We start from the raw sequence: 72,089 nt of genomic DNA, 5'->3' as shown, positions 1-72,089 counted from the left end.
CGTGATTAGTACAGACGACGCCTTCGGGATCGTTAGTATAGCTATAAACTGGGCGTTTGTGTAATGCGGGTTTGTAGTAATTAATCATGCTCAAAAATAATCCAACGTCGCCTGGGACTGACACTATACGCTATGCAATGGTTTCAATGTAACTTCATGTAATTCAAGGAATTAGGAGAACATCGGGTTTTCCTAGGGTTTTCAATACATACAGATTTGAAATGCATACAACTTCAATGAACAATTTTTTTTTACAAGTATAGAAACAAACAAGCATACCTATGGATCTTCACAAACGTTTTCAAAAGCTTTTTCTTTTCAGAAAATATCGGATTTTCTGGTGGTTTTCAAACAATACAAACATTGGATTTCAAACACTACTTATGAACTCACCAACATTTCATATGTTGACGTTTTTCAAAATACTTGTATTCTCAGGGAACCAGTGAATTAAAGGAAATCATATTCAGTGACGACTTGCAGTTTATTTATGTACAAACCGAACAATTTAATTTTTGGGAATGTAATGTTTAAACAATGTATGGCATGTAAACGCTATTGGTTGTACTATATTAATGAATGGTGACGAATGTTGTTATGTTTCATATATATTCAATGTTATGGTATACAATTGAGTCACGACAGCCCCCGGACGTTTCCGCCGTCTGGTTCGGGGGTGTGACAGTGATGGACTCTCCATCCTTCATCTTTCTTGTTGTCATGGAGGCAATAATTTCATACCTTTCATGACGAGCACTTTGATGGTATCTTTCCATCAAGTCTTGGTGCATCTCAAAAGGGAAGTAGTCCTCATAAGACTTTTGGAGTTCAACCGACATAGTGGCCAACATGATACAAGACAACTTTGTGGCGTCCTTCTCATGAGTCCTATATTCAACGATCTCCTCAGGAGTAGTGGTGGAATAATCAATTTTCTTAAGCTCTTTGTCGAGGACATATTACATGTCCTCGTAGCACTTGACAATCCTAATGTTCTGAATCTAGTCATTGAAGTTCGAACCATCAAAGATGACTCTCACACACAAGTTTATGAGAGAGAAAGAGCCAGAGGGGTTTGAGCCAGAAGCGGTGTTGGAAGACATTTGAAAAGAAAGAAAGACAAAGTTTAGGTTAGATAATAATCCTTAATATAACACCCAAATGAAATATTAAGGCTAGGACCCAGCACAATATTTTACAAATCGGAAGAGGGATGTCATAATCCAATTGCAAAATATTTGAAGGTAGGTAAATGAAGATTTACCAATTTCCACCATGAAAAACGAAATTGATTATTAGGTTTTAAATGAATTAAAATTCCTAAATTCCTTTAAGATTCATTGAACTTTTCAATGGAATGTTTAAATCTTGATTATGCCCTTCAAGTTTGTGACTGAGATATCGAGGATCACAAACAAGGTATGAATAACCATACAAATGTGATTGGTACACTCGATGTCATTTATCACCTAATCAATGTGCCGGTTAACCACACACACTCCATTGATCTATAACAAACATCTACCTACCCTTTGCCACCCTTACTAGTCCAAGTTAGTGTACCGGTTAACCACACACACTCTACTAACGACTTTAGCAAGGTGAAAAGTGCAATTTCATGGGATAACATCATTTTCACATTTTCCTAAAGTAACTAAAATTGAGAATATAATAAAACATTTAGTTACTTTATAATTATCATTATACTTTAACCGAGAATTAGTGTCATATCCTACCCATTCGGCTAACGACCCTCCACCAGTCAAGGAAGCGGTGGGTGAGAGTGACACCCATTAAACCACCATTTTATAGGCAGTAACCTTATACCACCTTATAGTCCGACTTCGTGAATGAGGCCTACTACGGGTAAGACTGACTTATCTTATACATATATATAATTTTTAAACTTATAATATTATAATAGTAAAATGGTTGAATTTTAAACTTTTAAAATTCTAGGGTTTGGAATTAAATGTTTCATTAGAGAGACTTTACAAATTCCAAAACTTGAGGGCAAGTTTTGCAACTCTTCATTTCCATAACTTATGAGTTTAATATCATTTTTAATGGATGAGGCTTTTCATGTTCCATAACTTGAGGACAAGTTATGGAAGTCACTAAAAACATTTAGATCAATTTTGACAAGTAAATTATCATATAATCTAGGATTGATCTAACCAAACTCATAAAGCAAGATAATATCAAATCAACAATTTACAAGTAATTTTGTTTTTCATATAAACCAACAATTATCTTAAAATTTTGACAATTTTCCTTTGATTGGATGAGTACAATCACTACCACATCAGAAAAAAAACAGATTTTATAAAATAGTTTGTGGTAGTGATCCTAATCCAATATAGGCCAAAAACCCCGAAAATCTGCCATCTTCAGTGCCACTCGTCGAGCCAATCTTTGGACTCGTCGAGTTCATCATGAACTTGTCGAGTTTATCAATGGACTCGATGAGTTCAGCCTGGCAGAAGGCCTTTTTCAGTTTGCTTCAACTTTGAACAATAAAATAAGCAATAATATAACAGAAAACTACCCTAGTCTCTGATACCACTGAAGGGTTTTGAGCACTATAACAACCTATGCAATTATCATGGTAAAAATTTCAATTGCGGTCACATGCCGCTATTTGAGATCGTGGTTATCACGGTGGTATAGTGATGATATAGCGGTTTTTTAATATTACTTATAATTTATAATTTTATATTATATTTATATAGAATTTATATATTTGAGTATTAATACTATAAGTCTATATAGAATTAATATCATCAAACCTAAAAATTCATAAAAAAAAGCATAACATAATATTCTATTATAGTAATATGGAAACTAGGTAGTGTTAAAGTGTCAAATAGAGTTTAATTGCATTGCATGGGTTCAATATCATATTACTAGGTCTTGGTTGATTTAAGGAGTTAAGTCCCAAGTTGTAGCGTCATAGATGTGAGTTGATTTACAAAAAAACATTAATGGACTCCGACCATAGCACCTCAAGTCTTCATGAGTACAGAAAGAGATGAGACAGAGAGTTATCAGTAGACGTAGTTGATTTGAATTCTTTTAATTATGTTAGTTGTTCGGGATTTTTAAAATGAAATTTTAGTGAGATCATTAAAACTATCTTTTCAATGACAAAGTCACCAAACAGCCCCAAGTGTGAAAGAAAATGGAATAGTGCCCATAGCGCCGCTATAACGGTTATTGAAATAACGATGAATAGCGCCACTAATAGCGGTACCGCGAAATGAAAACGCTAAACTGAAAATAGCGATTCCTGACCTCCGAAAAACGCTATAGCGCCGCTATAGCACGCAATTGATAGCTTAGATAACAACCTTAAGGTCCACATACAACCCTAGATGCTTTGGATCTAAGTTTTCTCTAGTTATTCATGCAAACAATTTTTTCCAAAGCATGAAGCCTAATCTAGCATACAACATGACATATGAATTATAAAACTAGTTATAAAATTACCTCTTGTTGTATCTTGATGTGTTTGGCCTTTAATAACTTAGCACCCCAAGTGTGATGCCTCAAATGGTTCACAAAACACCACCAACACTTTGGAGAGCTTGAGAGAGATTACTAGGCACTCAAAATCGGTTTTACGAACTCTAAGAACACCAGGGTAACTGATTTTAGGCCATGGGGACATATATGTGTGTGTGTGTGTGTGTGTGTATATATATATATATATATATATATATATATATATATATATAGTGTGTAGGAATCCAAGAGTCATGGGTAATACACTTTGGGTTATAATCCATATCTCATGCGGGCTAACTCTTCATGGAAACTCTCATAAACTTAGCTCATCATATATCAACAACACAAACCATATATACATATATATATATATATATATATATATATATATATATATATATATATATATAGGAGTAGGATCAAATGAAAACACCAAAAAGGTTGAGAACGCGAGAACACAGTATATTCATTTGCGATTTCGTGTATTCATTTGTGGTGAAATGATAAATTTTTACGTCTTTAATTTCATTTAAAGAGAAAAAACATATTCATGTTGATTGTGCGTAAAAACTTATCATTTTTCCACAAATGAATACATGGAATTACAAATGAATATACTTGGTCTCGCGTTCTCAAGCTTTTAGTTGTTCTCATTCGATCATTTCCATTTATATATATATATATATATATATATATATATATATATATATATATATATATATATATATATATCATTGATTTACATAATCAGTCCCCGTTAATTTATTTAGTCTCTTTTGATCACTAAATTAATTCCAAATTAATTCTTGATCAATACTAATTAAATAACATGATTTCATATTAATATATTATACTTGTAATATATTAATAAATCATAAATAACCTCTTTGTCAATTGTTCATCCAATCAGATTGTTTTGGTGAATGCAACCCAAAATAAACCATGCTACTCTCGGGTCAAGTACATACCAAATATAGTTATGGACTTAGACACCTTATCCAACACCTATATCCCAAGAACACGGACCCTTGATCACATTGCAACGCATCCATAACACCTCAATCCAGCTGTGCACTCCTACGCTGACATATTGTTGCCAAACCCCGCGACCAACAGACCCCAAGCAAACTTTGAAAGTCACAAGCCTGCTCACTCCTTCCCCGAACTCGGAAAACTGAAAGGGGAAAATCCACACCATAGATAGGGACATACCAAACCATAAATCAACCATTCTACTTCTAATTGCAATCCCTAAACCTATCATAACAATCGTTCCATTCTTGAGTCATGTGACTCGAATGCACGGCCTTGAGCCAACACCCTCGAGACCTTGAAATGAACAAGATCATCTAGGTCTGCACCAACCAATCCAAACCAATATCGATGTTGGGGCCGGACTATTACCAAACCAATCCTCATGCCTGAGCTACCATAACCAAAGATCTAAAGATACAGAGGTACTGCCACGAATCATGGTATGAAAGCATGTTATCTCCCCCGACCAACCCTTAGAATCCCGAAAACTTTCCTCGATTTGAGTATGGATCCTATGCTTCCAGTAGTACGGGCCCAATACTATCTTCCACACCTATCCATACTTTCCTCAATGATCATCTCGAGTCCTCCAAGACCCACTCATAATAATAGTCCCGATACCCGCTGAACAACGAAACAATCACACTAAAATACTTCCTAGGCTCTACTTGGATTCCCCACCTCCCCTGCCATCAGTTGTTGAAGAACTTCAATCAATGTTAGCCAACCAGTTTATGAATACAATTACATGCAACAAAACTTAAATAATCTTTCGACTAAAGGACCCAACCCTACAACAGTTAGAATCAAATAAGAGTTTCAAGATAGGGATGAATCCATCAATCTAAGGTTATTTAACCTTCATAGCATGTAACTTAGTGTATTCATTTGATGGTTAGCTCACATCAATGTGAGTCCCACAAAGCACAAAGCAAGCAACATTCGAGCAGTGGAGTTGACTGGCACTAAGACACAATAAAAGTAGGCTAATCCTCATACGAAATTATCAAACTCCATCTCCCAGCATCCTGGATACACCTTCGTCCTTCCCTCATCCTCTCAAAAGTGGCTAATCATTCCTCACGCTGACCTGCTATGCACTGCACCCACTCATGAAACTTCCACCAACCCTACAGCCACTCATGCATGCTAATCATACATAACGCTGGATCCCATAGTCAGTCGGATACATGAATCTAGTCTAAGCCCTTAATCACAAAAGAACAAGAAGCAAAGCTAAATAAAAAATTCTCAAACTATAGAATCTTTGTTATGTACAACTATGATGCATACACTAAGCAACTATAGTAATGATGTCAAATTGATAAAAGGAAGATCCTAGGTTATCAGACATCATATAATTAGGCAATTCTAACATGCAATTCCTGAAGATCCCTAGCCTATCACTAGCATGTTGCTCTAACATATCACAATATAAAATATGAATATGGTAACTTGGGGGTTAACTTACAGCCTCCAGCTGATCGTACACATCACATCCTCTTTGATTATTTTGAAAAACAATTTGAAAATCATTTTTAAAACCTTCTTCCTTAGTTTGAGACTGGATTCACATGAGTGTTCCTCCAATTCACTCAAACCAAGGCTCTAATACCAACTTGCAACATCCTAAAAATTGTCAACAATTTAAACTTTTCAAAAGCGACCCATTTATTAATGAAAGTGTTTACACACTATTATTTACAAAAAATTATTTAAAATCAGAGTCTCCCAAAATCCAGTCAGCTGTAAAACCAAGGATGTCTACGGTCACGCCTTCGCCTTGCCACAGTCCACTGAAGTCCTGAAACCATAAACCAAAACTTTAAGCACGAAGCTTAGCGATTTCCCCCAAAATACCAACACATAAGCATATAACATATACAAGAAGCTGAAAGGCCTAGTATGTTCAAGAATCATATTAAAGTGATATTGGTAAATAACATATGATACTAATGGGTCACACTAACAGCAACTTGATACAATTGATTATTCATTACAAATTGATTTAATAAATATTCAATAAAACTCTTATAATTAAATTGGAAATTATTTTTTTCATGGAAATAATAATTTTCATTAGCAAGTAACATTATATTATTTCATATGGTATGAATTAATAAGTCATGCACAACTTTTTGGACTAGTTGAAAACCTTTTTTCTTTTACTCAAAAGACAAAGTTTATATTTTATAATCCTCGAGTTTATAAAATTTAAACTAACTTTCCTTTTTTTATACAATTTTCGAGATTGCATAAAAAGAAGAAAAAAAGTATGGTTTTTGACTTGTTAAATCAAAAGTACTAAGCCTAAGAAGCATGCATTGACACACTCATGACAATAGGGACAAGCTTGTCTAAAGTGGAAGTAACTAATGGTTATTAACTTCACTTTATGCATAAAATAAGAGGGTTGCACATGGCTTCTTTGATCATTCTTTTCCTTTGTAAGAAGTGGCTGAAATCCCTCTTATCTCTCTCACTCTTCTCTTGCAAAGGTGTTAGAAGGTTAGAAGTTACTTATATTAACTCTCTTGAAGTTTATACTTTGGTTATGAACTTCAAGCTTAAGGGTTTAAGAGTATTGGACTAGCATCTACATCAAGTTGAGTAATTGTTGGTGACTCAAAGGTTCCACATTCTTCATCAACTTCCAAGCCTCCCAAGAGGACCCAAAGAACCACAAAGGTTGTTATTTATTCACCTCTTCTTTGGTTGGTGTTTTAATCTTTCTGTAACTTGCAAGAAGATCTTTGGTAGGTATAAAATGTTTATGTTATTTCAAAAGTTAAAGTCTTTTGTTGCCATATTTTTCAAGTTTATGAAACTATATTTGAATTAAAACCCAACAATTGGTATTAGAGCCACCTTGCCAGTCTGGTTAGATTTTTTTATTTTTGGAAATCTTATTTTTTTGGAGAATATGGATAACTAGTTTTTGTATAAAAATAAGTTCATACATATTTTCTATGACAACTTTTTTGTTATGTTATGTGACAAAAGTTTCATGCATCTTTTGTCATTTAAAGTTGTCTTAGAAAAACAAATGTTTTTTGATGTGTATATTGATGTATATGATGCGCATAAACTAGCCAATGACCAATGTGTTGTTATGTTGGTTATTTTTGTTATAAAATGGTTGTAATAATTTATTTATTCATATGGTATGTAATAATTAAATAGATTAGCTTTTCTTGGTTATTTTTGCAAAATAATAGATTAGTTTTTAGAATAATTTATTTGCACAAAAATGTAACAAGAAATCAAGTTGGAACCATTTTTGAAGACGAAAGAGAAATTTTCAAGTCTAAAAGTTGTGCAGGATTTTCAATAACATTTTTCTGAAAAGTGTCGCTAATGATGTTAACAAAGGGTTGTTGGACTTTTAGCGACAATTGCTGAATTTTAGCCTTCAAGAAGTTTTTCCTATTTGTTGCAAGAAATAGGTGTTTACTTAAGTGGGAGCTTCTTCAACAGCATTACAAGAATATTTTTTGGTCCCTTTTAAATGTCCCTTTAGGAATGAACTTAACATTTTTGTGTTGGCTCACAAGAATATAATTAGTTGGCCATGTTTATGCACATATCTTTTTATGCATGTTTTTGTGTTGTTTATTTTATGAAATTATTATGTGTGATTGATAAATTAGTCTTTCATATTCTAAAATAATTTTGGACACAATAAACATCACATGGAGTTTGAGTTTTCAAAATTAGACATAAGATGTAAGAAGTTATTGTTTTAAAATAAAACCCGGTTTTATAAAATCGTTAATAACGACAAATTTTGAAATACTCCATTATAAGTTTTAAAATAGTGATTTTTATAACTTATACAAACTCCAAATATATAAGTAATAAAATGAAGTTTTATTAAAGATATAAAAGGTTCAAATATACTCAAACTTAATACCGGTTATTAAGATTGAATTGTGTCAAATTATATAAAAACTAGCTTTTCTATATAGAACCTTTAAAAGTGATTTCCTTTTGAAAATTGATACCATGGTTTATTATATGCATGTACTAACCATGATATCATATGTTTTTAAACTAGAATTATAAAACATATAAAGACCCTTTTTACAACCTCAAATCTATGCAATCATTTTGAAGAACACTCGCACGTCTCTTGTATGCATTAGTGGGATAAAGGATACCTAACTGCTAAGACAGAAATTTCCCTGGTAGGGAAATTTGTCAAGAATCAATTTAAAGGAAACACACTTGTTTTGATGATTACACAGAAATATAATCACGAAATTGTAAAGATTGAGGCCTGCCTTGCAGTGTCCTAAGACAGAAATTTCCATGGTAGAGATTTGTCAAGAGGATACAACAATCAACCAAGATCTTCTCTTGCTTCTGACAAAATTCACTATGTTCCCTTCATTGTATGTGGAATACAAATTTATATGTGGAATATTTGTATGGTTTTTCTGAACATGAAATCTGTTCTTTGGTAATCTATTTATAGGTATAGATTGACTGTTTTTCTCTCCAAAAACTGCTCAACGAAAATAACTGTCAAAACAGTTAAAACGAATTTAACAGATCTTTTAATAGATAATATATATATATATATATATATATATATATATATATATATATATATAATGTAACTAGTCAATGAGACCCCAAGAGCCCCAAGGCCCAAGGCCAATCTTTTGACCATTATATATATATATATATATATATATATATATATATATATATATATATATATATATATTAATCTAAGTCTTTCAAGATCATTTTGACTAGCCCAATTACCAAATCCAACCCAATCCCTCTAGTCAAAGCCTTTGATCTAATTAGTAAAAACTAGTAGGAGGCTTTTTAAGGGAGTATAAGGTTCCTTTTTCTTCCAATGTGGGACAAGTCCCATAGAGAGAGTTTTCCATTTAACAAAGTTCCAAAAATCATTGTTCTTACAAAAGTATACAATCAACAATGTAATTGAAATAAAACGAACTAAATTAAGATATATATTTAATATACAAGAATCAATTTACTAGAAATATACTTGTTTGATGATTACATAGAAATATAATCATGAAATGGTAGAGATTGAGGTCTGCCATGCAGTGTCCTAAGACAGAAATTTCCCTGGTAGGGATCTGTCAAGAGGATACAACAATCAACCAAGATCTTCTCTTGATTCTGACAAAATTCACTATGTTTCCTTCATTGTATGTGGAATACGAATTTGTATGAGGAATATTTGTATGGTTTTTCTGAACCCGAAATCTGTTCTTTAGTGATCTATTTATAGGTATAGATTGACTATTTTTCGCTCCAAAAACCTCTAATCGAAAATAACTGTCAAAACAGTAAAAACGAATTTAAAATATTTTTTAATAAATAATAAATGTCAAAATTGGAATTAATATATATATATATATATATATATATATATATATATATATATATATATATATATATATATATATATATATATATATATATATATATATATATATATATAAAGTAATGTAACTTGTCAATGAGACCCCAAGACCCAAGGCCAATCTTTTGACCATTAAATATATATATATATATATATATATATATATATATATATATATATATATATATATATATATATATATTAATCTAAGTCTTTCAAGACCATTTTGACTAGCCCAATCACCAAATCCAACCCAATCCCTCTAGTCCATGCCTTTGATCTAATTAGTAAACAACTAGTAGGAGGCCTTTCAAGGGAGTATAAGGTTCCTCTTTCTTCCAATGTGGGACAAGTCCCATGGAGAGAGTTTTTCCAAAAGTATCCCACATTTTCTATTCAAAATCCAAGAATACCCCACATTTGAATAGAAAATAAGTCAAATTTGATATTCAAATAAGGGAAGTAAGATATAACATGCATTAGAATAGGTGTTGTAAAACTTGAACCTTTCATAGTGAGTACTACTTGGATCTACTTTGTGGGTAGTGAACTAGATTCTTGAACTAACCACTTTTTATAGTAGCATCGAAAACAAGAAGTATCACACATATCATAGCTAAGCATAGATCATTTATTATCGTTGTGTTCATTTCGGTCGTGAACAATCCTTTCTTCATGAGACTTTTAGAGAGCTTAGCCGTATCAGCTCCCAAAGATGCGACCTCACATCCATCTCACATAGGTAATGCTAATCTGGAACAATCCGTACTATTCCACAATAAAAGCTATCAACATTATTAAGAATATAGAATTCATCCTTATATCATCAACGGAAAAACACAAGATAAATATCATAGAAGTGAGCATACCTTTGTGTTAGTGCTTCTTTGAGTCTTCCCCAACTAGTTTTCCTATTGAACCTAGACCATGGGATCGCCAACGTTGCTAGGTTAGGTTTCTTCCAGGTGGTGACTCATTATGTTGGCTTTAAGCCCATTCCCCTCGATGTGAAGAGAAATTGCTCTCTACTAAGGCCATTTGTCAAGGGATCAACTATACTTTCCTTTGACTTTATGTAACTAATGGAAATTATTCCATTATTCAACAAGTCTCTTATGGTAATGTGTCTACGCCTAATGTGTCTCGACTTGCCATTGTATATATGACATTGTGCTCTAGTAAGAGCAGCCAGACTATCACAATGTATGCCAATGGCAGTAACAGGTTGAGGCCATAGAGGAATACCTTCTAGGAAGCTTTTAAGCCATTCAACTTCTTCAGCGGCTTTGTCTAAAGCAACAAACTCTGCTTCCATTGTAGAACGAGTATTCACAGTTCGCTTAGATGATTTCCAAGAGATAGCATCTCCACCAAGAGTGAACACATATCCACTTGTGGATTTTGCCTCTGAAGTATCGGAAATCCAATTTGCATCACAATACCCTTCAAGAACGGGAGGATATTTCATGTAATGCAGTCCATAATAAATTGCATGCTTTAAATATCTAAGCACTCTCACTAATGCATACCAATGATCTTTCCCAGGATTGTGGGAGTAATGATCGACTCAATGTACTTACACTATAAGCCAAGTCCGGTCTAGAACAATTCGTAATATACATTAAGCTACCAAGAACTTGAGTATATTCTAACTGAGCTACATGATCACCTTTATTCTTCTTAAGATGACTTGAAGGATCAAAAGGGGTGACTACTGGCTTGTCATCATAGTGTCCAAACTTCTTAAGTACACTTTCAATTTAATGGGACTGAGTAAGAGTATAACCATCTAATCTTCTTTAAACTCTTACACCAAGGATCACATCTACTACTCCTAAGTCCTTCATGGAAAAGGAGGAGTGTAGCATTTTCTTGGTTTGATTGATCACATCCAAATTAGTACCCATTATAAGCATATCATCCACATATAAGCATATGATGACACAAGCATTATTGTATTGTTTGACATAAATAAATTTATCACATTCATTAATTCTAAATCCATTAGAGAGTAATGTGTTGTCAAACTTCTGATGCCATTGCTTTGGAGCCTGCTTTAGTCCATAAAGTGATCTAACTAACTTACAAACTTTGTATTCTTGACCCTTAACCACAAACCCTTCAGGTTGGTTCATATATATTTCTTCATCTAGTTCATCATACAAGAAGGCAGTTTTCACATCCATTTGGTGAATTTCCAAATTGTGAATGACTGCAATTGCTTCTAATGTGTGAATTGATGTAATTCTTGTAACAGGTGAATAGGTGTCAAAGAAGTCTTGACCCTCTTTTTGACGATACCCTTTAGCTACTAAACGAGCTTTGTACTTCTCAATGGTACCATCAGGTCTAAACTTCTTCTTGAATATCCATTTGTGCCCAATTGGTTTTTGCCAAGGTGGCAAATCTAGCAATTTCCAAGTGTTATTCTTCACAATGGAAGCAATCTCAGTTTTGATTGCCTCTTTCCTAAAGGTAGCTTCAGACAAATCCATAGCATCCTTGTAGGTTTGTGGTTCCTTATTCACAACATAGGTCATGTAATCAGGTCCAAAATCTTTGGCTATTTTGCCCCCGTTTGCTTCTTATGGGTTCTAAGTTCTCTTCTTGAACCTTAGAAGAACTCTCTTCATTTGATTGTAAACTTTTGTCTGGAATGGTATCATTTATTCCATCATCTAGAGGTCTTTTCCTAGAGCGGGTAACCTTTTTCCCTTTATCCTTAAAAGGAAAAAATATTTTCAAAGAATTCGGCCTCTGCTGATTCCATGATGGTTTGGTTATGGATATCATCAACATGTGATTTAAACACAAAAAACCTATAGGCTGCACTATTCATGGTAGGGCCAATATATATGCAATCTATGGGTTTTGGTCCAAGTTTAGTCCTCTTAAGAAGAGGTACTTGTACCTTAGCAAGGCAACCCCACACTTTCATCCTTTTATAAGAGGGTAACCTCCCTTTCCATAGATGATAGGGTGATTTATCACTCTTTTTATGAGGAATTCTATTAAATATTGAATTTGCTGCAAGGCATGCTTCTCCCCACAGATTATGTGGTGCTCCAGAAGTAATTAACATTGAATTAATCATGTTTTTCAATGTTCTATTCTTTCTTTCTGCCACTCCATTTTGTTGAGGAGTATATGGAGCAGTTGTTTGATGTATAATACCATTTAAAGAACAGAATTCATCAAAGTCTGTGGATTCATATTCTCTTCCTCGATCAGACCTTAGAATTTGACCTTTTTGTCAAGTTGATTTTCTACTTCTGCCTTGCAATTCTTAAAATAATTCAAGGCTTCATCTTTGGTATTTAACAAATAAATGTAACAATACTTGTTGCAATCATCAATAAAAGATATATAATAATTCTTTCCTCCTCTTGTAGGTGTTGCTATAAAATTACATAAATCAGAGTGGATTAAGCCAAGTATTTCATTAGATTTTTCAACTGATTTATGAGGATGTTGTGAAAATTTTGATTCTACACAAACCTCACATTTTATGTTTTTATCTAATGAACATTTTGGTAACATGCCAAGTTTTTCCATTCTTTGAATAGAACGAAAATTGACATGTCGCAAACGAGAATGCCACAAAATTGAAGGATCATGCATATACATAGAAGAGGGGCTAGTAGTTGATGGGTTTTGAGCATTCTAACACTTCCTAAGTGTACATGCAACCCTAATAACCTTGGATCTATGTTTGTCTAATTATCATGCAAAGTTGAATTCCAAGGTTATATTCCTATCTAGCATACATGGGGAACAATTTTTAACTTGAATGAAAGATAGAATAACTTACCTTGTTGTTGCTTATGTTCCTTGAAACCTTGTGAGCCTAGAACCCCAAGTGTGATGCCTCAAATGCTTCACACAACACCAAATGCTCTTGGAAAGACTTTTAAGAAAATACACACTTCTTAAAATCGGCCTAGCCCTCTTGTTTCGTATGTGTAGCCGATTTTGGTGGAGTATGAGACTCTTATATAGTGTTGACACATCTAGGGTTACACCATGTAAACCCTAATGTGTCATGACTCTTCATTTCCATGACCCATTGGTTTGTAACTCCCATGGAGCATCCTATGGGTGGAACCCAACTTGATAATCCATGGAGCCTCTTAGTCCACTATACAAGATATGGATGATTTACATAATCAACCCATATATTTAATTAGTTATCTTTTGATCACTTAATTAATTCTAAATTAATTCTTGATCAAACTAGTCAAATAATATTATTAATATATTAGAACTTATAATATATTAATAATCTCTAAGTGTTATTTCTCATTTAGTCTATCCAATTGCATGGTGCCATGCAACCCAAATGGACCATGCCGGGTCGGGTCAAGTACTTACTAGAAATAGTTATGGACTTAGACACCTTATCCAACAGTCTCCCACTTGGATAAGTGTAATAACTATAACTCTAGTACTTCAGGAACTGATCGGCAATCGTAGCTCTTTCAAGGTCTCTTGGAACTGAGAAGATGTTGATACGCCATTTAAGATAAGTGTTCATATAATCCTCTGTTCTAGATATCAGCCGGACAAATACATGGAACAATGTCTTACTTATTGTCCAGTAGTTTGTTTCCCGATTTCCGATTTGTTTGACAAAGAACTTAATTGAACACATCAACTTAGTTCTGACCGGGCCCAGTACATAGGTAAAAAAAAAAATTTCGAGGGGCCCAGATATCAGCTTCTAATCCAAGAAGGAACATATAAACTTCGACTCATATGTTTGTTCTACCCCTCATTGAATTATACACAAAAGCACGTTTTATAACATCGAGTTACCAATGCGTTTTCGTACAATCAATGCATAACCAACTCGTAAGTAACAAATCATATCTCTAGGTTTGAAGACTTATATGATATTACCGTCTCACGATCACTCGAGATAAATTCCATGAAGTGATTCCAGTGAGCATGGGTTGAGTCAAATGCTCAGAACTTATGAGCACTCATGATTGTTGTAGCCATGTCCAACACCTTAGACCTCTGCAACCAATCATGACAGTCTTGATTCATACCTACTTCCGACATATGACCGACTGTGGAGGTTTGAATAATATGATATACCAACCATAATTATTCTGGAAGTCAAAACATGCAAAAGAAATATAGTAAACGATTGACAAGAGATAGCAACACTTTACTCATAAATAAAACACCTTTTATTCATCATCTAATGTCAATTACACTTTACAAATTTCGAGGTTATCTAACTCCTAAATCTAATATCATCCTTCAGCCCTATGCTCCGAGCATGCTGGAGATGCTTAACCCGAGTCAGTCCCTTCGTGAGGGGATCTGCTGGATTCTCATCCGATGATACCCTCTTTGCCATGAGGAGTCCTTCTTCTATTCGATGTCTGATAAAATGGTATTTTCTGTTGATGTGCCTGGATCTCCCATGATCCCTTGGTTCCTTGGCTAAGGCAACATTGCTTTCACTATCACAGAAAATTTCCATTGGCTCTTTAATAGCTGGTACAACTCCAAGGTCTCCAATGAAGTTCTTCAGCCATATCGCCTCCTTTGCTGCCTCGCTAGCTGCAATATACTCTGATTCACAAGTTGAATTAGCCATTGTTTCTTGCTTGGAACTCTTCCAAGAAATTGATCCTCCGTTTAGGGTAAAGACCCAGCCTGACTGAGAGCGGAAATTATCCCTATCAGTCTGAAAGCTAGCATCACTATACCCTAAAACCCTCAAGTCATCACTCCCACCGAAGGTAAGGACCCAGTCCTTAGTCCTCCGTAGGTACTTGAGGATATTCTTTACCACAGTCTAGTGTGCCTTGCCATGGTTCCTCTGATACCTGCTAACCATGCTCAGGGCAAAGGCTACATCAGGTCGAGTACACGACATAGCATACATGATCAATCCTATAGCCGAAGCATAAGGTATTCGACTCATTTTTGCTTTCTCAGCCTCAGTGCTAGGGCTTTGTGTCTTACTCAATATAGCGTTACTCTGGATGGGTAACTCTTCTTTCTTGGAGTCCTGCATGCTGAATCTCTTCAGCACCTTATCCAACTAGGTACTCTGACTAAGTCCAATTAGTCTTTTACTCCGGTCTCTCAAGATCCTTATCCCTAGAATATAGGCAGCTTCTCCAAGGTCCTTCATAGAGAAACACTTCCCAAGCCAGGACTTAACTTCCTACAGAGTTGGGATGTCATTTCCTATGAGTAGTATGTCATCCGCATACAATACCAAAAAGCTAACTATACTCCCACTAGCCTTGACATACACACAAGATTCATCTTCACTCCTAGAAAAGCCAAATTCCTTGAATTTCTCATCAAAGCAAAGATTCCATCTGCGAGGTGCTTGCTTTAATCCATAAATGGATTTCTCAAGCTTACACACTCTATTAGGGTACTCGTTGCTGACAAAACCTTCTGGCTGACTCATGTAAACATCTTCAGCCAACATTCCATTAAGGAAAGCGGTTTTGACATCCATTTGCCATATTTCATAGTCATGAAATGCAGCTATGGCTAATAGAACCCTAATAGACTTAATCTTGGCCACTGGAGAAAAGGTCTCATCATAATCCACTCCAGGAGTTTGAGAGAAGCCCTTTGCAACCAGTCGTGCCTTATAAGTGTGTACTTTACCATCCATGTCGGTCTTCTTCTTGAAGATCCATTTGTACCCTACTGTCTTACGACCTGGTACATTCTCAACCAAGTTCCAAACTTGATTGTCATACATGGACTGTATCTCGCTGTCCATTGCCTCTTTCCACTTGGCTGACTCAGGGCCTGCCATAGCTTCCGCGTAACTGTTAGGTTCATCCAGACCTATCAGTGTCTCATCACTAATAAGTGTATCACCTTCTGCAGTAATATGGAATCCATAGTAATGCTCAGGTGCATTCCTAACCCTTGTGGAACACCTCAGAGGTACAGACTTGTCAATTGGCTCAATAGGAGTTTCCTCCTCAAGTTGAGTGCTAGGGTTTGAAGTTCCTTCACCGCTTGACTCTTGAATTTCTTCAAGATCAACTTGCCTCCCACCGTTTCCTTGGCTTATAAACTCTCTCTCTCTCTCTCTCTCTCTCTAAAGAAATCCCTCCTAGCTACAAAGACCACATTTTCCCTAGGTCTGTAAAAGAGGTAACCAAAGGATTGATGCGGGTAGCCGATGAAAATACACCTCTCGCTTCGAGGTTCGAGCTTATCATGAGTCTCACGTCTCACGAAAGCCTCGCAACCCCAAATCTTGATGTGGTCTAGTTTGGGTACTTTACCAGTCCACATCTCATGAGGAGTTTTGGCAACTTTCTTTGTAGGGACTAGATTAAGGATATGGGCGACAGTCTCTAAGGCATACCCCAGAATGAGATTGGTAGTGAAGCTCGACTCATCATGGAACGAACCATATCCAACAAGGTTCGATTACGCCTCTCAGCCACACCATTCAACTACGGTGTCCTGGGAGGTGTCAATTTTGAGACAATACCACATTCCCTAAGATAGTCGAGGAACTCTAAACTAAGATACTCACTACCTCGATCGGATCGAAGCATCTTAATGTTCCTGCCCAATTGATTCTCGACTTCCTGTTTAAATTCCTTAAACTTTTTGAAAGTCTTTGACTTATGCTTGATTAAGTAGACATATCCATATCTGTTGTAATCATCAGTAAAAGTCAAATCATAACGATTAGCATCCCTTGTGGCATGTTTGAAGGGCCCACACACATCCGTGTTTACAAGATCCAGCAAACCTTCACCCCTCTCACAAGAACCTATGAAGGGTGACTTTGTCATTTTTCCAAGTAAGCATGATTCGCAACTATCATCTGACTTTAGGTCAAATGACTCCAAGACTCCATCCTTTTGGAGTTGGCCTATGCGTTTCTTGCTTATATGTCCAAGACGACAATGCCATAATGATGCTTTATCCAAGTTATTATTAACAGAATCAATACACAATACATTATTTCCTAAGTTATCAACCACATATACTGTTTCATACACGCCATCACAAGGTAATGCTTTAAAATAAAGAACATTATTAAAGAAAGCATTAATAGAACCAACTTCATTATCAAATGAAAAGGTGAAACCTTGTTTGTGCAATGCATGAAGGGAAATAATATTTCTTGCCATTTCTGGTGAATAACAACACTTATTCAAATCTAAACTAAACCCACTACTTAGCGATAAAGAGTAAACTCCAATCTTGGTGACAGGTAAAGCTTTCCTATTCCCCATGATTAAGTTTATTCTTCCTTGCTCCACATTCTCACTTCTTCTTAGTCCCTGCAAATCAGAACAGATATGAATACCACAACCGGTATCAAGGACCCAAGAATTAGAATGGGGTGAGTTATTAGATAAGATAGTGTAAATAACTGCATGGTTGGGTTTAGCTTTCCCATCCTTCACATCTTGCTGGTATTTTGGGCAGTTTCACTTCCAATGTGATTTTTCATGACAATAGAAGCATTCAGCCTCTTTTGGGTCAGAAGAAGGAGTGACGAAACCTTTCTTGGTTCCACTTGAAGAAGAGTCATTAAGGGTCCTAGCCTTGGTACCCTTCGAAGAGCTCTTTCTCTTCTTCCCTCGACTTTTCCCGATTGCCAAAACCAGAGCGGAGTTTGGAGTAGGAGTGTTAACAACCGACTTCCCCTTAAGACCTGTTTCTGCGGTCTTGAGAAGACCCTGAAGTTTGCTGAGTGTGACCTCTTCCTTATTCATGTGATATGTCATGCAGAATTGATCATAGCACGATGTTAAGGAGTGCAAAATAATATCTATTTCAAGCTCCTCAGGGAAGTTCACATTAAGCTTCAGCAACCGATCCACATACCTTTGCATTTTCTGCATGTGGCTCGTGACGGATTCCACGTCCTTCATCATGGTTGTTATCATGGAGCAGATGATTTCATACCTCTCTTGTTGTGCACTTTGATGGTATCTTTCCATCAGATCTTGGTGCATTTCAAAAGGGTAGAAGTCCTCATAGGACTTTTGGAGTTCTGTTGTCATCGTGGCCATCATGATGCATGCCACTTTGGTAGCATCCCTTTCATGTGCCTGAAAGTCAGCGATCTCCTGGGGAGTTGCAGTGGTCTCATCAATCTCCTTAAGCTCCTTGTCAAGGACATATTCTTTATCCTCGTAGCGGGTAATCATCCTGATGTTTCTGATCCATTCATTGAAGTTGGATCCATCAAAAGTGACTTTCCCACACAAGTTCATAAGGGTAAAGGAGCCATTAGGATTAGAGCCAGGAGCAGCATTGTTTGAAGACATCTGAGGAAAAGGACAAGATTAGTTTAGATATTAAGAGAGTCCTTAATAAAACACCCAAATGTAATATTAAGGCTAGGATCCAATCACAATATATTATAACTTAGAAGAGGTATGCCGTAATCCAAGCTATAACATATTTGAAAGGTAGGTGAATGACGATTCTCCAATTTCCACCACGAAAACCGAAATATTAAATATTAGGTTTTTGATTGGTTCTTAGAAATTCCTAGGTTCTTTTGAGATTTAATGAACTTTTCAAAGGCATGTTTCAATCTCGAGTGTGCCCTCCAAGTTTTGTGACTGGGATACCGAGGATCACAAAACGAGGTGTGAAGTAACCATGCAAATCACTTGGTACCCTTAAAGTTTATCACTCAATCGATGTGCCGGTAAACCACACACGCTCCATCGATACTATGATAAACCTTAAGTCACCCTTTACCTACCTTGTTAAGTCCAAGTTAGTGTGCCGGTTAACCACACACGCTCCACCAACGACTTAAACAAAGTGTAAAGTGTAATTTCAAGGATTAGCACCTTATTCACATTTTTCTTAAAGTAACTAAGATTGGGAATTTAAAAAAACATTTAGTTACTTTATAATATTCATCATACTTCTAATGAGAATTTATAAGTCCTTGTCCTACCCGTTCGGCTAACGACCCTCCATCAGTCAAGCAAGCGGTGGGTGAGAGTGGACACCCATTAAGTTGCCATTTTATAGGCAACAACCTTATACCCACCTTATAGACCGGCTTCGTGAATGAGGCGTACTAGCGGTAAGACGACTTTGATCTGATACATATATATTATTATTAACTTATAATATTATAAGTATAAGGGTAGAATTTTAACTTTTAAAATTCTAAGGGTTGGAACTAAAGTTTTAACATGACTTTACTTGTTCCAAAACTTGAGGGCAAGTTTTGTAAATTTTCAAAACTTTTCATTTCTTGTAACTTATGAGTTAATTAGGGTATTAAAAATGAAGACTCTTCATTTTTAATGGTTTTAAAGCAAAGTGACTTTTGATTTTACATAACTTGAGGACAAGTTATGGACTCCATTAAAACACATAATGATCAAGAATTAATCTACCACATAGGTTACAAACAATTCGTATGATCATCTAAAGATCATAAGATCAAGAACATGAACATGAACACTTTCATGAATCAAAATTACACTTAAAACTTTGTAATTTTGATAACTTGTTGTTGTAAATGGATTAGCAAAGACATTACACCATCTAAAACAAGTTTTCAAGTACCAAAACAGTTTAGGGTAATGTTTCTAGTCCATTTCCAACAACTAAAGTCGAAAATCTGCATTCTGAAGCTCCTACTCGCCGAGTGCACGAACCTACTCGGCGAGTAGGTTGAAGATACACATGAACTCGGCGAGTCCCCCCATGGACTTGGCGAGTTCATCAGTCAGATTGCACAAAATCGACTTTTTTCAACTATTTAGCACAAATAACAAACGAACAAGCCTAGGCTCTGATACCACTGATGGGGTTTGAGCATTCTAACACTTCCTAAGTGTACATGCAACCCTAATAACCTTGGATCTATGTTTGTCTAATTATCATGCAAAGTTGAATTCCAAGGTTATATTCCTATCTATCATACATGGGGAACAATTTTTAACTTGAATGAAAGATAGAATAACTTACCTTGTTGTTGCTTATGTTCCTTGAAACCTTGTGAGCCTAGAACCCCAAGTGTGATGCCTCAAATGCTTCACACAACACCAAATGCTCTTGGAAAGACTTTTGAGAGAATACACACTTCTTAAAATCGGCCTAGCCCTCTTGTTTCATATGTGTAGCCGATTTTGGTGGAGTATGAGACTCTTATATAGTGTTGACACATCTAGGGTTACACCATGTAAACCCTAATGAGTCATGAATCTTCATTTCCATGACCCATGGGTTTGTAACTCCCATGGAGCATCCTATGGGTGGAACCCAACTTGATAATCCATGGAGCCTCTTAGTCCACTATACAAGATATGGATGATTTACATAATCAACCCATATATTTAATTAGTTATCTTTTGATCACTTAATTAATTCTAAATTAATTGTTGATCAAACTAATCAAATAATATTATTAATATATTAGAACTTATAATATATTAATAATCTCCAAGTGTTATTTCTCATTTAGTCTATCCAATTGCATGGTGCCATGCAACCTAAATGGACCATGCTGGGTCGGGTCAAGTACTTACTAGAAATAGTTATGGACTTAGACACCTTATCCAACAGTAGTGCCCATTATAGCATTAGCATTAACATTGGTTACATCATTGTTTGGTGTTTCAACACCATAGTACAAAGGTAAGACACTGACTTTGAAGAGACCCTCACTAAGGTATCCCTTTCCAACATACACCCCACCCTTGGTGAGAACAAACTTATCAGACTCAAATACAAGTTTGAAACCTTTGTTACTAAGAATAGGACCAGAAATCAAATTCTTAGTAATTTCAAGAACATGCAAAACATCACTTAAAATGAGTTCTTTTTCAGAAGTCAGTTGCAACTTCACTTTTCCCTTTCCTTCGACTTTTGCAGTCGAGCCATTCCCCATAAACATTGGTTCAGAATCCGAGACTTTATGGTATGTAGAAAACATGGTTTAGGAGTTGCAAATGTGCCTTGTGGCTCCAGTATCAATCCACCAATCCACACAATTGCTAACCATGTTGGTTTGAATCACAGCAACAAACTGATTTGGTGATTCAACCATGTTAGCTTTACTAGAATTTCCTCCACCAGAATTTACCACCATTGTTTCCATTGTTCCCTCCATTATTTCCTCCATTGTTTCCTCCTTGACCCCTCCTGAATGTGCAATCTTTGGCCTTGTGTCCAATTTTTCCACAAACATAGCATAGACCAGAATTCTTCTTGTTAGGGCCATGATTTTTGCCAGATTTGGAAGAGTTTTTGGAGCTTTGCTTTCCTTTATTGTTGTTGTGCTTTGTCCTTGAAGTACTTGCTTCTCCAACAAAGTTTTCACTTGGTTCCAAGGAATTTGCATCGGCCTTCTCATTCAATCTGTTATCTTCTTCCACACGAATTCTCAACACAAGTTGCTCAAAACTCATGTCATCAGTTAAGTGCTTAAGATATAATTTGAAATTCTTCCAAGAAGGAGGGAGTTTTTCAATGATTGAACCAACAAGAAAGTTAGTGTTTATACCCATACCGTCAACTTCAAGATCATGTGCAATGAATTGAATTTCCTCCACTTGTTTAAGGATAGATTTGGTATCCACCATCTTGAAATTCATGAACTTTCCAATCATGAATTTCTTGGAACATGCAACTTCTGTTTTGTATTTCTTTTCCAGTGATTCCCATATCTCTCTTGCAGTAGTCATGGTAGAGTAGATATCATAGAGAGAATCATCCAGGGCATTCAGAATATAATTTCTGCAATTATATTCATTTGTGATCCAATTTTCCACTGCCCTTTGATGTTTTGCCAATTGGACTTCACTGGGTGGTGTTGTTCCTTCTGCAGTGGTTATACCAGTAGAAGGAGAGGGATAATCATCAGTGAGAACATTGGAAACATGAAGAGATGTTAGATAAAATAACATCTTCTGTTGCCATCTCCGGAAATCTGAGCCTTTGAATTTCACAGACTTTTCCACATGTGTTTTGATGATGGAATTTTGATCCATTCTTCACTCTCTGATTTCTGTCTTAGATTGTTATTACAGAAGTATACAATCAACAAAGTAATTGAAATAAAACGAACTAAATTCAGATATATTTAATATACAAGAATCAATTTACAGGAAATATACTTGTTTGATGATTACACAGAAATATAATCACGAAATCGTAGAGATTGAGGCCTGCCTTGCAGTGTCCTAAGACAGAAATTTCCCTGGTAGGGATCTGTCAAGAGGATATAACAATCAACCAAAATCTTCTCTTGATTCTAACGAAATTCACTATGTTCCCTTCATTGTATGTGGAATACAAATTTATATGAGGAATATTTGTATGGTTTTTCTAAACCCGAAATCTTTTCTTTGGTGATCTATTTATAGGTATAGATTGACTTTTTTCCCTCCAAAAACTGCTAATAAAAAATAACTATCAAAACAGTTAAAACGAATTTAATAGATTTTTTAATAGATAATAAAAGTCAAAATCGGAATTAATATATATATATATATATATATATATATATATATATATATATATATTGAGACCCCAAGAGCCCCAAGGCCTAAGGCCAATCTTTTGACCATTATATATATATATATATATATATATATATATATATATATATATATATATATTAATCTATGTCTTTCAAGACCATTTTGACTAGCCCAATCACTAAATCCAACCCAATCCCTCTAGTCCAAGCCTTTGATCTAATTAGTAAACAACTAGTAGGAGGCTTTTTAAGGGAGTATAAGGTTCCTCTTTCTTCCAATGTGGTACAAGTCCCATAGAGAGAGTTTTCCATTTAACAAAGTTCGAACAAATAAGATGGTTGTACTTGGCTTCTTTGCTCATTCTTTTCCTTTGTAAGAAGTGGCCGAAATCCCTCTTATCTCTCTCACTCTTCTCTTGTAAAAGTGTTAGAAGGTTAGAGGTTACCTGTATTAACTCTCTTGAAGTTTATACTTTGCTTATGAACTTCAAGCTTAAGGGTTTAAGAGTTTTGGACTAGCATCTATATCAAGTTGAGTCATTGTTGGTGTCTCAGAGGTTCCATATTCTTCATCAACTTCCAAGCCTCCCAAGAGGACCCAAAGAACGACAAAGGTTATTATTTATTCACCTCTTCTTTGGTTAGTGTTTTAATCTTTCTATAACTTGCAAAAAGATCTTTGGTGGGTATAAAATGTTTATGTTATTTCAAAAATTAAAGTCTTTCGTTGCCATATTTTTCAAGTTTATGAAACTATATTTGAATTAAAACCCAACAATTGGTATCAGAGCCACCTTGCCAGTCTGGTTAGATTTTTTTATTTTTGGAAATCTTATTTTTTTGGAGAATATGGATAACTAGTTTTTGTATAAAAATAAGTTCATACATATTTTCTATGACAACTGTTTTGTTATGTTATGTGATAAAAGTTTCATGCATCTTTTGTCATTTAAAGTTGTCTTAGAAAAACAAATGTTTTTGATGTGTATATTGATGTATATGATGCGCATAAACTAGCCAATGACCAATGTGTTGTTATGTTGGTTATTTTTGTTATAAAATGGTTGTAATAATTTATTTATTCATATGGTATGTAATAATTAAATAGATTAGCTTTTCTTGGTTATTTTTGCAAAATAATTTATTAGTTTTTAGAATAATTTATTTGCACAAAAATGTAACAAGAAATCAAGTTAAAACCATTTTTGATGACGAAAGAGAAATTTTCAAGTCTAAAAGTTGTGCAGGATTTTCAGTAACATTTTTCTGAAAAGTGTCGCTAATGATGTTAACAAAGGGTTGTTGGACTTTTAGCGACAATTGCTGAATTTTAGCCTTCAAGAAGTTTTTCCTATTTGTTGCAAGAAATAGGTGTTTACTTAAGTTGGAGCTTCTTCAACAGCATTACAAGAATATTTTTTGGTCCCTTTTAAATGTCCCTTTAGGAATGAACTTAACATTTTTGTGTTGGCTCACAAGAATATAATTAGTTGGCTATGTTTATGCACATATCTTTTTATGCATGTTTTTGTGTTGTTTATTTTATGAAATTATTATGTGTGATTGATAAATTAGTCTTTCATATTCTAAAATAATTTTGGACACAATAAACATCACATGGAGTTTGAGTTTTCAAAATTAGACATAAGATGTAAGAAGTTATTGTTTTAAAATAAAACCCGGTTTTATAAAATCGTTAATAACGACAAATTTTGAAATACTCCATTATAAGTTTTAAAATAGTGATTTTTATAACTTATACAAACTCCAAATATATACGTAATAAAATGAAGTTTTATTAAAGATATAAAAGGTTCAATTATACTCAAACTTAATACCGGTTATTAAGATTGAATTGCGTCAAATTATATAAAAACTAGCTTTTCTATATAGAACCTTTAAAAGTGATTTCCTTTTGAAAATTGATACCATGGTTTATTATATGCGTGTAATAACCATGATATCATATGTTTTTAAACTAGAATTATAAAACATATAAAGACCCTTTTTACAACCTCAAATCTATGCAATCATTTTGAAGAACACTCGCACGTCTCTTGTATGCACTAGTGGGATAAAGGATACATAACCGCTAAGTGTTATCTTTTGATGGCCGGGGTGTATTCGCAATTTCTATAACCAAGTTATAGGCCGATTACACAAGTTTTTCAAATTGGACGATTTGGTCGGAAATCTTTTGTGATAAACGATACCTAAGCAAGAGAGTTCCGAGGCATACATGGGATCAAATATGTCTAATTAAATTTGTTATTAGTGATCCCTTAAATCTAGGAATTATATAGTGAGATATAATTGATAATCGATATCTACTGGGTTGAATTCAAATGGATGAGATAAATGATACCTAACCATTTATTTGTTTTTCAACTTGGATCCTAGACTTTTATAATTAACGTTTTAGGAAACTAAAAGGGTATTAATTATAAAAGATTAAATATTGAAAATACTAAATGAATATTGTTAAAATTTTGTAGTTAAATAATCCATTCTCATTATCATGAATTGTCATTTTCTTTAATGACTCAATGAAACAATAACATTCAATAGATACAACTTCAATGAATGGGTTCATGTCTTAAGAGACAATCTCGTAAGAGATATGAAATTGTATACACTTAAAGGTCCTAGTCTTAAACTATTTGCTTTAAGTAATAAACCTGAACATGATACCTAGTAAATGCATCACTATGATGCTAAAGATACTTCTAACCACAAGCTAGGCATAGTTATTCATGACTTCTAGGAAGTCTTGGATAATTTAAACATATATATGATGATTTAACAGGTGAAGCAATATTCGAATAAATACAATGATATTTTATTTAAAGCTAGTTTAAATATTGGAATAATGTAAGACTAAACAGTCACCTAGTGTGATCTAAGAGGCCCATGTTTTATGGACTAAACACCTTTAAGCCCAAGAAATCTACTAAAGCCTACATGGATGGATCATGTTTCTTTTAAGAAGAAACTAGACACTGGAAGAGGATTTACTCCTCTTATTTGGAATGAAAGTCTGGAAGAGACTAGTACTTCTTGTATCTACTAGATAGAACTCACATTTTTCATATAACACTTAGGTACTTGGTACTTAAATGTTAACCTAATATTTGTAAATGGATTACAGATATTTATTGAAGAGTAACCAAGCTGAGCACAATAAGTTGGAACTACACTATGGGAGTTTAGTTTATTATTTATGCTTAGAACATAAATTACTTGTAAACAATATTTGTTTTGCAAAAAAGTATGTTTTAACTTAGCATGTCTAAATTTATGTCTCATTTATTTTATTCAAATGTTTGATCATTTACTTAATCGTTTTTCATAACGATAATATTCATATTCTGAAATGATTAACTTATATTTACGAGACTAGATCTCTTAATAGAGTTGTGAAGTAAATATCAACATTTCATAAATAAAATTAAGTTCTATATGCAAGTACTTTTGATTTAAACTTGTTTTAAGTCAAACTCATCTTTGACATTGTTATCTTTATTATAAAAATGACATTCACATATTCCAACTTCAAGAAAGTGATATTTGAAGGAAAGTAATGTAGTTTATTTGACATATGTGAAACTTATTTATATGTAAAGGATTCACTAAGGTGTAGGGAAAATAATTAAGGAACTATACACTTTGGTGTATGACTTCCTTTCTAATGAATGTCTGAGATTAAGCACAAGATACCATATCAACTTTATTAACAACTATAGTAGTTTTAATTATATTTTACGTGGCAAAGCATAATTGTGAAATCTTGTTGAAGGTTTCAAAAGTTGAGATACAAACCGATAAAAACCATCTAAGGCCTTAATGATAATAAATGATGAATTAAATCTTACTTGATATGATTTACTTTCTAATCGGTAAATATATACTCCTTTAATCTTTTTGGGATAATACTTCAATCACTATTAATTATATCTTGAATACAAATACTAACTAATAAGTAGATTAAACACTTTATTAGAGTTAGTATGGAAAGGCACCATCCTTATCTTACTTAATGTTTTATGAATTTGAAGCCGATGTTGGACTAAAGCTTCTAAACCCAAAATCTACTAAATACATATTTGCATAATACTCTAAATGTGGCTTAGATAGTTATATGCTAACCCACCAAGAATAGGTTCTTTTATTATTGTGAAAGCTAAGTTAGTAGAAAGCAAGCTTTTAATGGCAAAGCAAGTGGGAGGTACATAGAACTTGAAGCAACTCAAGAACCATAACCTTATATATTAACAAGTTGACACTAGTTTTAACAAGGATTGTTAAAATTGAATAATAGCTATTCACAAACACAAATCGTTCGCATTAATTTTAGAAATCATCTATGAATTGAGAAATGTGGAATCTCTCATTGATGATATTTTATTGATGGTTTCTGGAAAATCCATCAAATACCAAGATGCTATGTTAGATCTCAAATCTGATAAATGACTTGGAGTCATGAACATGAGATGCAATCCATGTATGAGAATCAAGTATGAGCTTGATTAAAATTTATCCATATAACAAGGCTAAAAGGAGTAAATGATTCTTCTAAAAGTAATTAATTACATGGATATCCATACACATGTAAAGCAAGACTTGTAGTAAAAGGATTTTCTCATACTCATGTCATTAACTATGGTCCTCATCATACTCATGACATTAACTGTGATCAAATTGTTTTCACAGGTAGCTATTATTAGATCAACAAGGATATTATTTACTATAAATTCATATTTTTAATAGGAAATATAGCAAATAGATTTCAAGAAAGACGACTTTTCTTAATATACATCTACTGGAAGATATCTATATAGATTAGACTGAAGTTTTTCTTAATCCATGTTATCTTAACAAAATGTGTAGAGATTGAGATCGACTTGTGGATATAAGCAAACATCTCAATGTTACAATCATCATTTTATGTAAAACCAAAATGTGTGTTTTATATCAAAATGAATAGAACATGTGTGTTTACTAAGAACTAGTGGGAGCATAGTGAAATTCCTAATCTTGTATAAATTAGACATACTTAATCATTTAAAATCACATTCCGACTAAGCAAGGTTGTTTTCACCTTGACTCGGAAGTTGTTTCTAAAATGAAAAACCTAGGAAGGTAAGGATACATTCTTGGAATGTAAAATCTATAAGGGACCAAGGCACTATACAAGTGTCATGCCCTTATACATATATTGGCAATATCTTGAAAGGGACCAAGGCACAAGATTCTTTTGGAGAATTCTTGACATTGTCATCTGGAACCATTTTGAGCTAGCCTCAAAAGTACATAGCTCATAGGCTTAAACTAGATGAAATGATTTATATTCTATTTGCTTGTCAAATGAATTCATCATTTACGCCATATAATGCATAGGACATGGTATTTGATCATGCTATAAGCATGTCATAGGATACTAATTGAATACATGGTTAAGTCACTAGAAGACTAAGAGAGCATTCTAAGAGTACTTTAGAAGAACTAAGAGAATGTAGATGAGACAATCAGTTTAGAAAAGATCTGTGTGGAAAGATCTACATAAGATGTTAATTTCAAAACATATATAAATAATTATGAATTATAATTAGATTTTGACATCATTATGGAATGAAGGGTAAGTTTTGTTAGAATGAGGTCCAATAAAAACATAATGACACAATTTACTATAAAAATAAGAATACAGTACTTTAGAAGTTGAATTCAAATATGATTGGATGAATGAGATCATTAAAAAAGGATCACACAGAAAGCTTTGTGACTTCGAGAGTATACTTAACCAAGCTAAGAGACTCCGTGTAACGAATGAACACTAATCATATTCTCCAAGATATTTAACTATACTTAGAGTAAAGTTAAGTATGGAGATGATAGTATTCATATAATTCACACAAATTAAATTTTGACAGATCCATTGATAAAGTTATTCTCTTGAGCTAAGTATGATTGGTCACACTTCACCTATAAGAATTTATTATTCTAGAAATGGGTTTTTGATTTGGATTTATTATTTGGATATTGGAATATTATAACAACAAGTATTAGATAATGTTATGACATATTGGGATATAGTCATCACAGTAATACTTGTTGTGTTCTATATTAACATGTTTAATCCATGAATAATGTTATTATTCTAAAAGTTTATAGTCAGTTATAATTGTGGGAGCAATTATGAAGACTAATATGAATTAGATTGGTTGAGTCTCAATAGACGAAAGTAGGTAAGTGGTTGTAACCAAGTTTCATAGGTACTTGTCAGAGAACTACTATTAAACTGACCTGCATCAAGATCATCTCATGGATCGCTATCGTGAATGATACTTAATTAAAAGGCACTATCTTTGCATCCTTAACACCTAAGATACATAGTGGGAATTAAGTGTAGGGAGTACTATGCTTGATATGGTCAAATGTTATTCCATAAACAGGCAGTTATAAGAGCCATTTTTAGGTATTGTGTGAACTATGCAAGAGGCTTATGTAGTCAAGATGGGATTTGTTCCTCTTATGTGTTGAGAGTTAGACATCTAAGACGCCATACCAAAATTTGAACAACTAGTGAGATTGATCGTGATCTGAATCTCATGTTCAACATGATGTCTGTAGCAAAGGGATAACTGATAAACTTACTTTATACACCAATTGTAGCTTTGAGCTTTTTGGGAATTGGGTGTTGATAGAATGGCACAAACAAACGTATGGTCTTAGGGGCAGTGAAATGTTGTTAGACGTTCACCATTATCAATATCAGTCTAATATGATTCTTACGCAAGTGAGAGATTGAAAATCCTAGTATGCTCAAGAATCATATTAAAGTGATATTGCCAAATAACATATGATACTAATGGGCCACACTAACAACAATTTGATACAATTGATTATTCATTAGAAATTGATTTAATAAATATTCAATAAAACTCTTATAATTAAATTGGAAATTATGTGTTTCATGGAAATAATAATTTTCATTAGAAAGTAACATTATATTATTTCATATGGTATGAATTAATAAGTCATGCATAACTTTTTGGACTAGTTGAAAACCTTTTGTCTTTTACTCAAAAGACAAAGTTTATATTTTATAAACCTTGAGTCTATAAAATTTAAACTAACTTTCCTTTTTTTAATACAATTTTTGAGATTGCATAAAAAGAAGAAAAAAGTATGGTTTTTGACTTGTTTAATCAAAAGTACTAAGCCTAAGAACCATGCACGGATACACTCATGACTATAGGGACAATCTTGTCTAATGTGGAAGTAACTAATGGTTAATAACTTCACTTTATGCATATAAATAAGAGGGCTTGCACTTGGCTTCTTTGCTCATTCTTTTCCTTTGTAAGAAGTGCCCACAATCCCTCTTATCTCTCTCACTCTTCTCTTGCAAAAGTGTTAGAAGGTTAGAAGTTACTTGTACTAACTCTCTTGAAGTTCATACTTTGGTTATGAAATTCAAGCTTAAGGGTTTAAGAGTTTTGGACTAGCATCTACATCAAGTTGAGTCATTGTTGGTGTCTCAAAGGTTCCACATTCTTCATCAACTTCCAAGCCTCCCAAGAGGACCCAAAGAACTACAAAGGTTGTTATTTCTTCACATCTTCTTTGGTTGGCGTTTTAATCTTTCTGTAACTTGAAGAAGATCTTTGGTGGGTATAAAACGTTTATGTTATTTCAAAAATTAAAGTCTTCCGTTGCCATATTTTTCAAGTTTATAAACTATTTTTGAATTAAAACCCAACACAAGCATGCTCAAATACTCATGGCTGGCCTAATCAGCCTCAGGCTGGAATACCAGGAATGTCTACGATTTGCTCAGTCATCCTAGTGATGGAATACCCTCGTATCATAAGTAGTTTGGTCGAATAAACCATTGGGTTGGAATACCTAACATGTCGGGTCCAATCAACCATTGGGTTGGAATACCCTAGGCCAATTGACTGATGAACAAAGTAGTCCAGTCTCACCATATATCATACAATCATATCGGGTCTAATCAACCGTCAGGTTGGAATACCTATGGCTCAATCAACCATCGGGTTGGAATGCCAATATACAATGGGTCCAGTCATCATCGAGATGGAATAACCTCAGGCCCAATCAACCCTTTGGGTTGGAATGCACCCGGTTAGTTGGCTCATGCACATAGCAGTTAAACCTCAGCCACCAACCAACATATAACCAATCAATAGACAGTTGGGAAGATCTACAGACCACTAAGCATAACATCATCCTATATACTAGGATACTGATCTAACAGATCACTACAACACAATAACATACTATCAAATAACAGGATATCTAATTCAATGGGCCGACCTTGGTGCCTTCGACCCACAACTATAGTGAGGAGGTTCCGACTATGAATCTTATCTCCAACCGACACCTATCCCTCCAGTGACCAATCACAATCAAAATCCCAAAATACCCTTAGGTCAAACTTGGTCAAATTCAATGTCAAAAGGTCAAAATCCATAAGTCAACTCAGCCGAATCAACCCAACAGATTCAGCTCGATAGAATAAACTCTGGTTGTGTACGTGGGGCGTACTCCGAAGGAACACTGGGAGTAGACACAGCCTCACACGTTGACTACTATCAGGGTGGTTGACCTCGTACGCAGGGCATACTCCGAGTACGCGGGGCGTACTCCCAGAAGACTCAAAAACTAATAATTGCTTAATGGATTAAGCACTCACGACCATTTTTCAGATCCATGGCTAAAATACCCTCAAGAGTCTTAAAGTTTCCAGCTTTATGACTTTTCATGGACATTAAGAGCTTAAATCAACTTCTTAACCCATTAAGACCTTTTAAATGATGCATGGAGCAAAAACTAGGGTTTGCATGCTTTCTACATACGCCCCGTGTATGAAGTGTACGCCCAGCGTACACACACGTGCACACGATGTACTCGCCCCTTCTCAACTTTTACCAAACTACCACCAAGGGCCCCCTTTTCCATTCTTTCACAACTTAGGGACCAAAAATGCAATATATCTCAATATCGGGATCAACAGTGGAAGTACTTCAATACCAGATGTTACAAAAATCATGGATAACTTTTTCGTTAATAAGATTAAAATTTAAGGACTTTTCTGAAGATGTTTTTTTTTATTTTATTTTATATGTACTAAATTTATTTGAAGAAAACTTATATTTATTTATTAAAAACTCAAAATAAATACAATTTTTTAATTAATAACACAATAATGATAATTTATATATCATTTTTGGATTTTTTTGTGATTCTCTGTAAAACTACAACTTACCAAATATTTTTTCACAATCAAATGACATCTGAGAAAATAAAGGCTACTCAGAGACTGCTATTTCTAAATACAGCTCCATTTTACACACTATATGACCTAGAAATGCACTTTTTACGACAAATCAATAAAAGTCCGTTTTGTGTTCATTAATGCCTCATATTTGTTAAAAAAAAATCATTTTAGCATTTTTTCAGGTTTTGCACTCTCTTAGCCAGTCATAATTGCCATAAAATTCCTAATATTTGCAGATCACCATTACCACTCTATGTCACCACTGCCACCATTTTCCACCAACAAAACCATCTTCACCACAAAACACCGGTAACTCCCATCAACACCGTATGTGACCCACCTTCTACATTCTTCATCTTCGACCCATTATCGTCCACCCACTATCGTCCACCTATTGTTCTTTCTCTTCACAGCGTGATTAGAAAGCCTAAAATGACAAAACTTACCTAAATATGAGGCATTAATGAACACAAATTTGAACTTAGGACATAACCACGTATTTCATGTAAATATGAGGACTTTTATGACAATAACCCTAATATAATAACTACAATAGTTTTAAAAACACATGCTAAATACATTTAATATGACTTTTGTTGATTTGTCGTAAGGAGTACATTTGCATGACACATATATCATGAGGCTCTATTTATGAACTATATATATATACGATATCTTTATGATTTTATTAATGATATTTGTTAAAGAGAATCACAAAAAAAAATCCAAAAATGATATATAAGTTATCATTATTGTGTTTTTTCAATAATAAATATGAGTTTTTTTAGTGAAAGGTGTAAATGGTATCTTTATTTTATGTTTTCTAATAAATAAACATTAGCTTTCTTCAAATAAATTTAGTATATATAAAAAAAATATCTAGAAAAATCCTTAAACTTTAAACTTATAAACGAAAAAGTCATCCATTTTTTTTGCAATTTAAGCCTTAAAACCGATACTTACTGGTTACAAGGGTTCTTTTGCAAGTATTTACTGATTTTAATAGTTAAATTGAAAAAAAGAAATCAATGATGACTTTTTCTATCGATAGAGCCAAAATATAAAAACTTTGTATACATATCAATAATTATGTCAAAAATTTTCAAACTCACTATTAAAAATGTTCGTTTAGGCTATTACTAGATTTGTTTTCTTTCAAATTGATTTGTTTTCTTTCAAAAAATGAAAATGTTAGAATTTTCATAGCACAATACTGGTTATTACTACTAGTTTCTCCAAACCAAAATTTATATTAAAACCATATTTTTCATTAAAGTTATAGAACACAAAACTAATGTGTTTCTAGATGTCGTTATTGATTTTTTTAGAATATATTCAAATCACAACAATTTTCATCAAAAAAACAAAAAATAAAAATAAAACAAAGCCTAAAATTTGTTTTCATGCAAATGATTCAAACAATTATTTTTAAAAACAGTAATTAAATATATAAAAAAATATTTAAAAGGGTAAAAGTCAAGATTCAAGGTTTTAATAAAAAAACATACATATAAAATAGCAAACCATAAATTTTCAACAATCCATAAATGTTGAAATATATTCATAATAATACATATTGATTCGTGATACAAATATCATAAAACTTTGTAACCTTTTCTGTACTATTATAACATTGTAATATAATTAACCACTTACTTTATTGATTAATAAACGATACTCTTACATTTAAAGAATGATCAAACATCATGAAATTATATACATCAATGTTGATTGTTAGTTACACCAAAATCTTGCACGCATACAATCTACTAAAACGAAGCAATTATAGTATCTACTTACAATATACGTATCCTAAAAATTCACGCAAAATAAAATTATATATTTAAAGAAATATAGAAAAAACTTTGATGCAATGATCCATAACATTCCCTTGACTTTGAATTTGTGATATATTTCCTTTAAACCAATAAAATATATTGATCCATTGAATCTTTGATATATCCAAAGAAGACTATATAACCCATGACATATTTCTGATGGTTTTCTACGTAATAAAATAAAATATAGCATGAGGCGAAATAAAATAAACCTTAAGTTCACATGCAGCCTACTTTGAATCTAAGTTTTCTCTATTGAAAGCAACAAACAATTGAACATCAATAACCCTAAGGCATCCTACTATTATTGAAAATAACAAGGATAAGGTTTACATACCTTTTTGATTATTCTAGTAAATAATCAAAAATTCCTTTCTGTAAGTCTCTTGGAAGGCCAAAATTATGATGTCTATAATGGTTTGTACCCAAAACCTAGCAATGGAACACTTGAGAGGAGAGAGGAGAGGCTATGAAATATTTGGCTCTAATGCTCTTTGAGGAGGGGACGAAATCATATGGCCCTTAAATGGGTATTTATAGGTGATTAAGGTATCCTAAGGCAACCCTAATTCGAATATTAAATTAATATCTCAAATAAGGCAGTTTCCTTTTACCATTTCCTTACCCTCCAAGGCATTCTAGAAGCCTTAGAGAGCTCCCACAAGACCGTCCCTTTTAGGGAGGTTCTAGAAGATTTCATTTGCTCAACTTTTGAACATTATCACCTTCAGTCCCTATACTTTTAATAAATTCAATTAATCCCAAAATTAATTCTAATTAATCTCTGATTAATTATTAATAAAATAATATTATTTAACATTAATATATTAATCTAATAATATATTAACAAATTATTTATTGCTATTTATTAATCATATAATAAACCAATAAATCAACATCTCTTTTCAAAAGTCATTTCCGACAATTACTAGTTTTGAGGGTAGCACAAAAAGGATTTTGCATTTAATTTAAGTATATACCAATTTAGTTATTGGCTTAGACACCTAATCCAACAGTCTCTCACTTGGATAAGTCTGCAACTACAATTAAAAGTATAACTTCTAAATTAAACAACAAAATGTGCTTTCCAAAGCAACTGACAAAATCTGATCTGATAAGACATCGGGCCTAAGATAAGTGATCCAATATTCCTCTGTTCTTCAAGATATCATATGGACATGATACATGGATTTCAATCAATCTCTTTTACAGAATTATGTTTCCTGATTTCCTGATTTGTGATGACCTCATAAGACTACTAATTGAACAAATTAATTCAGTCATGGTTGGGCCCATCACTATAATATCAACAACAAATCACCAAGTGGCCCAAAGATATCACTTTTCCCGCTAGGGAAAAAGGAACAGATAAACTTCGAAATATATTATTGTATCTTTTACTCATCAAATCATACATGACACCACGTTTTATAACATCATGTTACTTACCAATGCACAACCGACTTTCAAATTACAATTCATATATCCCTGTTTTAAGAATTAAAGATTTTATCATCTCAGTATTACTCATGATATAATCCATGAAGTAATTCTCTGAGCATGGGTTTATCCAATACTCAAAATCTCCATTTTCTAACTACTCATGAACATTATAGCAATCTTATTGCAATGTCTAATCCTCATAGACAATCTACAATTCAATTCATGACACACTTGATTCACTAATTACTTCCTAAAGTATGAGAAACTGTGGAATCTCGAATAATTAAATCATGTAGGAAGTAAAACATGCAAAGCGAAACACGAGAATAAATAATTAAAAAAGGAAGTAACCATACTCATAAATAATCTCTATTATTTAATCACAAAAATCAATTACATTTATTTTTATTACAAGTTTCAAACTATCAATTAACTACCAAAACTAATATCATCACTTAAGCCTATGCTCCTAGCATGGTGGGCATGCTTAACCCTACTTAGAGCCTTTGTGGAAGGATATGCATGATTATCTTCGAAAGATACTCTCTTCACCAGGAGGTGACCTTCTTCAACCATATGTCTGATGTAATGGTACTTTTTGTCGACATGCTTGAATCAACCATGATCCTTGGGTTCTTTAGTCAATGAAACCGTGCCTTAATTATCACAAAAAGTTCCATTGACTCTTGAATGGTCGAGACTTCTTCGGGATCACCGATAAAGTTCTTCAACCAAGCCTCTTCCTTTGATGATTCACTTGCTGCAATGTACTCTGGTTCATAAGTAGAATCAGCCACCGTTTCCCGTTTGAAACTTTTCCAAATAATTGCTCCACCATTTAACAAAAAACATCCAACCCGACTGAGAACATAAATTGTATCGATCTGTCTGAAAGCTTGCGTAACTATATCCAGTCACTTTCAATGTATCACTGCCGCTAAGGAATAGAAAACTTTCCTTTGTCCTTTGCAAATACTTAAGAATATTCTTCACTATAGTCCAATGAGCTCTGCCAGGATTCCCCTGAAATCGACTAACCATGCTCAAAGCATAAGACACATCAGGGCGAGTACCTGTCATAACATACATGATCGAACCTACAGCCAAAGCTTATGGGACTAGAATCATGTCAATTATCTCTTCATCTGTATTGGGAATTTGAGTATTACTCAACTTAACAATACTATGAATGGGTAGATCCCCTTTATTGGAATTTTCTATACTAAACTGTTTTAGTACCTTGTCCAAGTATGTACTCTAACAAAGACCAATAAGTATTTTCTTTCTATCCCTTAGAATCCTTATCCCAAGAATATAGTCGGCTTTCCGTAGATCGTTCATAGCGAAAGACTTTCCAAGCCAAGATTTCACTTCTTGCAAGCTCGGAATGTCGTTTCCCACAAGGAGTATGTCATCAACATACAATACTAGGAAAGTCACTATACTCCCACTAGCTTTGACATACACACAAGACTCATCTTCACTCTTAGAAAAATGAAAACTCTTTGACTTTCCATGAAAGCAAAGATTCCAGCTGCGAGACGTTTGTTTCAATCTATAAATGGACTTCTCAAGGTTACATACTCTATTAGGAAACTTTGCATGTACAAAAACTTCTGGTTGGCTCATATAAACATCTTATGCCAACTTCCCATTTAGGAAAGCAGTTTTGATACCCATCTATTGTAACACCTCATTTTCTCCTTACGGCATAATCGACCAGTCACAGAAATAAACGTTTTTGGTTGATGACTATTTAGGAAAAATAGTCCTGACAAAATTGGTAATAATAGCAAAACCGAGAGCCTATGTATAAATAGCGTCTAAATCTAACTTCATAAGAGGAAATTATGATTTTTAGAAGTTTCAGCGCAACAATATATGGCACAGAAACCAAAATAGAAATAGGTCGATTGTTAGGAAAAAAATATAAATGAGAGTCGAAGATCTCGTCCATATGATTATGTCGATATAAAGACAGTCGAGAACGGAATTCATAAGAGAGAATTATGATATTTATATGGGCTTTAACAGTCTAAACCTATTAAAAATATAGTTTTAAAATTAAAGCGACAATTAGCTGATAGATTTTAAATGAAAGTTGTAGATCTCGTCGATAGTTATGTGTGGTTATAAAGAACGTCGAAAACCGAGCTCATATGAAGAAGATATGGATTTTACAAAATCCACATTTTGCACGACGAGTACAAAGCATGCGGCGCGCATCTTCTAGATGGTGCAGTGTGGACCACAAAGATTTTGACATGTAGAAGACAGTAGATAGGCTGGCGTTACCCTAGTGTGCGACACAGACCTATGATGCACGACGTACATGCTTACTATAAATAGATAGCTCCGTATTCCTTCATTTCTCCCCTACATTCTCATATCTGTCTCTAGAATCCCCCTCCCCCCCCCCCCCCCCCCCCGAGTGCGACCTTTCTGGGCTTTTGGAATGCTATAGTGAAGTTCTGAGGCAGTAAGTCGGGAAAATAGAACTGCTCAGTATCGAGGTTCTGCTCGCGACATTTCAGCTTTTCACCTAGGAATCTATGTAAGTGTAGCTACGCTAACTAGAATTTTAGGATAAATCAAATTCCTAATTATAGTCTTTATTAGGAACCTATAAATACTAGATTGGTTAATAATTCTGGTTACAATGTTGATTGATCTACTTACATGAGAGGTGTCTAGAATGGTCATGTTGGCTTGGTTGTTGGATTTCAGAAAGGCTATATACTTATATGGTCCTTCCTCCCAATTATCCTACCTGACTGATCCTTATTTGATAGAACTCTCGGTACTCTTTGGGATTAGTAAAGGTTCTAGTTTTCATTACCAGATCGTCATAGGAATTAATAGATTAAATTATTATAAGTTAATACTTGTTTGGTGCGCTATCCGTCAGTTGGATCGTCAATAGAATCATTCAAATAACTGTCAATCTTCCGAGTCATTGTCAAGGTGAGTTCATCTCACCATATTATGTATTCCAATATATATCCATGTATGTCAAGATATAGGAGCAAGTAGAGTAGAGCCCATAATGTAGATTCTATGTGCATGTAGTAGTAGACCTGTTAGGATGTTGCTTGTAATGTTAATTATGTATGTGATCGGTTAAGGCTGAGGCATTCCCGCTTCGTGAGGAAGGACAAGATGTGGGCAGACTAGATTTATGCTAAAGGCCAAGGGTTAGTTAATGGAAATAGAAAATTAAGTGAATATGATTCTAAATAACGGAAATAACAACTTAAGCAATTGTGAGCCTAGATACTTAGAAGGTGAGGTGACGACAGTAGAAACTTAAGCGATTGTCAGCCAGATAACTGCAATAGCAACTTAAGATATTGTGAGCCTAGATACTCAATTTATGCATGTATATGTATTGTGATATATGGTATATTAGGGGAACTCATTAATTCTAGCGCTTATCCAGTTATTACAAAAGTTTTGCACACACTCTATTAGTTTGTAAGAAGGGAAAAGTTCGACTGTACATGTATGCATTCGTAATCATGTGTTTGCAAATGTATATGTACTATGATGTAATTCAATAAGTAAAAATGAAAAATATTTGGATTGAAAATCGGGACGTTACAAGTTTGTATCAGATCCCTAGTTTGAGCGAATAAGATGAACACTCGTGTGATTCCAAACTCAAACTAAGGACCTGAATATCTTAACAAATATTTTAATAAAATGAATAGAACACAGGATGCGATGCTTACAGTCAGTCGGAGCTCAAAAATGAAAGTGATTCGGAAATATCCATAATTGTTATGACTATTAAGATATGAATTGTTAGATATGTATGCTAGTATGTAGGCTAGGGATCTTTTTAGGAATTATAGATTAGAATTGCCTGGTAAATTAGATGCCTTATAGCCTAGGGATTTGCTTGTTATTTTCTTCTTAGAACCTATACTGATATTAGTTAGCTATTTGATAAATACATTGCATACTCCTAGAAGTAAGTAGTTTTAGATTGCCCGATTCGGCGCTATTGTGTAGCTCTCGTTTGAGTCCAAACGTTGTATTTTCGGATCATTAAGTCAACAGACTGTTTAATTATGGAAGTATGCAATCGTATTCATTAGATAACTAGTTAGTATTAGAAGAATTTCTTCCTCAACAAGTAGTAGGGTAGAGTAGAAGTATTCCTAGAAGGAGGGTCTGGGGAATATAATATATGCTCGATATGACATATACTCGTAAGGTAGCGCATCAGTAGAGACGAAAAGTTATAGTAGAGTCTAGGAAAATCTTTTGTATGAGCTCAAAGGGACACAGACGTATTTATTTAGTGGTCTTCATATGTAGTGACTTAGATACCGCGGGAAAATTTTTGGGACAAGTATGAGTAGTTAGGTAAATAGTGTGGCTAATGTTATAAGACATTGCCTTATTTACTTCATTACCTTCCGTATAGTAATGTCTAGAAGAGTGACTCTATGTTTAGACCCGAGTGGCCATATAGTATTGAGTCTGAATAAGTAAGATATGCGTAAGTAAGTTAGGAAGGAGATGATCATGGTGATAAAATAAAGTATTGTAGTCTTTATCAAGGTTGATTAGAGTTGCTAACTGCTGTGACACGGTTACATGTCGACCTCCCACGAACAAGGAGGAAGGATCGTGTTTAAGAAGGAATAAATATGAGGAACGTCTTCCTTATTAGTGTCCGTCTCGTAGGGAAAAATGGGTTCAATACGTTATTGACCTTTCCATAAAGAAAGTCGCCATGTTAGAAACGCTAAACCTATTACTACAACTAATGTAGATATCACGTCATGGGATAAGTTAGGAAGGAACATGTGTGTCCATTAGGAGTTTGATCGTATGGATCAAAGGCTAGGACTGAAGGTCCATAGGAGGATCAAAGAACATGTACAGGTTCATACACATCCATCAGTGAATGAGTTTAGACCTATAGATTCTCGCTCAAAAGACTAGTGAAGTGACGTTTGTTATAGTGAATATAAATAGGACTAATGCAAATGTATTTTGTGCATTTGCATTTGGGCATTCCAAAAATGGTTAGGATAACCATTACAAGAGTGCCAGTAAGAAGGAGACAATTCGATTGTTCAAGAGAGAAGTAAGAGGTTATTAGATCCAACAATCGTCGTTAGTAGTTCCAGTAAGATAGTCACATCCTCCTATACCATTTAGTTATATTTGTGTGTTAGTTTTAGACAACTTTGTGCTTTTCATGACCTTATCCTATTTTGGTCGTGAGAAGATCACTTGCAGTAGGTAAAAATTAGTAGTACCACGATGAAAATGTTGAAGGTTATTATATATGACGATCAGGAGTTTCTTCAAAGTCAAAATGAGCGAAAAATCTCATAGGAAAAACCATCTTAGACTTCAAATAGTTACAAATAACAGTAAAGGATGGGTCAAACCCAAGTGGGGCAGAACCGATCCTCAACGATAAAGTGAGAAAAGTAGTTCGACTTTCGATGATGATGTCAAGATCCAGGATAGTAGTAGCTCGAGTAGGCTGAGATAGTTAGTTTCGTCTTTGGGTAACAGAATAATGAACTCTTCTTTAGATTACCCATAGGCTATGAGTTTCTTGTTTCTCAAGGAAAGATAAGTCTTTCCACCCAAGCATATGATAGGATTTAGGAATTTTCCAAACTCCCAGGTACAACTTAGATAGCCTAGATAACCATATAGGTTCGTGTCTTTGAGGATATAAGATTTATCCTTGTAGTAGAGGATTAGTTAGAAATTTACTAGGTAGTATAGTTTCCTTAGAAAGAATCAAGTACTCGATGAATATAACAGACTTAGGAACTTGATTCCAACCATAGTAAAGGATTTAGTTAACCCAAGCTAAAGGATCATAGCAGTAGGAAAAATGTAAAGGATAAAGTATTTTCATATGTATGTTTAGAGACCCATAGGAGGAAACCATTTAAAAATAACCATGCCCATTAAGGATACGGTAATGTAACACCGTAAATTTCAAAACAATTTTTTGCATTTTATAAAAACATAATTCATTCATTATTTATAAAAAACATCATTGTTTAAAACTCAATTCATTATCAATCCCAAGATCTCCTAACATAAAAATCCCGTGTGTGTACTGATCAAGTCGGCGCCTTCCCGCGATCCTCACTAGTACCTGAAACACATAACACGAAACACTGTAAGCACAAAGCTTAGTGAGTTTCCCCAAAATACCATATATATAACACATATTAACCACTCGAGGCTATAACTCTGTGGGTCCGTGCACCCAAACTCTGTGAACCCTCAGGTTCTATCTCTGTGAACCTTCCGGTTCTAACTCTGTAAACATGCACATCATGAATCACATAGAATAATGCAGTGCAACACATAACACAAACATAGCATACAAACACTGTATCACATAACTCCGATTACCTACTCAAGGTAAAGTATAGTGAGAAGACTCACCTCAGGCGTCTCGGTAAATCTCTGACTCGGTAGAAATATTGCCTAGTCTCCGCCTATTCACATAAAGTAAATACTCTTATAAATATTACTCTTGAGACTAGACTCAACCTGCCATTGGCAACCTCAGAAGGGTAAAAGACTACTTTACCCCCCTCTCGACACAAGTACCCCATTGTTGACCAAACCCTAAAAGTCAATAAAAGTCAACGGTCACACTTTAACTCTACTCGCCGAGTGCACCCAGGTGACTCGGCGAGTTCACACATGTTCTCTAACACTTTGTCCTGCTTGGCACGCCGAGCCCCTCCCTATGCTAGACGAGTCATACCAGGCATGAATCACGGGGCCACCACGACTCAACTCGCCGAGTCTCAAGAACAACTCGGCGAGTACTGCCTTGAACTCCAGTCCTCTAACCCCCTTCTGACTCACTGAGTCATCCCCAACTCGGCAAGTCTACTCACTGAGCAATTTACGTGAAACCCTAACCCTACTCACCGAGTCCCAAGAACAACTCGGCGTGTTCATGCCATGCACAAACTCTCCTGGCCTCCTGAGGTCAGATCTGTTTCCTTAAACCATAGATCTGGGCTTCCCAAGCATGAATGTCACGTAAAGTACGAAACTTGATTCTTGTATAACAACAACAAGGCATCAAAAGGAGATTTAGTCCCAAAAATGGCAACCTAAGTCCAATAACCCCAAACTGATCCATAAAGCTCCAAGGGTTAAGGTCTCTGGACCTCTTTGAGTCCAGATCCAAGGCACAAACTCAAAGAGGGACCATTTGCTCCACATAATCACTCCCAAAGGGGTTAGAAAACCCTAACTCTAATGATCAACACCAAAACTGAAGGAGGTTCGAACTATTACCTCAAAATGAAGTATCTGAACTCTGGAACTGCTAGAATCGCACCTCCTCTTTGCTATTGGTCACCTCCTTCTTGCTAAACCAAAGGAACAAGGATCCAAAGTGTCTTCTTCTTCCTCACAGCGATTTGGCTCACTTAGGGTTCTCTCAAGGGACTAGTAACCACAATGGGAGGCTATAAGTGCCCTTAAATAGGCTCCAAACCCGGGGGATTAGGGTTTCATTAAACATCGTGGACTCGCGACCCTACTCAGCGAGTCTTGGCTCCAATTCGCCGAGTTCCTCCACAAACTCCAAAATTAAATAAATAAAATAATATACCTGGAAATCCGGATGTTACAATTATCCCCCACTTGAATCAGTCTTCGCCCTCGAAGTCTCATTCTGGAAACAACTCCGGATGTTGCTCACGCATCTCCGACTCTGACTCCCAAGTCATCTTGGATCCTTTCCGATGTTGCCACTGAACCAAAACCAGAGGCACTTCCTTGTTCCTTAAAACCTTGATCTTCCGAGCCCAAATCACCACCGGTCTCTCAGCGTAATTCAGGCTCGCATCCACTTGAATATCCTCTAATGGCACCACTGCCGACTCATTGGCTATACATTTCCGCAACTGCGACACGTGGAAAGTGTCATGAATCTGCCCCAACTCCTCAGGTAGCTCCAAACGATATCCTACCCAGCCCACCCTCGCGGTCACTCTAAACGGACCAATATACCGGGGCCCTAGCTTGCCCCTCTTCCTGAACCAGATCACTCCTTTCCAAGGAGATACCTTCAGGAGCACAAAATCTCCGACCTAAAACTCAAGCTCGGACCGACGCCTATCCGCATAACTCTTCTGGTGACTCGGAGCGGTCAACAACCTCTGTCTGACCTGCTGAATCTGCTCCGTCGTTTCAAGTACTATCTACGTACTACCCATCATATGTTGCCCTACCTCTTCCCAGTAGATGGGAGTCCGACACCTGCTCCCATACAATAGCTCAAAAGGCGGCATACCGATGCTAGAATGATGGCTGTTGTTATATGAAAATTCTGCCAAAGGTAGGTACGTGTCCCAACTCCCTCCGAAGTCCAATACACATGCCCGAAGCATGTCCTCGAGCATCTGAATCGTCCGCTCGCTCTGCCCGTCAGTCTGTGGGTGGTATGCGGTACTAAAATACAGCCTCATACCCAATTCCTCATGAAATTTCTTCCAGAATCTGGAAGTGAAACGCACATCTCGATCTGAGATGACTGAGATTGGTACTCCATGCTGCGATACCACCTCTCTCACGTACAACTCTGTCAACCTCTCAGCGGAAGAGCTCTCACTGATAGCAAGGAAGTGGGCGCTCTTCGTCAACATGTCCACAATCACCCAAATTGCATCGACTCCCCTAGTAGTCCTTAGCAATTTGGTGATAAAATCCACGGTAATCTGTTCCCACTTCCACTCGGTAACCTCCAACGGCTGCAACTTACCATGCGGTCTTTAGTGCTTGGCCTTAACCTTACGACATGTTAAGTACCTCTCAACAAACCACACGACATCCCTCTTCATACAGGGCCACCAATACTCTCTCTTTAGGTCCAAATACATCTTAGTGGCCCCAGGATGGATCGAGAACTTCGATCGATGAGCCTCTTCCATCAAAATGGTATGCGTCCCGCCCACAAACGGTACCCAGATACGACCCTGGAATGTCATAAGCCCCCGACTATCGGTAACGAACTCCGATACCAACCCGACAACTCGTTCTCTCTTCTAGTTTTATGATGTCACGGCCTCATCCTGGGCCCCATGAATGGTATCCAACACCAGAGCCATCACGGTCAATCTCAAACAAACATCTCGCATCGGGGCGCTCTCCGCCCTTCGAATCAGTGCATCGGCTACAACATTAGTCTTACCCGGGTGGTAAAGGATCTCACAGTCGTAATCTTTTACTACATCCAACCATCTCCTCTAACGCATGTTCAGGTTTGGCTGATCCATCAAATACTTCAAACTCTAGTGGTTCGTGTATATCGTACACCGAACCCCATACAGATAATGGCGGCAAATCTTGAGGACGAACACCACAGCCCCCAACTCTAGATCGTGGGTGGGATACCTTGCCTCATGGGGCTTCAACTGCCTCGATGCGTACACGATCACATGCCCCCTCTGCATCAACACCGCGCCCAACCCAGATATCGATGCGTCACAATACACCAAGAAGTCCTCCATTCCCTCTGGAAGAGCCAACACCGGGGCTTCGCGCAATCTCTAGCGAAGAGTCTCAAATGAGGCCTACTGCTCTGGGCCCCAGCTGAACACCACACCCTTCCGGGTCAACCTGGTGAGAGGAACAACAATCTTGGAGAAATCCCTGATGAACCTCCGATAATAGCCAACCAACCCTAGAAAACTTCTGATCTCAGAAGGAGATTTTGGCGCCTCCCAACTCATCACCGCCTCGATCTTGGCCAGATCGACCAAAATTCCCTTTTGGTTAATGAGGTGACCAAGGAACTGCACCTCTCGCAACCAAAAATCGCACTTGGAGAATTTGGCGTAAAGCCTCTCCGATCTCAGCATACCGAGGATTTATTGCGAATGCTTCTCATGCTGCTCCCTGGATCTCGAATACACCAAAATGTCGTCAATGAACACAATCACTGATCGATCCAGCATCGATCTGCATACCCTGTTCATAAGATCCATGAACGTTGCAGGCGCATTGGTGAGCCCGAATGGCGTCACCATGAACTCGTAATGCCCATAACGAGTCCTGAATGCGGTTTTCTAGATATCCTCCTCGCGCACCCTCATTTGATGATATCCAGATCTCAGATCAATCTTGGAAAACCAAGACGCTCCCTGCAGCTGATCGAACAAATTGTCGATCCTCGGCAAAGGATAATGGTTCTTGACCGTTAACTTGTTCAGCTCTCGATAATCTATGCACATTCGGTGCGAACCATCCTTTTTCTTCACAAAAAGGATCGGTGCTCCCCACGGCGAGCTGCTCGGACGAATAAACCCCTTCCCCAGCAGCTCCTGAAGTTGTGAGGATAACTCCTGCATCTTTGGAGGTGCAAGGCGATAGGGCGCCTTGGCAATAGGTGCTGCCCCCGGAATCAAATCAATGCGAAACTCAACCTGCCTCTCGGGAGACACACCCGGTAACTCTTCGGGAAAGACATCCGGGAATTCACGCACTATCAGAACCTCCTCAACCGTACTCGGCCTCCCTGCACCAACTCTCGTATCCATAACATACGCTACAAAACCACTACAACCCTGCTGTAGACTCTGCCTCGCTCTAGCAGCCGAACAAAACGCTGAATCGGGACAGGTACCCTCGCCGTACACCGTAAGAACTCCCCCACTTGGGTCTCGTATAGTCACCAGCTGCCGCTCGCAATCGATAACTACTCCAAATCTGCTAAACCAATCCATGCCTACGATGACACAGACGTCCCCCATCGCAATCGGGACCAAATCAATAGGAAACTCTACACCGAAAATCTCGAGTACAAATCCTCGAATCACCTCCGTGGCATACACTGCTCTTTCGTCGGCGATGGAGACTCTCAGAGGTCGACTCAACGCCTCTCGACGAATACTGATGTGCTGATTAAAAGCCAACGATATAAAAGATCGACTCGCACCCGAGTCAAATAACACCAAAGCAGGTACATAAATCACAAGAAAAGTACCTACGCATATCATAATATAAGCACAAAATCTTAAACATTAAAATAAATACATGAAAGAATACATACCAGCCACGACATCGAGTGCTGCGTGGACCTCTTCCGCAGTCAACTGGAAGGCTCTCCCCCGAGCCTTCGGCGTCTCGGTCTTCACCGGCCGACTATCAGAAGCTCTAACAGTAGCAGGGCCAAACCCCTGAGAAGCTCCCTGTGCTGACCCTCGCAGTAGCGAACACTCGGCCTTCCAGTGTCCGGTCTGGTTGCAGTGAAAACACACTGCAAACCCCTTGGGGCAGTCCTTGGCCATATGCCCCTCCTTGCCACACTTGTAGCAAGATCCAGCTCTACAAACTCCATCATGACCCTTGCTGCACTTTTCACAAGTGCGGCCCTTCTGGCTCCCTGCTCTGGAATTAGCGGGCTTGGCCCGCTTAGCTGCCGGCTGGGACTGTGCCAGTCGCCGATCCCTCCCCTGAGACTCCGCCTCCTCCCTAGCCTGAGTCTCTAGCTCGATCTCCCTCTTCCGGGCATTTGCCTGAAGCTCGGCAAATGTCCGGTACGAGGAGTTCGCCACGAACTCCGGAATATCTCTCCTTAAAATACTCAAATAACGGCTCATACGTGCCTGCTCAGTAGACACGTGTTCAGGGAAGAACATCGCCCTCTCATGAAACATCCTGGTAATAACCGTAACAGACTCCGTACCCTGCTTGAGGGTCAAAAACTCTTGTGCCAACCGATCCCGTTCCACCGAGGGAATGTACTCATCACGAAACATGGTGGTGAACATCTCCCAGGTCACCGCAGCAAGCTCTGCTAGAGAATAGTGTGTTGTCGCGAACTTCCACCAGTCCTTCGCCCCCAGGCGAAGCTGGTTCAGCGCAAACCGAACCCTCAAGTGCTCCAGGCACGAGCATGTAAAGAAACACCCCTCAATGTCAGATACCCATCTCATCGCTGCAATCGGATCCTGCGTCCCATCAAACTCTGGTGGCTTCATGTTGCTGAACTCCCTAAACAACAACGAGTCACCCCCTGCGGCCTAGCAGCAGCGATGGCTGCGGTGGCCGCTGCAACAACAACCTCAGAAAGAACGGCATAACGCTCGTCAAAAGTCTCAATCAGCGCGGTCTTAATAGACCCGACCATCTCTGATATCTCTGCCCTGATGACCGCAGCCACCTCCTCATGGATGATCCGGCGGATCTCCTCATCACTAGTCTCGCTGCTCTCTGGCGCATGACGTGTCCTCACCATGATCTACCTCTGAAATACAACATACGATAAATTAGAAACTAACTCGAGCATACTCGCACTCGATAACTCATCCCTCCTTGATCCCTGGCATCCCGAAGATTCTTACTTGAAATGTTCACCGTCCCGGTGTTTTCAGTAGTACGGGCCCAATACTACCGTCCACACCGCGTCAGCATACACCCCAAGTCCTCCTCCTAGGATCCCAAGTCCCAAGTACTCTATTATGCATAATCCACTCTCTAACAGATCTCTCATAAGCTTCTCACTGCTACCTACTCACTCTCAAGCATCTCATAGCAGCTCACCTCCCCCTAGGCTAAGGCATCACAAATCAGGCCACTCTAGTCCTAATAGGAATACCTAGCCCACTCTAGCACGAGAATACATCATATCAATCTCATAAGCATATAACATAAGGGTATTTTGGGAAATCACCGTTCGGGCGCTGACTGATCGTACACACGACTCTACTTTGCGTTTTCCAAAAATCCTTTACTCTTTTTAGAAAACTTGGTTCTCTTATGAAAATATTTCTCAAATCCTCAGTTTGAGTTCAAATACACCCGAAGGTGTACTCGAATCCCTCAAACCAAGGCTCTGATTCTAACTTGTAACACAGTAAATTTCAAAACAATTTTTCACATTTTATAAAAACATAATTCATTCATTATTTATAAAAACATCATTGTTTAAAACTCAATTCATAACATATATCAATCCCAAGATCTCCTAACATAAAAATCCCGTGTGTGTACACATCAAGTCGGCGCCTTCCCGCGATCCTCACTAATACCTTAAACACATAACACGAAACACTGTAAGCACAAAGCTTAGTGAGTTTCCCCAAAATACTATATATAACACATATTAGCCACTCGAGGCTATAACTCTATGGGTCCATGCACCCAAACTCTGTGAACCCTCAGGTTCTATCTCTGTGAACCTTCCGGTTCTAACTCTGTAAACATGCACATCATGAATCACATAGAATAATGCAGTGCAACACATAACACAAACATAGCATACAAACATTGTATCACATAACTCCGATTACCTACTCAAGGTAAAGTATAGTGAGAAGACTCACCTCAGGCGTCTCGGTAAATCTCTGACTCGGTAGAAATATTACCTAGTCTCTGCCTATTCACATAAAGTAAATACTCTTATAAATATTACTCTCGAGACTAGACTCAACCTGCCATTGGCACCCTCAGAAGGGTAAAAGACTATTTTACCCCTCTCTCGATACAATTACTCCATTGTTGACCAAACCCTAAAAGTCAATAAAAGTCAACGGTCACACTTTGACTCTACTCGCCCAGTGCACCCAGGTGACTCGGTGAGTTCACACATGTTCTCTAACACTTTGTCTTGCTTGGCACGCCGAGTCCCTCCCTATGCTCGACGAGTCATACCAGGCATGAATCGCGGGGCCACCACGACTCAACTCGTCGAGTCTCAAGAACAACTCAGCGAGTACCGCCTTGAACTCCAGTCCTCTAACCCCCTTTTGACTCACTGAGTCATCCCCCAACTCGGCAAGTCTACTCACTGAGCAATTTACGTGAAACCCTAACCCTACTCGCCGAGTCCCAAGAACAACTCGGCGTGTTCATGCCATGCACAAACTCTCCTGGCCTCCTGAGGTCAGATCTGTTTCCCTAAACCATAGATATGGCCTTCCCAAGCATGAATGTCACGTAAAGTCCGAAACTTGATGCTTGTATAACAACAACAAGGCATCAAAAGGAGATTTAGTCCCAAAAATGGCAACCTAAGTCCAATAACCCCAAACTGATCCATAAAGCTCCAAGGGTTAAGGTCTCTGGACCTCTTTGAGTCCAGATCCAAGGCACAAACTCGAAGAGGGACCATTTGCTCCACATAATCACTCCCAAAGGGGTTAGAAAACCCTAACTCTAATGATCAACACCAAAACTGAAGGAGGTTTGAACTATTACCTCAGAATGAAGTATCTGAACTCTGGAACTGCTAGAATCGCACCTCCTCTTTGCTCTTGGTTACCTCGTTCTTGCTAAACCAAAGGAACAAGGATCAAAAGTGACTTCTTCTTCCTCACAGCGATTTGGCTCACTTAGGGTTCTCTCAAGGGATTGGTAGCCGCAATGGGAGGCTATAAGTGCCCTTAAATAGGCTCCAAACCCGGGGGATTAGGGTTTCATTAAACTTGGCTCCAACTCGCCGAGTTCCTCCACAAACTCCAAAATTAAATAAATAAAATAATATACCTGGAAATCCAGATGTTACAGGTAATACATAAATGTGACTTCGGGTATCAGGATATACTACACGTTTAGTTTAGTTTAGTTATCCCTTTAGTCAATATTTGTAAAATTGATACAGAACTAAGCTTAAATCTCAACATTCATAGGTTAACATAGGACGACAGATGGAGTTTAGCACCTATGTAGTATAGGTTATGAACCCTTAAGTTAGTTGTAGTCTCTAACTTTAGAAAACAAAGATTGAAGGAAATAAAAAGATATCAAGGAAGGATGATGGTCAGGATAGTCAGAAAATGGTTGTGAGTCTCTAGGACCACCAAAAGGTTGATTGTGAGTCTTCAAGCCCGAAAGACGATGACAAGAGTGACCTGACATCGAAATCCAGAAGTTAGATAAGCATCATGATGTATCATGAACGAATTGCTTGAACAATAGTTGTATCTCGATATAGGTAATGTGGTTAGAGCCTCCTGGGAGGGATAGTTTTCATTATAATCTAGTAGATAATCAAGCCTTATCATGTGTCCTTCGTCAATATTAGAATATTAGTTCTAGTGTTTTCAAGGTAGTAAACTCGTTATAGTAATTATGGTTAAAATTTAGGATGTTAGAACACTTGAACTAGGCATAAATAACGTTTGTAGTCTAGATTAGTGTATATTTGAAGGATATTCCATAAGCCTTTTAGAGGCATGTTCCTAATAGTGAATCCCATTAGGATGACGTAGATAAATTTCCGTGGTTAAGCACTTTTTATCGAGTCGACTGTGTCGACATTTCATGTATAAAGGTGATCGCCAATCGTAGCATGTAATTTCTGGAATCTCAAACCGATGAATTCCTGAATTTAGAAGACTTTTCAAGGATTTGCGAGTACGTCCACAGTAGAAACGAAGTTCTACGGCCAAATAAGTATAGATGGACGAAGTTGGTGAGGCAATGTTAGTTAGATATTTTGTTGATCTCATGAAACCCCAATAGGATAGTATACATATTTTATTAAAGTGTACTATGAGTAGGATTTCGGGGATGAAATCTCTATAAGTGGGGGAGAGTTGTAACACCGCATTTTTTCCTTACAGTATAATCGACCAGTCACGAAAATAGACGTTTTTGATAAAAGACTATTTATGAAAAATAGTCTTGACGAAAGTCGTAGTAATAGAAAAAATGAGAGTGTACATATAGAGAACGTCCAAATCTAACTTCATAAGAGGAAGTTATGATTTTTAGAAATTTCAGTGCAACAGTATACATCACAAAAACTGAAATAGAAATTGGTCGATTGTTAGGAAAAACAGTTTAAACAAGAGTCGAAGATCTTATCCATATGATTCTGTCGATATAAAGACAGTCGAGAACGGAATTCATATGAAAGAGTTATGATTTTTATATGGGCTTTAACAGTCTAAGCGTATTAAAAATATAGCTTTAAAATTAAATTAAGAATTAGCCAATGGAGTCTAAATGAAAGTTGTAGAGCTCGTCGATATCTATGCGTAGATATAAAGAACGTCGAAAACGGATTCATATGAATAAGATATGGAATTTACAAAATCCAAGTTTTGCACGGGGCGCACAAAGCATGTGGTGCACACCTTGTAGAAGGTGCAGTGTGAACCACATGGATTTTGACATGTGGCAGGTAGCAGACGGATCGATGTTACCATAGTGCGTGGTGAGCAACTATCATGCACAACGTGCATGCTTACTATAAATAGATAGGTCCAACTTCCTTCATTTCTCACCTCCATTCTCACATCTCACATCTCTCTCTCTCTCTCTAGAAACCCACTCCCCCTTGAGTCCATCCTTTCTGGGCTTTTAGAATGCTTTAGCAAATCTTTAAGGCAATAATTTGGTAAAATAGAAGTGTTAAGTATCGAGGTCCTGCCCACGACTTTTCAGCTTTTCACTTAGGAATCTATGCAAGTGAAGCTATGCTTACTAGACTTTTAGGATAACTCATATTCAAAATTATAGTTATTATTAGGAACCTATTGAAGGGTTTTGTATACTACAACATTCTATGGTGTACATACAACCCTAAATGCTTTGGATCTATGTTTTCTTTAATTATACATGCAATATTGTTTCTAAAGCATTAAGCCCACAACTGGCATGCAATTGACATAAACAATATAAAATACTAGTTAGGAGTTTACCTCTTTATGTAGCATGTAGAGCTTGTTGTATTTGGCCTTTAAGAACTTAGTGTCCCAAGTGTGACACCTCAAATGGTTCACAACACACCTTAGACAAAGGATGACTTTTGAGAGAGTTTATGCACACTAAAATCGTTTATGGCTCTCTAAGAACACTCTAGCAAAACTTGTGCAACCAATTTTAGGCTATAGGGTGTCATATAGATAGTGTAGGAATCCAAGAGTCATGGGTAAACCCTAATCCTTACACTTGGGCTTATTATCCATGATCCATGATTCAAGCTGGCTAACTCTTTATGGATTCATCCATAAACTTAGTCCATCATGTATCATAAGCGCAAACCATATATATATATATATATATATATATATATATATATATATATATATATATATATATATATATATATATAATTAGTCTCTTTTGATCACTAAATTAATTCCAAATTAATTCTTGATCAATACTAATTAAATCATATGATTTCATATTAATATATTAGAACTTAAAATATATTAATAAATCATAACTAACCTCTTCTCAAAAGTCCATCGTATCAAATTGTCGTGGTGATATGCAACCCAAATGGACCATGCTACTCTCGGGTCAAGTACATACCAATTATAGTTATGAGCTTAGACACCTAATCCAACACCTATAAATACTAGATTCGTTAATAATTTTAGTTATAATGTTGATTGATCTACATACAGGAGAGGTGTCTAGATTGGTCATCTTAGCTTGGCTTTTGGATTTCGGAAAGGTTATATGCTAAAATGGCCTTGCCTCCCAACAATCCTGCCTGGTTGATCCTTATTTGATAAAAATCTCGGTATTCGTTGGGATTAATGAAGGATCTAATTTTCATTACCAGATCATTGTAGGAATTAAAATATTAAATTATTATAGGTTAATAGTTGTTCGGTGCGCTATATGTCAGTTGGATCGTCAGTAGACTCATTCAGATAATTGTCTATCTTTCGAGTCATTGTCAGGTGAGTTCATCTTACTGTATTATGTATTCCAGTATATATCCATGTATTTCAGTATATAGGAGCCAATAGAGTAAACCTCATAGTGTAGATTCTATGTGCATGTAGTAGTAGACTTGTTAGGATGTTGCTTGTAATGTTAATTATGTATGTGATCGGTTAAGGCTGAGGCATTCCCGCTTCATGCGGAAGGCCAAGATGTGGGAGGACTAGCTTTATGCTAAAGGCCAAGGGTGAGTTGATGGAAATAGAAACTTAAGCGATTGTGATTCTGAATAACAGAAATAGCGTAATACTGAAATACGTAAAATAGATTAGTATATGTTAAACACCACTAAAGATTTTTATCTTGTAAATTCAACAATTATAATACAAATTACTTATGATAAGTTCACACCCATGCATGAATTAATGGGGCCCAACACTCAAAAAGAAGCTTAATAAGACTCATAAAACTTTCATGGACCAATATCTTACATAAGGTTTGCATTTTCATGGACATGGGACCTCAAATCAGCAAAGATCTAACATCGTTAGCTTCTAGAGTAGACCATAACTTCATATATGGCATAAAAGACAAAAAAATGCACAAATAACATCATGAAATGGATCTAACATAAATGATCACCAAGATGAGAGGTTTTTACCTCAAAAGGCTTGCTAAAGTGAAGATAATTCTAGATCTAAAATCTCAAGCTACTCCCAAGCAACCTCCAAGTATTCCGCTTCTTCTTCTTCACCATGAAACTCCAAGAAACTCACTTTCAAGCTCAAATCTCACCAAATATACTTATGGTTCAATATTAGAGCATAGGGTGATGGAGGCTGAACAATAAAATGTCTAAAAGGTGGTATAAGTTGCTTAAATAAGGTGCAAACCCTAAAAATTAGGGTTTGACCCTGCAAACCGTATGCCATGCGTACTCCACGTATGCCCCACGTACGTGAGTGAATCCCGTGACAAGAAAAAAGCTAGTACACTAAGCGTACTCATAGAGTATGTCCCGTGTACTAGCTAAGGACCCAATGAAAAGGATTTTGCATTAAGAGCTAAAGGGGAAACATACCAAATTCCCTAGTGTTACAATTCTCCCCTACTTAAATCATACTTCATCCTCGAAGTGCGCTGCCCCAAATAACTCTGGTTAGTGCTCCCTCATCTCAGCCTCCAGCTCCCACATCCATTCTGAACCCTTGTGATGCTGCCATTGAACTTTCACCAACTCAACAACCTTGTTCCTTAAGGTTTTCATCTTCCGGTCAAGAATTGTCACATGTCGCTCGATATAATTCAGGCGATCATCCACCTGAATATCCTCCAATGGAACCACCACGAAATCATCCACTAAAATTTTTCACAACTTAGAGACGTGGAACGTGCTATGGATCTGACTAAACTCCTCAAGAAGATCCCAGCGATAAGGAACCCATCCCACCTGAGCTAAAACTCTGAAAGGACCGATGTACCTAGGGCCCAACTTGCCCATCTTCCTGAATCAAATGACACCTTTCCAAGGTGACACCTTCAGGAGAATCACATACCTAACCTAGAGCTCTAGATCTAACCGTCGCTTCTGCCGACTCTGAGTTGTCTGGAATCTACTCTCCCATAGAGCATCTCAAAAGGAGTTTGATCAATGTTGGCATTGTAATTGTTGTTATACAAAAAATTCGCCAAAGGGAGATATGTATCCTAACTCCCACCAAAATCCAAAACACACGCCCAAAGTATATCTTTCAATTTCTAGAAAATCCGCTCGCTCTGACCATCAGTTTGCAGGTGGAAGGCCGTGCTGAAATGCAGACGAGTACCAAATTTGTCATAGAACCTGTTCAAAAATATGGAAGTAAATCGGAGGTCCCTGTTTGAAACCATAGAAACTGGCACCCCATGTTGTGTCACAACCTCCCTGATGTATATCTCGGCCATCTTCTCCTCAGTGATACACTCCTGAATCAGGATATAATGCATGCTCTGGATCAATCGATCCACGATGAACCAAATCGAATCCACTCCGTGTGCAGTCCGAGGCAACTTTTGTAATGATATCCATGATAATATCCTCCCATTTCCAAACAGGAATGTCTAAAGGCGACATCTTGCCATGAGGCCGCTGATGCTCGAACTTGACTTTACTGCTAGTCAAGCACTTATCCACATACCAATCTACATCCTACTTCATGCAGGGCCACCAATAATCAGGACGAAGATCTCTATACATCTTTGTTGCCCCGGGATAAATGGATAATCTGTGATTTGTGCACCTCCTCCATCAAAACCTGATGCGCACCACCCTAATACAGAACCCACACTCTCTAATGGAGATTCAATAACCCTTGGCTATCATAATCAAAGGAAGCCATCTAACCCATTATGTGCTCACTCTTCTAGTGCTCTTCCTTCATAGCCTCAACCTGAGCCTCTCGAATCTACACAAAAAATGAAGTTATCATAGTCATCCTCAAACAAATATCCCTTATCGGATCCACGACCGCCTTCCGGATAACAACATAGACCACCACATTGGCCTTCCCCTGATGGTAAAGGATCTCACAATTATAATCCTTCACCACATCCAACCACCGATGCTGCCTCATGTTCAGATTCAACTGATACATTAGGTACCTTAGGCTTTTGTGATCCGTGTAAATAGTACAACAGACCCCATAAAGGTAATGTCACCAAATCTTGAGGGCAAAAACCACTGCCCCCAGATCTATATCGTGCGTTGGCTAATTCACATTATAAGGCTTCAACTGCCTCGAACCATAAGCGATCACAAGACCCCTCTGCATCAGAGTTGCACCCAAACCCGTGATCGATGCATCACAACAAACCACGAAATCCTTAGCACCCTCCGGCAGGGTCAAAATCGGTGCCTCATAATCTCTATCTCAGGCTCTTAAAAGCGGCCTGCTGATCAGGCGCCCAACAAAAAGTGACAAACTTCTTCGTCAACTGAGTCAGAGAAACCGCTAGCCTGGAGAAATCTTGAATGAACCTCCAATAGTAGCCTGCCAACCCAAGGAAACTCCGAATGTAAGATGGAGACCTCGGAACCATCCACCTCATCATGGACTCGAACTTGGCCTGATCGACCTGAATATCGTTCTAGTTGACAAGGTGCTCCTGGAACTACACCTCAGGTAACCAGAACTCATACTTTGAGAACATCGCATAAAGTCCCTCCCTCCTCAAAGTCTCCAATACCTTCCTCAAGTGCTCCTCATGCAGCTCCTCGGTCTTGGAATACACTAGGATATCATCAATGAATATAATCATAGACCGATCTAGCATCAGCCTGCATATCTGGTTCATGAGGTCCGTGGACGCGACTGGAGCATTGGTGAGACCGAAGAGCATCACCACGAACTCGTAATGACCATAACGAGTCTGAAAGGCCGTCTTCTACACATCCTCCTCTCTGACCCTCATCTGATGATAACCCGAATGCAAGTCAATCCTGGAAAACCAAGACACAACTTGAACCTGGTCAAAAAAATCGCCAATCCTCGAGAGTGGATAATGGTTCTTCACCATTAGCTTATTTAGCTCATAGTAATCAATACACATCCAATGATACCCATCCTTCTTCTTTGCAAACATGATTCATGCTCCCTAATACGAACTGATCGGTCGAATGAACCCCTTGTCTAACAACTCCTGCAGCTGTGTAGCCAACTGCAGCATCTCTGGAGGAGCTTACCGATACTGTTCTTTGGCTATTGGAGCCCCACCAGGAAGCAGGTCAATCCCAAACTCAATCTGCCTCTCCGGAGGAACCCCGGGAAAGTCCTCCGGGTACACATCCAGGTATTCCCGAACAATCGGCATATCATCCACATTCGCCTTACCCTTATCCCGGGTATCGATAACATAGGCGACAAATCCAGAACAACCTAGTTGTAGATAGCACCTGGCCGTCGCTGCTGAATATAAAATTGGCCCATGTTGAGCTCCCTCTCCCTGAACCACTAATTCTCCTGCACTTGGGGTTAGGATACACACGAACTGATGCTCAAAATCAATCACTGCCCCATTGGGGCTCAACTAGTCCGTTCCCACGATAATATTGTCCCCACGCAAAGGATTAGGAACCAAATTAATTGTATATTGCTCACTGAAAAACTCAAGAATACAACCCCGATGAACCCTCGATGCCAGAACTGATCGATCATTTGCAATCATAACCTCTAATGGAAAATACAGCTCCCACGAAGGTCCAACAAACCGCTTGCTGAGCATAAGAGACAAAAAAGTTCGGGTAGCTTCCGAATTGAACATTACCATGGCAAAGACACCGTTCACAACGAATGATCCTAAAATAAAACATACAAATATAAGAAGAAAATCAACATAAATAAAGAGATAAGGAGAAGATACATACCTCTCACCACATTAGGTGCTGCGCGACCCTCCTTGGCTGTCAGCTGGAAATCTCTGGTCCTCACAACATACGCATCTGCCTTGCCCTGGCGGCCATCGATAATCCATAGATTCGTTGGATCAGGTGCTACCACTGGTTATGTTGCTGCCAGACTTGGACAATGAGCCTTCTTGTGGCCCCTCTGGTTGCAATGGAAGCAAATCAAATCAGATACTGGGGTTACGGTGGTGGTAGTAGCAGTATAATCCCTGCTAATATAACCTATTTGATCGCACTTGAAGCATCGCCCACCCTACACGCCCCATTGTGCATCCTCACGTAATTGCACAGTGGCTCCGGCCTGGCTACCCCTTGACCTCAAGTCAAATACCTTGGGCCTCTTTCCCGTATTCCTTGAACCCTAATCCTGATCCGACTCCTCCTCATCTCCATCTCTAAATCCATCTCTCTCTCTCTCTCTCTCTCTCCCTCTCTGTCTAGCTCTCACAATCATATCCTTTAGTTTCTTGCAACTGAAGCAGCTCACAAAACTATACAATATCACTCCTCAACATCTCATGGTATCTTGCCTTTCTCATATCCTCATCCGCCATATACTACGGAACCAACAGTGCCCTCTCACAGAACATAGTAATGATCTCAACCACCATCTCAATAGTCTGACGAAGGCCCTGGAACTCCCTCTCTACCTACTTCACCTTAATCACCGGTGTAAACTCAGCTCGAAATCTAATCACAAAATTATCCCATGTCATCGAGTCAACCTCTGTATCACCCATTGGGCATCCAACTCCCTCCCACCAATCTCGAGCTCTTTCTTTCAGAAGGCAGGAAGCAAGTCTGACCTTTTCCCAATCAGGACAACTTCTAGTGTGGAAGGCATTAGCGACATCTGCTAACCAACGTATACTCGCGACCGGGTCTTTCTCTCCGAAGTACTCCAGAGTCCCACATGCTTGAAGCTCCTGGAAAGTCAACGTGCGAGCTCCCATCAATTCCACCATCTCATACCAAAAAGTTCTCAAATGCTCATCCAAAATCTCTAGAATGCCCTCCTTGACCATACCAAAGATCAAAGGAGTCTGCTCAAGTATGCTGTGGGTAATCTCAAATGAAATGAATTCCTGCATCTGATCATCTAACTGTCCGACTCCAAAACCCGATCCCGAACCCTCACTAGTACCAGAACCACTAACCGATCTTTCTTGAAGAGTCACCATACTAAAAATAGACCATATAAACCATCAGAACATGCATAAATATATATCGAGGAGTCTCACACTCTACAAGCTTCATAGTTTCATCTTAACTCTCCTTGACTCGAGTACGGATCCCCTACTTCTAGTAGTACGAGCCCATATTACCTTCCACATCTATCCGTACTTTCGTCAAGGATCACTTTGAATCCTCTACGTCACTCCTTATCCACACATACAATCCTCAACAACACAAGGCTCCCAACACTAAATATCTTCCTACGATAATCACCACACCACTCTACGCCATCAGCTGCAGAGGGAACTCCTACTAGCTTCCTCTAACTAGCTCATGAATACAATTACATATCACCAGCACCAAATAACTCTTCGAATGAAAGGTCTCACACTACAACGGTTGGACTCACACAAGAGTTGCGCAATAGAGTTAAAACCTAACCTTCTAAAATTATTTATTCTCCATAATATGTAACTTAGCATGTTCACTTACTAGTTAGATGAAGTTAGTGAGAACTCCTAACAAGTACAAAGCAAGCAACATTCGAGCATCGACTAACCGGAATCAATTATAACGTAAACAGGCTATCCTATCACTAACTGATTAGTACTAGCATGCAAGTCTACAAGCTCATACAGTAGGCATATAAAAGCATCTTTCTTAGCATTCTATCATGCAAATCTTGAGCAGATCCTTAGCCCTAACTAGCATGTGATTCACAGATTCACAAATCAAAGCATATCATAAAACATGTATGGGTATTTTGGGAAAACCTACTTGAGCTCGGTGGATTGCATGCACCACACCCTTTTTCATCTATTAGAAAAACCTTTGTATAAAACATTTCCTTTTTGAAAAATTCTACCAAACCCTCAGTTTGAATTCAGACACACCCGAGAGTATGTCTGAATCCGTCAAACTAAGGCTCTAACACCAACTTTTAATGTCCCAAAAATTAAGCCTAAAAATTTCAAAATTTAAATTAATTAAAACCATTATCCAAACAAAAACATAGAAACCATGGTGAATCAAAGTATATCAATAACATCCAAGTACATCAAAGTAATATAAAAATGTGGAACGATGTGGTGTGTCCACTACAATCATCCCAAGCTCTTCCCTTTCAAACCAAAAGTACCTGAAACATAAACTGTAAACCATAAGCACAAAGCTTAGTGAGTTCCGCAGAATACCACCTACCATACATACAAAACATATAATGGGCCCCGGCTGGCATCGAGCCCCGCTCGGTAAACTGATCTCTCAGTCATCAACCCCCCTCGGTATACATATAAACAAATAAACATATAATCATATAAATACATGCAATAATCACAAAGATAAACACCATACATGATAGTCATCGGGCCTCTCCCGACAAAAATATAAACACATAACACAAGCAAGAGTCATGCAGACAACTAGCATCCTAACATATCAAACCATGGGATGACATTGGTTTCTTCGACCCGCTAAAAACAGTGAGGAAACTCATCTCAAGCTGTAGAATCACTCGGATAAAATCTCAGTCTGCTGGTCCGGAAAATTCCCTTACTAATATCATTAAATAATTATCCAATTAATAATTAGATCATGACCTATAATCAAGAATCTAAGTTACTTGACCAATAACCAGGGTAAAAGACCATTTTACCCTTTTTTCTTACTTGGCCTAAAACCAAGGCCCAACCCATTGCTCAAAAGGCCCAAATTCCTAAATGGCATCCCAAGGCCCAACTCCCAATTTAGACCCAAAATCATCATGGACCCAATACCAAGAAAACCCATAGTCTATCCATGGACCAAAGTCAGAAGTCTAATGGCCCAACAAGGCCTATTCCTAAAAGCCCAAGATATGGCCCAAACCCGACAAAAGTCAACCCAAAAGTCAATCTCCTGAGTATGCAGGGCATACTCAGCTCGTTTGCTTAGCGTACTCCTTTCGGGGCTAGTATGTGCAGCGTACCAGCTGGGTACGCCCATCATACTCCCTAGATTACCAACCCCATGCATTAAGCACTTAATTGGTTAAGCCAACATGCTAGACTCTCAGATCTGATTCTAAATAGCGACCTAATACGTAAAGTTGACAGGTTTACACCCATGTATGACTTAATGGGGCCCAACACTAAAAAAGAAGCTTAATAAGACTGTTAACACTTGCATGGACCAATATCTCACATAAAGTTTGCATTTTTGTGGACAATGGACCTCAAATGAGCAAAGATCTATCATCTTTAGCTTCTGGAGTAGACTATAGCTTCATATATGACTTAAAAGACCCAAAAAAAACATAAATAACACCATAAAAGGAATCTAATATAAAGGACCGTCAAGATGAGAGCTTTTTACCTCAAAAGGTTTGGTAAGGTGAAGATAACTCTGGATCTACAAGCTCAAGTTGCTCCCAAGCAACCTCTGAGTGTTCCTCTTTTTCTTCTTCTTCACCACAAAACACCAACAAACTCACATTCAAACTAAAATCTCACCAAATACACTTAGGGTTTGATATTAGCGCATAGGGTGATGGAGGCTGAACAATAAAATGTCTAAAAGGTGGTATAAGTTGCTTAAATAGGATGTAAACCCTAAACATTAGGGTTTTCCCCTGCCCCACAAACGCTATGCATACTCCAGGTACGCCCCGCGTAAGTGGTTGAATCCCACGACCAGAAAAGTGCTAGCACGTTAAGCGTACTCATAGAGTACGACTGACATACTAGCTAGGGACCAAATGATAAGGATTTTGCATTAGGGGATAAAGGGGAAACATACCAAATTCTCAAGTGTTACGTTGGTTCTAGGGTTGTGGGTTGGTTATTTGATCTTGTTAGTAGGGTGCATGTTCGAAATGACCCATACCCACCTTTCATGTATACATGCATTCCAGGCACTACAATTAATCAAGTGGCTGGATATGTTGTATGTTGTTGGGTCCAAGGTTGTGGGTTGGTTCGTTGATCTTGTTGGTAGGGTACATTTTTGGTATGACCCATGACCCACCTTGTATGTACCATCACAATTGAAAGAGTGGCTAGATAAGTTGTATGTGGTTGGGTTTAGGGTTGTGGGTTGGTTCTTTGATCTTGTTGCTAAGGTGCATGTTGGGTATGACCCATTAGCCAACTTTCATGTATTTTAAAAAATTATTATTATTATTACATTATTTCCATTTGTGTCTAGGCATTACATTATATATAATATAAAATAATTTTTATTCATTTAAATTTTATATGCATTTGTAGGCAAAATTGAACTATTAATCTAAAAGGATCAATAATGTAATTATTTTTTAAAAATTTAAAAACCCGCCAAATAATTCCCTAAAATTTTCAAAACAATGTTAGGGTTCACGAGTGTGTATCATATCATTTTTCGAATCGATTTGAATTTATCAAAACAAGTAAAGAGCAAACTTGGGTTTGAGAAAACAATTGCATGATGAATATCGCCTCCAACATAAAGCGAGAATCTGTATTCATTGTTACTGCTAAATCTATACCAATTCTAATCTTCATAGTAAATGTCCACATATTAGGTAAGAAACTTTAATCTTGGAGCTGATTATTAAAAACCCTAAAACCCACTTTTAAGTATTCCATCACAACCGAAGTGTTCTTCGCTGACTAACATAATTGGTTGCTATAAGGCTTATATACTAAACTAGGGCATGTATTTTGTGTAAGTATATCAATAAATCTTACAATTACTTTGCTAGTTTATTATGCTTGATGATGTTATATGTTAATTTCATATGATTCATGTGTGATATAATTTACATTAATAAAATACTAATCATACTTGTAACTTAATGTTTCATGTATGAGGAAGCATCATGGACGAGGAAACCAGTATGTATGATCAAATGGGAGCAGATAAAATTGACAACCAAGGATATTCTGATGAAGAACACTTGGAAAACTTTTATGAAAAAGACCTGAAAAATGAATCAGATGTAAATTTAATCAAATACTGTAATAACGCTAAACTTAGTAGTGACTCAAACGGTTGTTCAGATGAAGACAATACTTTATTTCTTTATATATTAAGGTAATGTCATCCGTAGGCAACAATGTTGAATTGCAAACCACTCCAATCGATAAAAAAAATCACATAAAACTGATTCCATAACACTAGTTAGTGATAAGTTAACATTCTTTACTGCAGAACATTGAATTTATTTTATTTACATAAAGCCTACTAATACTTTTCTTCTGTATTTTTGCAGGTAATTTTTTGATCCAGATTGTTGCATCTGAATGCAGTCCAACGTGAAAAAAAATACAAACAAGATAAAAGAATCAATATCACAAGTAAGTAAAAACTTGACCAGTTCAAAACTTTTAATATATTCTTTCCACTAATTTAAGATTACACATATACGCATACATTTATGGTTTTCATGGATTTGCAAAACTCAAGAAAATAAGTATGCAACCAAAATCACCACAAACTCAAGCACCAAAAGACATAGAAGTATGTATTGCCTCATCCTATAAATATATATATATATATATATATATATATATATATATATATATATATATATATATATATATATATATATTTGTTCTTACTATTCTATAATTCTTTATAGGAGATAAAGTGTGATCTATACATAGTAGAACCAATCGAAAGAAACCTTGTTGCCCGTGGTAATTAAGCTTACTTCTCAACAGGAAAGCAATATGTTCATGGGATTCCACTAAAAGATTATTGCTATAAGGTGTCTATTGAAGAAATGTTAAAGGAAAATGCATATTTACCAAATCGAACTTTCGAGCACAAATTAGTTGCAGAAGCACATAAAGGTTTTGTTGCTTAGACAAAAGACCTTGTCATAGTACGTAGATCGGTTTGTTTATTCTGTTATATATTTTTAATTATTTTTTTCTTTTAATCATTTTTGTTTTACTGTTAGACGATACATACAAATTTTGTTGCTATAGGTACCGACTACGACTTCAAGTAAGAAGAGTAACATTGTCAACCCTAAAAAGCACAAAGTATCTTACACACCAGATGTGGCACCGAAGAGAAGAAGCATGATTAATAAGAGGAAAATTAATGTAGCTTTCATTTTTTTTGACTTGTATATATTTCATAATTTATTTATATACATGACAGGGATATACTGATTACAACATTTTTGTATATTATTTAAATTGGCTATCTAATTAATGTTATTTTTTTCTTTTGTTATTTACTCTTGTTATATATGCATGCAAAATTTTAATATTATCATCGTCCATTCATAAATGTTACAAATGTGAATTATAACCATCATCACAAAATAAAATGTGGCTAAATAGTAACAAATAGCCATACCAATTAGATAAAATGCGATGGTTTTAAGAATTATGTATCACTAAAAGCGAACAATGATCACATTTTTTTCTTTTTGATTTTCTTTATGTGACTAAATGATATCATACATCACACTTTAACATAAATTAATGTAACTAAATGTAATAATTAGCCACATCTGTAACGACCCATTTTTTTACGTCCAAAAATTTCATTTTTCAATTAATATTTAGTAAAATCATTTGCAAATAAACATTGTCCGATCAAACAATTTCATAAACATATACTATGTCTAAAAACCAAAACATGTGAGCTATCAAAATATCAGGGTATGAATCCCAGAATAATCCCATGAATGCGGAAAAACAGTGTGTGTGCATGATGTGCCGCTACCGCGCCAGCACCTTCCCCTTCGACGAAGAGGTACCTGAAACCAAAACTGTAAACTGTAAGCACGAAGCTTAGTGAGTTCCCCCATCGTACCACATACCCTACGATCACATAACATACTGTTAGAACAATGTTCTATCAGGATCGTATGATTCTAAGCAAAATATAAATAAGAACGTAATGAAGAACACAAGAATTGCACTGAATATGTCGAATGATTAATGCAAAGATACCCCAGAAGAGCTCGATAAAGAACTTCAATCTGTAGAGGTATTATAGGGTTACAAGAAACAACGTAATCGACTATCTTCTTATACGCATACATGCATGCATATATTTATTATAAAACCCTAACAACTTATCTAGATAAAAGGAAACTATTCTAGATAACTACGGATGGACAAGCCCAATCCGATTACAAAACCAAGAGGCCCAAGACGCAATACTAAAATACTTAACACATACATACTGCCAGGCAATTCTGGGGTGCCCGACCTACCCGGTACGACCATTTTGGGGTGCCAACCTACCCATGCGGCCATTCTGGGGTGCCGTCCTACCCGTGTCAAACCATTCTGGGGTGTTGTCCTACCTGTTGGTCCTAACAACCGACCATCAAGGACTATTCTCCCCCTACTGCCACTATGACATATACCATAACATAAACATACTATCAGACATATCTGGGGTGTCCGAACTACCCTTCCGTCCTAACAACCGAACTGGGGGACTATTCCCCTCCTACTACCACTATCACATATAACATATCATGCCAGTATATAAACATATCATCACATACTGTCAGACATATCTGGGGTGTCTGACCTACCCTTCGGTCCTAACAACCGATTTGTACTACTATCACATATAACATATCATGCCAACATATAACATATCAGGTAGTAGCAAACCTAGATGATATCACAAAGACAATCATCTAACATACAACTCCTACTGGTGGGCCGACATTGTGGCCATAGACCCACCGCTACTGGAAGGCAACTCACCTCAAAGTAGCTGCTGATTTGAGCGGGAACTGACTATCTACTGCTACTGTTGCTGTTCCGGAAGTCCTCCGGCTATAATTCCCACAAAACATTCAGTCAAACACTGCTAGCTGTACTTAGGGTAAAATGACCATTTTACCCTTGACCAGGTCAAAGTACAAGTCAAAGTTAACTTCCAGTTGACCCAACTCGCCGAGTTGGCTGGCCAACTCGTCGAGTCCCTACCCATTCGATTGTCCTCAACCCGACTCTACTCATCGAGTTAGGCATTGACTCGACGAGTTCTCCTTCTAACTGATGTCCAAAAGTCCTTCATCCTACTCGCCGAGTTGCATGAACAACTCGTCGAGTTCATCTTCATCCGATGATCACTCTATGCTGAGACTCGCCGAGCTGTATGAACAACTCGTCGAGCCTGTTCTTGAGGTAAGAAGATTGCCTTGGACTCGCCGAGTCAGGGCATTGACTCGCCGAGTTCCTCCATGGATGGGTCTGGTTTCCGACTCACTGAGTCCACCGGCGACTCACAACTCCACTCAGCAAACACCAAAAAGGGGAAAACTCGGGGACTCGCAGCTCGACTCACCGAGTCGTTCACATGCAATTACTATATACTCGATTATGCTTGAATCCAGCTCATACCATACATAGATCTGGGCTCTTAGGTTAGGTTTTACACGTAAAGTTTCCAACTTTACGTGTATACATGCATAGGATGGGGATTTAAGGCTTAATAAAGGCTAAAAATGGTAGATCTAGGACCTTCAAGCACTTTACTCCCATAAAGGCCATGGATCTGAGCTTTTGGAGCTCAACCCTGCCTAGATCTAGAGGTTAATCAGCTCATTACAACCCCTAATCCACAACCAAGCTTGGAAATTGTTCAAGAAGGACTTTAATGGTGCCCTAAGGGACTTTTAAGCATAAAAACAGAAGGAAACTGAGTTATACCACAATGAATCTCTGAAATATCACCAAGATATCGAGCCTCCTTCTTCTCCTCTTGATCTACTCTCCTTCTCTCAAAATCTTCAAGAAATCACACCAAAACACTTTAATCTCACAAGAAAAGGGATTAGGTCGATATAAGGAGCTCTAAGGGTGAAGGAGTCGGGCTTGGGGTGCATAAGGTTGTTTTAAATAGGGTGCAAACCCTTGAAATTAGGGTTTCATCCAGACAGCGGGGACTCGCCGAGTCCAGAATATGGACTCGCCAAGTCGCCAACTTAAGCATGCTCAATACCCCGGCTCTACTCGGCGAGTCGGGCCTACAACTCGCCGAGTCCAAGGCTAAAAATGTAACTTACTTAGATAGGTCATACATACCAGGAACCAGGTGCTACAACATCATTTAGAAACAATGTGTTGCTATAACTACCATACAATGATGGTTTTAACAATTATGTATAGCCAAAAGCAACCAATGGTCACATTATTTTCTTTTTGTGGCTAAATGATATCATATGTCACAGTATAACGTAAATAAATGTCACTAAATGATAAAAAATAGCCACATGATTTATAAAAGTGTGTTGTTATATGTACTATTCAGCGATGGTTTTAACAATTACGTATGACGAAAAGCAAACAATGGTCACAATTTTGGTCCTTATGTGTTTTGTTCATGTGACTAATGATTTCATATGTCACACTTTTAGGTAAAAATATCACTAAATGGTACCAAATGACCACATTATTTAAAAAATAAGTGTTGCTGTAAGTAATATTCAACGATGCTTTTCACAATTATGTATCACCGATACCTAACTAATGGTAATATTTTTTTTCTTTATGAGTTTTATTTATGTGACTAAATAAAATCATATGTCACACGTTAATATAAATTAATGTGACTAAATGATATCAAACGTCACACTTAAATATAAATTAATGCGACTAAAGGGTAAACAATAGTCACATTTTTGTATAAACTAATCTTGAATAACACAAACTCAGCTCAAGTTATATGTGACTAAAATGCAAGTTATAATCATACTTAAATGATAAATTTCATAGTGGCCGTAAGACACATATGATGTCACGACATTTTTAGCGAAAAAAAATAAATGTGACCATAGGATATTTTCACATTTTTTATGCCTTAAAAACTGTCACGGTAAGTCAATTTTCCTGTAGTGTTATATGCCTATACGTATTCATATGAGATTATTAGTGAAATTATTTATAGTCTCTGTATCAAGGAATTAGATAAACAAATGAAAAATCTTAAATGAATCTCCAATTATATAATATATGTATATCGGCCCACACAAAAATTCCCGTCATTGAAGGTTATTTAGCAACACCTAAACAAATAGCTGTATAAGATATGATGTTCCTCTAGTGTGGCCTACACTTGTTCCTAGAGTATCATATTATGTTAAAGAAATGTAATTGCATGTTTGTAATCTATAAACTCTGGAGTCTAAGATTATTTGATGGAACTGACTCAACTGAGTATTGTGTGAACTTCGTTCTCTCGAATCCGAATATTTAGTTGGATGTTGTGATCCGGATTGCAATCTAGGTTGGAAGAGGTGGAACACGAGACACCACTAACTTTTTAAGATTATATCATAAAATGTAACATTCATTTCTTTAAGAATTACTACTTTAAAATTGTTTTTTTTTTTAAATTTATTACCCATTTTTTTATAATATGCGTTCTTTTATTATTACTAATTAAAATATTTTAACTAAATCAGATGTTATGTTAAATAATAAATATTTTAATTTGGACAAAAATAGAGCTATTTCCAAAATTTATTGATTTTATAGAAAACTCTTTGCACTACAAATTACAAGTAACAAGTGAGGGTAGGGAATGTACTTTATATTCAAAAAATATGGATGGATGCGAGCGAAACTTTTAATGGTGCATTCAACTAACGTATAGTACATATGTTTTAAAATAATTAAAAATCGATAATGATATATATATATATATATATATATATATATATATATATATATATATATATATATATATATATATATATATATATATATATATATATATATATATATATATATATATATATATGGGAAAAGTGAATATATCCTTAAAAGTATATAAGCTTAGATACCCAAACTCACAATACTACGTCGTTATGTATCATATATATACATTGTAATTGTCCAATGTTCTTATAATTCAACTTCTAACATTATTTACTTCAAGGATTTTTATACATTTCACATTTATCTTCCTCTTACATAATTTTCATTTTTAACTATAATATATATAGTCTAGTAGGTGTTCGGCAAAAAAATGTGATATAAGATGAAGATAATAGTGAAATTTCGAAAAATCTTGAAAGTAAATCCCGTCAGGGTTAATGTTTAAGAACATTATAATGAATATATCAAACAAAACGGCGTATTATGGTGGGTTTGGGTACCTAAGGTTATATACCCTTAAGGGTAATATATATATATATATATATATATATATATATATATATATATATATATATATATATATATATATATATATATATATATATATATATATATATGTGTGTGTGTGTGTGTGTGTGTGTGTGTGTGTGTGTGTGTGTTAAATTAGATATATTTTTATAACTAATTAAGAAGTACTTTTTTTTCTTAAATTTAGCTAATAATTAACAGCTATACTTTAAATAATATATGTTATACATTTTTATTGTTTATTAATTAAGTTTCAATTCTATAATTTTTTTATTTGGCTAATATTTTTAACTAGCTATACGTTATAAGAATTTATCGAAATAAATATTAAATAAGTTATACCATATTATCTTTTATTAAATTTAGCTGGTAAAACTTTATTAGCTGTACAAAATATTATGAATTTTGTTGTTCTCATTAAATTTACATGAAAATTAATATGACGACAAATAACAAATCAATGTCGTGTGGTTTCTATTACCACGTTTTATATCTATGTAAATTTAATATTATTTAATGCATGTCACCCTCGAGATAATCGATATGGAGTAGTTTGTAGAGAGGTTCGGGGTACTAACCGTATCAACGTAGAGATATAACAGAAGAAGTTTCTCGACCACATTTTGATCAAAAATACTTTAAAAGAAAATCATCAAAAATACTTTAAAAGAAAATCATAAATGATCCCTATGTTTTCTTTAGATCTAAAATTTAGTCGGTTAAAAACACCATAAATGATCCTATGTTTTCTTTCAACTTTGTTTTCTCTAGACAATCCATCTATTTGACTATTTTTTGAACTTAAATTGAGTTTTCATGTTTTCCTGATCGAAACATTTCCAATCCTAAAAGTAATTTGATCAATAATAAAGGGTTATTTTCATAAAGAATTTATATTTTCATCTCTTTTCTTTTATGACCTAAACTTTTTTATTTTTTCGAAAAAAACCCTATTTTTACATGTTATTTGTTATTTCAGATCCTAACAGGTCACCAACATGTAAATTATGTATTTTTGTTTCATAAAAGACCCAATATTTTTTTTTTCTATTTTAGACCTAAAATGTTTTTTTTTCAAAATAAATTCAAATTTAAAATTGGTTATAATCTTCAAGACCAAATATATAAGATACTGCTTCACTACACCGAAAAAGAAAGTATATATTTATACACTAAAAATATTATCTAATCTATTATCATTCTAGCGAATATAACTTAAAAGAATTGCAAAATTTTATTTTTGTCTAAAAGATATAATTAAACTTTATCTTGGATATATATTACTGTCATTAAACTTGATATATTGTTTATAAAAATTGTTATTATTACCGCTAAAAAAAGTTTTATGTTAATTTGATATTTTTTGGTAATATGGATAGTACTAGGAAGAATCTTTTAGCATAATAACCACTTTTTTATTAGTAGAAAAAATACCATGTAATTTAACAAATTGTATACAATTTTTTTTAGGTTGTCTATTATATTTATTTGGTGAGTTTTGACATATTTTCCTCTCTCATTTTTCTATATTATTTTTTTGCCAAATTTTTAATCAATTTTTTTAGAACAGTTAACAAACGCATTCACTATCATATTCCTAAACCAAAGTTATAGAATATTTTGTAGCATTAGCCCATTATTGAATAATATGTTATAATTATATCAAATACATAAATAAAAATATTAATACTAAACATTCATAATAGTTTTGTTTAGATGTATAAGATTCAAGTTTAAGACTTTCTTAAAAAATGTTAACATCACATATAAATACATAAAACTATATTTTGGGAATGAAACCATTTCATCATAAGTTGAAAATCAAAATAACAAGAATGATACCGTAATTTTCCAAAATATAGACAACATTTTTTATTCTTTATATTACACTCGTGAAAAAAAAATTATACTAAACAATTTCATTGTATGTGTAATGGCTAAAAATATGTTTGATGCGTAAAGCAATATGATACCAAAAGATGCAAAAGTTAAATCGCTGTTTATTTAAACTAAAAGAATATAATTACGTTTTTTATGCCTTAATGGAATTAAGCTACATGAACTTGATGTAGTGAAGAAATAGCATTTACAACTACTCTTTTTCTTTTTAATAAATATATGTGGACAAAGAATTGCCCAATCATAAATAAATGTAGGCATAATAATTACATTGTTTAAATCGATGTCTATGTTTAAACTAAAATGATATAATCACTTTTTTTATGCATGGACAAAGTTAAACTTCACTAAATCAGTATAGTTAAGAAGTATCTTATACAACCAGTCTTGAAGGTTGTAACCAATTTTAAAGTTGAGTTTATTTTGAAATAAAAATATTTTAGCTCTAAACTGGAAAAAAAAATATAAAATGTAGGGTCTTTTATGAAATAAAAATACTTAATTTCCCTTTTGGTGACCTGCTAGGGTCTAAAATAACAAGTAACAGATAAAAGTTGCGTTTTTCGGAAAAGAAAAAAAGTCAAAACATAAGGTATTTTATGGAAATAACCCTATAATAATGTCTTTATATTCCTTTGAGACTAGATTTTTGTTTTCGTTTGAAGCGTTGTTTTTGCTTTGACTCATAATTATCATGTATTATAATTGTTTATAACGTTCTTAATGGTTTTTCAGCATTATAATCTAAAGAAAACAATTGATTGTTCGAAAAGA

The sequence above is a fragment of the Lactuca sativa genome, chromosome 8, assembly GCF_002870075.4.
Source record: "Lactuca sativa cultivar Salinas chromosome 8, Lsat_Salinas_v11, whole genome shotgun sequence".
Taxonomy (NCBI): Eukaryota; Viridiplantae; Streptophyta; class Magnoliopsida; order Asterales; family Asteraceae; genus Lactuca; species Lactuca sativa.
This window is presented reverse-complemented; position numbering follows the sequence as displayed.